A 72,089-nucleotide genomic window follows, 5' to 3' on the forward strand; every position below is an offset into this window, starting at 1 on the left:
CACTAAAATAATCACTTAATTATCTCATTAACTTAAACACTCTTGAGTGTGGACTCATACACTCCCAGGAGTGTTAATTTAACACTGGAGTGTTTGCTGTGTACAAAGAGCAGTAGTTAACTGACAAGCTGAGCCATATCGCATTAAAAATCGATGGCGATACGTCCGTGATATTGATGTGATATGGCTCAGCTTGTCAGTTAACTACGGCTCTTTGTAGTAAATGCCGCTCCATCTGAAAGCAGGTGATGGCGATTTACTACTAATCAAGGAACCGGCTTTACTGACGAGATGCGCATAACAATATCGCGATTTAAATCGCCCAGCCCTACTCCCACCTCTGATGATGATAGTCATAATATAACCAAAACCACAAGATCACTTTTTTTTCTTTGTTCATCTGGCAGTTATAACTCAGTTACAGCAGCCACACAAAATCTAAAGTAAACATATAAGGCTCAAGAGCCCAACTAAAGCAAACAATCATCGCCATAACGGTGGCTTAGAATTTGTGATTTTCTCCTTCAGTGATTCTGCTTGTTAACATCAGGTGTCTTCAATAATGTTCAATCATCACTCAATTAATCACTTAATTATCTCATTAACTTCAACACTCTTGAGTGTGGACTCATACACTCCCAGGAGTGTTAATTTAACACTGGAGTTTTTGCTGTGTACAAAGAGCCGTAGTTAACTGACAAGCTGAGCCATATCGCATTAATTATCGCTGGCGATACGTCCGCGATATTGATGTGATTTGGCTCAGCTTGTCAGTTAACTACGGCTCTTTGTAGTAAATGCTGCTCCATCTGAAAGCAGATGATGGTGATTTACTACTAATCAAGGAACCGGCTTTACTGACGAGATGCGCATAACAATATCGTGCGATATATCACCCAGCCCTAGTTCAGTTCTTCGTTTCACAAACAGTTCAAATCTTAGTTGTTGTTTTTTTACCACCAATGCGCATTGGATTTGTCTTTGTTTGTTTGTGTGCACACTGTTTTATATATGGCCATTCAACCTGAGCTCAATTGAAAGCGCTTTCATACCTCAGTTCCATATATGCTGAAGACTTTGGCGTTCGTGTGCGCTGTTTTCTCTTGCACGTGCGGGTTTGTTGTTCTTCGATATCCGCGATCAATCCAAGCAATAATCCACAATAAATCCATCAAACGAAACCATCATGAATGAGCATCATCCGACATCAGATCAGCTGACTTTTCCTGTAGTCGTCCAATTCGATCTGCTTCAGTCGCTGTAAGGCTCATCCAGGCTCATTCGGTCAAACTTTTTGACTTAAATGTAGGGACACAGATTGCTTAGTCTGTTTCTGACGTGTGTTTTGTCTTGAGGTATAAAATATTCATTGTCCATACCTTCAATATTTGGATATGCCAAATCCATTTATTGCCCATTTTGGCATTGCAAATAAAACAAACAAAAATTATACTCAACTTATTGCAAACAAACTGTATTGGTAAGCAGTCTTGTACAAAAACATGACTCTCAAGCACGGCACGGTCAAAAAGTTTGTTTGACCTTCAATCTCCGCACCTGTAACTCATCATCACCTTAAATATACTCAAATACCGATACGCCCTCTAGTGTCACAAACAAAAAATACAAATTAACATAATGGCTCCAACATATACTACATGCCCTCCTGAGAATAAAAGACTAATAAGTGGATTGTTCAGAGACCTGATGTGTTCAGAGACCTGAACAGTGTCTCTGACGCCCAAAGTTGAATACATCTATGATTTTATCATACTTTAGTATAATATATACTTTAATGGGGTTTTTTTTATTTTATATTTTAAGATTTATAAACTGTTTCCTATTTTGTCATTTAAAAAGACTAGTGCAAAATACCCGTGCAAAATCAGTTTTTGTGTGTGTTTTTAGTAATTGTTGGTTTGGTGTGATTGAATGCTCATTGTTACAATTGCACAGCAAAAGTTCAGTGACATTTTTATTTGTGCATGGTAGAAAGCACACAGTGAACTCAGAGAAAACGCTATGCTTGAGCAAACAGTTTGTGAATGGGCTACTACAAATGATGCCCGTGAAAGAGACTGTGAACGCATTGAATAGGATAGTTGGTGAATAGCATAGGCTAGTATTACACAGTAGCGATAACATTAAGCGCACCAGAATGAAACATAATATTCAGAAGTAAACAGCATAGCTGACATATAGATTCAGTTTACATCCACAAATGAATAAGCGTGTCGATTCAGGGAGCAGTGCAAAGTGCCCGTGCAAAATCAGTTTTCGTGTGTGTTTTTAGTAATTGTTGGTTTCTTTAATATTCAGAAGTAAACAGCATAGCTGACATATAGATTCAGTTTACATCCACAAATGAATAAGCGTGTCGATTTAGGGAGCAGTGCAAAGTGCCCGTGCAAAATCAGTTTTCGTGTGTGTTTTTAATAATTGTTGGTTTCTTGGTAAAGAAAACACATTTTTACTCAAATTAATCAAAATGGATTTATCACGTTTTGGAACCAAACTATAATATCCAGAAGTAAACAGTGTAGCTGACTGATTGTCAGAATGTTTATTTTTAAACCACAACCTTCTTGGGGCTTCTTTGAATGATACAACTCTCTAATGTCAGAATGTTTATTTTTAAACCACAACCTTTTAAAAATGATATATTTAACGATATCTTTAGCATTTATCATCCAAACAACGTCAAACTTGGCACTGCACTTACTCGTGACCGTAGCGAGACACCTGTCAAGTTTGAAATCCATCGGACTAACGGTTCGAGAGATATGTGGTAAATACCCGTGCAAAATCAGTTTTTGTGTGTGTTTTTAGTAATTGTTGGTTTGGTGTGATTGAATGCTCATTGTTACAATTGCACAGCAAAATGGGCTACTACAAATGATGCCCGTGAAAGAGACTGTGAACGCATTGAATAGGATATGTTTAGTTGGTGAATAGCATCGGCTAAGCGCACCAGAATGAAACATAATATTCAGAAGTAAACAGCATAGCTGACATATAGATTCAGTTTACATGCACAAATGAATAAGCGCGTCGATTCAGGGAGCAGTGCAAAGTGCACGTGCAAAATCAGTTTTCGTGTGTGTTTTTAGTAATTGTTGGTTTCTTGGTAAAGAAAACACATTTTTACTCAAATTAATCAAAATGGATTTATCACATTTTGGAACCAAACTATAATATCCAGAAGTAAACAGTGTAGCTGACTGATTGTCAGAATGTTTATTTTTAAACCACAACCTTCTTGGGGCTTCTTTGAATGATACAACTCTCTAATGTCAGAATGTTTATTTTTAAACCACAACCTTTTAAAAATGATATATTTAACGATATCTTTAGCATTTATCATCCAAACAACGTCAAACTTGGCACTGCACTTACTCGTGACCGTAGCGAGACACCTGTCAAGTTTGAAATCCATCGGACTAACGGTTCGAGAGAAATGTGGTAAATACCCGTGCAAAATCAGTTTTTGTGTGTGCTTTTAGTAATTGTTGGTTTGGTGTGATTGAATGCTCATTGTTACAATTGCACAGCAAAATGGGCTACTACAAATGATGCCCGTGAAAGAGACTGTGAACGCATTGAATAGGATATGTTTAGTTGGTGAATAGCATCGGCTAAGCGCACCAGAATGAAACATAATATTCAGAAGTAAACAGCATAGCTGACATATAGATTCAGTTTACATGCACAAATGAATAAGCGCATCGATTCAGGGAGCAGTGCAAAGTGCCCGTGCAAAATCAGTTTTCGTGTGTGTTTTTAGTAATTGTTGGTTTCTTGGTAAAGAAAACACATTTTTACTCAAATTAATCAAAATGGATTTATCACATTTTGGAACCAAACTATAATATCCAGAAGTAAACAGTGTAGCTGACTGATTGTCAGATTGTTTATTTTTAAACCACAACCTTCTTGGGGCTTCTTTGAATGATACAACTCTCTAATGTCAGAATGTTTACTTTTAAACCACAACCTTTTAAAAATGATATATTTAACGATATCTTTAGCATTTCTCATCCAAACAACGTCAAACTTGGCACTGCACTTACTCGTGACCGGAGCGAGACACCTGTCAAGTTTGAAATCCATCGGACTAACGGTTCGAGAGATATGTGGTTAACAGACACACAGACAGACCTTCTTGGGGCTTCTTTGAATGATACAACTCTCTAATGTCAGAATGTTTACTTTTAAACCACAACCTTTTAAAAATGATATATTTAACGATATCTTTAGCATTTCTCATCCAAACAACGTCAAACTTGGCACTGCACTTACTCGTGACCGGAGCGAGACACCTGTCAAGTTTGAAATCCATCGGACTAACGGTTCAAGAGATATGTGGTTAACAGACACACAGACAGACAGACAGACAGACAGACACACAGACAGACAGACGTTTCTGTAATTTATAGAGAGATTTGCAACTAGTAAATGAATTTTTAACAAAGCTACAGAGTCTTTTTTTTTTGTCTTGTTTTTTTGCGTCCTACTAACCAAATTACTTTTTAAATCTTCAATAAATTCCATAATTGAAAGCATTATGTCTGTATGCTGATGAGTTAGAATGAAAATTCATGACTGTTTTAATCTAAAAAAATGACATGTATATTCATTCACCCATAGTGACAGTGACTACAGTTGATATCAAAGATGGCAAAATATCTAGAATGAGTCTAGAAAACGAAAAAAAGTCAGACAGGTTTGAAATGACATGAGGGGGTGTAAATGATGACTGTTATTTTAGGTGAACTGTCCCTTTAACACGCGTGTTGCGTTACTCGAGAATGTGATGACGTGCGCCACTAGAGGGAGATGTTCAATAAACACTGACATCAACTCGCACTGGACTCTCAATTTGAATGGATTATTCATTACCGTTTATATTTGTTTGATAAACTGACTGAACAGGTGGAAAGGATCATACTATGGAGTGAAAACAGTCTCAAAACCTTCCACAAATGCACACGAGAGATCCACATGCGTGCGGACCAATCCACAAATGTAGTGATGGCAAAATGAGGCTTCCTGAACCACTGAGACCTCGCAGCCCATTGCTTCAGCCAAAGGTTCATTACTTGAAGCTTCATTCAGCATTGCTCACTAGTGACACCTAGCTACTGTGCAAAGAAATAGCAGACAAATTAATTCATTCTGAACCAGTGTGTGCCCCCCCCTCCCCCCCTCCCCCCCTCCCCCCCTGTCACACACACACACAGTTAATTCATTATTCATAAAATGTTTAGATAGTGACAGTATGAACAACAAAAGTGACACTGTGTTGAGTGCAGTGCTTATGGTGGAGGGAGTCTAATGATTGTGAAATAATGATAATGTTAAAACACAACCAACACCATCAGATCACCTTTTCTCTTTGTTCATCTGGCTGTTATAACTCATGTACAGCAGCCAAACGAAACTTAAAGTTAATAATTTAAGGGTCAAGAGCCCAACTAAAACACACACTGATCTCCACAATGGTGTCTTTAATTATGGTTTTCTCCTTCAGTGATTCTGCTTGTTAACACCAGGTGTCTTCAGTGTTGGCAATAAAAGATATTTTGTAAATTTTACTCATTTTAAATGGTTAACTTTTAAGGAATTAATTTGATTAATTATGACTCAATTATAATTTGTTCAATTTAATTACTTTTACAATTAATTACTAATTGAAATAGCCCGAGTAAAGATTACAAGCACTTTCTGTGTGGAAAAAGTTGCCTAGCTTTTTTTAAGTAAATGTCACTCCACATTTTTTTCAGTGTGTTCATGTATCTACATAAGTACATACGCATTCCATACATATTCATATACATCCCTCTACATACATACATACACGGATATACCCATATACATATTCCTATACATACACACCTAAATACATAGCCTGGTAATACCAGACTCTGCTACTTCACTTTGCTTCGTAGACAGAGTCTGGAATAGCATAATAGAGAAGTGTTTTCTCTCGCGCGGGGGGGCGCATGTCTGAAGTTTAAAATCATTGGTTACCCGTAAGCCAATCACATAACGTTTGGTTATGGCGTGTGTTATGTGCATGCTCAGCCGCATCTAACTTCCACTGTAAACACATATATGATGCAAAAACTAAACCATTGAGCGAAATACCGGAGTGAACATGGCTGTGAACGACTTTAGCAGATTATGTTAAGTAAAAATCTACGCATCCACGGTACAATCAGCATCTACGTCACGGCTCTCAGCCCGCCCTCTGTTTGTTGATTGGCCCGGCTGTTTTCAGGCCGGTGGAAAACTGAAAGATACGCTGCTGTCTCAGACTGACTACAGAAGCGAAATGAAATTGAGCGGAAGTAGGAAGTCTGACGTAGTCAGGCTACTAAATACACACATAAACACACCAATCCATATAAATGTGTATACAAATACATACACACCAAGAGCTGGTTAAATAGAACACATGTTGGGTTAAGGGATGGTCATTTCTGCCGAATTTAAACTTTGAATTTATTTACATATACATTTACATACAAGATTTGTTTTAGTTTCACACAGGAAAGCTTTTTCTGGGCTAAAACATTCATTGGTGATAGTTTACATGCTCAGCTACTCACAAAGTTGGATGGTTTCCAATGAACTACCTAAATAAGAGTTATTAATCAAATCTGGAGGCTCTTGTGAGTGTTTTGATTTCCCACTTCAAAGTTAAGAATTGTGACAGAGGATTTACACTGGATCACATTGAGGTTTAGAGTTCTGCAATTCGTTTTTGCAATTATTGGGAATTTTATTTTAACAGTAGTGCCATTCTTTTCTTCCGTCATCTTTCAGTGCATTTTCTGAAAATAAAACATTAAAAGCTACATGAGGATGAGGGCTTGTTCGACTTCATGCAGCTCTTCACAGACCGATCGGCAGCTGACTTGAAGCAGTGCATGCTGATTAGAAATTTTGTCCGACTTGATACAGCGCCGACACCACGTGACTGTGACGTATGCCATCAAAGTACCGCGAGAGCGACAAGCTCTGATGAAGATACAGCTGTTCCACGATTGGCTGGATTCATTGCATGACAACAATCACTTGTGTTTCGTGTTTATTCTCACGCCTATAGTTCCACTAATGCTCACAAATCAGTTTTTTTTTATAACAGTAAACACTCTTTTCATGTAGTCGCGATGTTATATTGTGTCATATTTATCGAAAATAAAACTGATTAAAAAATTAGTTTTATTTTGATAAACAAAATGCCGATGTCGAACACACCTTGAGTGTGGAGCTTCTGGAGGATAAGGGCGGAGCTTCAGGATGATGAGGGAGGAGCTTAATGATAATGAGGGCGGGGCTTCATGAAGATGAGTGTGGAGCTTCAGGAGGATGAGTGTGGAGCTTCAGGAGGATGAGGGCGGGGCTTCAGGAGGTCCTCGTCCGCAGGAAGCAGATGGAGGAGAAACTTGAACTTAAACAGGTGACAGTTGAGCAAAGATAATAATCTAAAATTATATTTAAACTGTAATGAACAGGATTTATTCTGCAGTCACTTCATTAGTGATGTGAAGGAGTCCGATTCATTTCCGTGAACCGGTTCAAAAAAACCATTCATTGGTTCCTTATGTCATCACACAGTGATGTCACAAGGCATTTTTCTAACATCTCGGTGTCATGTTATTTCAATGAAACATTCAAATAGAGTAATTTGTGTCAACGCATATTGAAACAGAGTCAACTGTGTGAATGCATATTGCTTATTGCTTTTCATTCACTTGAGTTAATAGTGTTTGTGGTCACAGTTTCATCTGCAGATCCTTCATATCGGATACGACTGACCAATATGGAGTATCCTACATCTTGGACAAGGTCCCTAGGTTGCACACCTACAGCACACATTACAGACATTGATGCACAAACACAGATGTTTTACATGTCTAAAATATATAGAAATAATAAACCAGTCTTATAAAGTCCTTAATTTAGCTTAACAACAACATGCATTTATTTGTATAGTGCTTTTCACAATGCATATTGTTTCAAAGCAGCTTTACAGAAAATGCATGAGTCTACATTACAATTTAAAGTGTACAGTACATCACTACATTACATCACTGCTGCATTATACAGTAGTGGGATGTCAGTCATTATAACATAACATAATAAAGACAATAAAGTATTTAAACTGTAACTGCATTGAACTGAGTAATGCTCACTAACATCTTTAGCAGTGCTTTAATTTTATGCAGACACATACACTTTTAATTTAATAAAATTAAACAGTCAGTGTGTCTTTCCTGCTTTTATTCATCATAAAGAGCATTATTTATTGATTTGTCATATTTTCAGTGTCATTGAGCAGTGTTGATCTTTTAGTTGGCTTTTTTTCTTTGTGTTTCCACCAAATCTTTGTTCAAAACTGAGAATTTTCTGTAAAGCTTTACAATAACATCTCATTTGTCAATATTAGCAACCACATTAGTTAGCATGAAAAAGTTTTGTCTTCGGCCTTGAATACCAGTAATATTATTGTTTATCAGTGTAACTGTACAATTAAGTTTGTACACATTTTGTGTTCCGTAGGAGAAAAATAGCGATAAAGCTCACCAGAAAACACTCGGTTCTGATGAGACCAAATTTCATTTCACATCAATTTTTATGGTGACAAGAGAGTAAATATTTTTAATGTTCATTATTTGCTTCTGTCTTTGTAGTCAAGAAAAAGAGAAATATGAAATTGTCCAGTGAGTTCAACCAAAATCACTGGAACGCACATCCTGTGGAAGATTTCCAGAGCATGAGTCCAGCAGTAGAAGATAGTTTGTTTTAAAGTATGGTGCACAATCTTTCCCAGAATCCCTGTGTTGTGTGTAGGTTCTCTGAGGAGTTTTGTGGAGATGGTATGAGTATCTGTGTTTCAGGAGGCTCACTGTCATCTGAATCACTGGATGGTATAGTGACCGCAGTGGAAATTGAACTGACTATGTTTGTAGTTTGAGGCCTGTAATTGACGACAGGTGTTGGTAAGACAGGCTGAATATATGTATAACCCATCTTCTCCAGAAACTCTTTTAAACGCATCCTCCTGATGATCATGAGAAGGCCTCTGGAGATCTGGTAAGTGGCGTTTGGATCGTAGTTTGAGCGATCGTGGTGTTGAGTCACATAAACTCTATCAAACTCCTCCTCATCGTAGAGACTGACAATGATGCGGTCTGTGTTGCTGTTGTGCTGGTCAGAAGATTTGTCTTTTAAGACGTCTTTAGGAAGATCTTCAGCTTTTGGGTATTTTTTAATGTTCAGATTGCCAACCACATAGTAAGGGTAATCTCTGTCTGGAAGAAGTTTATTACCATATTCGTCAATTCTGTTCTCAAAATCGTGAAAACCGAAATCTCCATCGGCTGGGTTACATTTAGAGAGCATGACGTTGTCATTGTCAAAAGAAACACAATCTTTGGCAAACCAGTAGAGGAGTTTGAGTCCGTGTCTGGGCCTGGGTTTGCCGAACCCAGAGTCTCTCAGGTGGGCTAATTCATTTAATGTTTTCATCATGATCCTTTACCTTAGGAAGAGAGATAAATATATATATATACATACATATATAGGTATAGGTATCTATTAAAATACAAGATCAAATTTCTGAGAAGTAGTCAATTGAAAACAGTAACAACACTGAGGACACGTTTCAACTAAATAAGCAATGAGTGACTAAATTTGGTGGGTATGTGTTCAATAGGCAAAATATTGAACATAGCCATGAAATATTGAGTTAGATTATTTTAACTTATTTTAGAATTATTTTAACTTATTTCAGAGGGTGTTATTTATTAGGGTATTACAGTATTTGAGTAAAAGTACTTTACTATTAAAGTATTATTTTACGGGATTTAAAAAAAAAAAATCTAATACTTGTACTATTACTCCTACATTTACAAGGATTTTTTTTCCTTTTTTCCTTTTAGACTTTTTACTCCATTACAATTTCATGTAGATTTAAAAGTACAAAGTCATATGGAATCATGACTTACATCTTTCCATAATTATTGAAAATGAGTTTTTTCTAATTCTCAATCATACGCGCATAAATTTAGCTTTACTTTTTTAAACCGCCAATGACATGTGTAAGTACAGATAAGGCAGCATTTTCTAGAAGAATTGTGTTATCATTGTCATTCCAAACCTGCATTACAGTCTTCAGTGGATTACGTCATTATTTCAAATGTCCGACCAGTAAAATCATCTGCTGATAAGATAAAAGGTTTCAGGTTTCTGGGCATTGGCTTTAGCTTAATGTCTGGTGTGTCAGAGTCTTACATAATCAGAACAATGATAACAGGTTTGACAGGTTTCTCTTTTTTTACAATACTAAAATGAGAAAAGTTTTAAAAGTTGACTTAAAAAGCTAAGATAAGTGTTTACTTTTTACTTTTAAATACTTCAGTACAATTAAATGTGGACACTTTTTTTACTTTCAAGTATGTTTTTGGCTGTAACTGAGTGAAATGTTTGACATCTGTACTTTTTTTACACCCCCAAATTTTTTTGTAGATTCTTAAAGAGACCATTAAAATATATAAAACAACTGGCCTAACAAAGCATACACTCCAACATTACAGTATTTATTTATAGATCAATATTGAGATGATTATTAATCTGCTTCTGTTTCTTTAAGAGCTTTTTCTCTTTGTATTTCACATAGTGTAATAAATAATCTTGTTTAAAATACCATTAGTATTTATTTCAAAAGTGAAACAGAGAAAATTAGATCATACCTCTTTAAAAACTGTCATGTATTAAACCTTCCTGTTGTAGAAGAACAGATAAGCTGGAAGACTCGCTCACTATCTGAGTGTTATGCCCTCTAGGCCTATGTGTTTTACTTTCTCTCTGTGTGTTTTCTGTTGCAAGAGCCTGCCCCCCATTGGTTCATCCATTTGCATTTGCTCCAGCCAATCGCTGCCTGTCTTGTGATCAGCCTCACACACTGAGACTTGAGACTTACACAAGGAGACTTCTCTTTGTTCTGCTTGTGGCTTTTGTTGTAAAGCTTTTCAGTTTGTTTTTTTCTTTTCTTTTCTTATTCTTTTTTTCATGTTTTAACTTTATAAGGTCTTTGGGAACAGGTTAGGGGTCCTTTACATGTTGCAACATGTACCCTTAACGCTGTCTAGTAACACCAGGGGCACGTTCAAGCTCAAACCGGTGCGCAACGTTTTGCTATGTTTTCTGGGTTGAACGACATGTTTCCTGGAAACGGTGTATAATACCGATATGTCATGATCCTGGTTCTTTCTTTCTCTTTTTCTTTCCTTTGCCTCCCTCTGCTGGTTGTATTACGCCCTACCTTCTCTTTTCTTACATTCTTACGCACACACCCATTATCTCTTCCTCTCATTACCATCAGCTGGCTCTCATTCACATCTCATCATCACACCTGTTCTCTATCTTTCTCTTTTGTCCACGCATATCTAGCTCTCTCTTTCGTGTCTGTGTTGTCGGATTTTTGTTTGACCTTGATGCACGTTGAAGACTGCTATCGTTACTTCTCAGAAGTTATTTCCTGTCTCGTCCTGTCCTGTGTAGTCCTGATTGTCTATTGAGCCACAGTTATCTACTGCTGTGTTTTACCACTTCTGTGCTGTATCCAGTTGCCTCCGTGGAGTGTAGCAGAGGGCTCCCCGTCTCACCAGTTGTCCAGACCACACTGCTCAAGAGCCGCCCGGATCTACGGCTGAAATCATCTATTACTGTATTTAGAAAAATCAGCGAAGTACCCCTTGGTTACTTTTTGTGAAGATATTTTCTGTTTATCAGCCTGAGCGGCGTTGCCTAATTTTCTCATGAAAAGACTGTACCTGCTTTCGTCTCTGGACCCCTCTGTTTCTTGACACCGATATACATTTTCTCTTTGTTGGGTGTGTCAAAAATGTCAGCCCAATCAGCAGCAACATGTGTATAAACCATGCGGTATTAAAGAGACAGCTTGCACAATGGGTCCAAGTAAAGTCGTTTACAAATGTGTCTTGCAGCTTGGTATACGTAACAATTGAAGATATTAGAAGACATGCCTATGTCAATAAGAGTTGTATAGTAAAAATATAGCATATCACCAGTGATCAGCAATAATGATAAGCCGGTAACACTTGTGAATGAATTTTAATTAATCAACTTTAATTAATCAACTAACATTTGTTTTTCTTGCAGGAACAACATTCATATGCTTTTAATGTTTCCAAACTCTTTGGGGAAAAACTTGTGACTTTGAGTGTATGTGTCTATGTGTATTAATAACAAAAAGGGGAAGTGAAACTAGACAGTCTGTAGAACAAATTAAGTCATCATTAAAACCTTGTGATAAGTAATCACAAGATCAAAGTTTGCTTTACCTAGTAACAGAGGGGTTTGAATATGAAGAACCAATCAAATAGTGGGGAAATGATGTAATACAGCATGAAATTTATGCCATACCTCTATACTATAAAAACTGTTGTATATGTATTTTTCGGTGGGATTCTCAATGGAATTTGTCTGAGATCCTCCGGCCTTGTTTCTTGGGAGAGATTCCCTGAGAACTGCTCGGGAAGATCTCCTGGCCATGATTAAAGTATTTAAAGGACATTTGCAGGTCTGTTTGTCAATTTATTCCTGCGCAGGAAGCTAGTTTAGGTAGGAAGCTAGTTTAGGTAGGAAGCTAGTTTAGAAAACTAGGTTTAGGGAAAACGAGTCAGAATAGCAGGTGATCTATAGAGTGGGGACGTCGGGGACGAGACCCAATAGATAGAGCCAGGTAGTTAGTTACAGGTGATCTATAGAGTGGGGACGTTGGGGACGAGACCCAATAGATAGAGCCAGGTAGTTAGTTACAGGTGATCTATAGAGTGGGGACGTCGGGGACGAGACCCAATAGAGCCAGGTACAGAGTTGGGTGTCCATTTGGAGACACCCCAGATAATTAGGTTTAGAAAAATATCCACAACACACTTTATAATAACTGCATGCTATTAATCACTAGTTAAGCATTAATAAACAGTTAATTCATCATTTATAAAGCATTAATAGACATTAATAAGCAGTTTATAAATACAGCTTTAAATGCTTTATTCTTGATTTATAAGCATATCTATAATAATTGTATTTTAATACTTTATTAATGATCAATTTATCATTTCTAAATGAAGTACAGCATTATTTACAAACCAGTTACATTATTTACAAACTAGGTGTTGTCACTGATTAATAAGATCCCTTAGAAAGTGTAAGTAAATGTAGTATATTCAGGTAGTTATAAAGCATTTAGTTGTGGTCAGTTAACTATTTGTGTGAGCTCATCTAAAGTGAGGACTAGTTATGCTTTGTAAAGCATTTATAAATGAGATTTATAGACTCAGTTATCTTCTAAACAAAAAAAGGAAACAAACACAACACAGCGATACAGAACTTAGAAATATTAAACTGAGCCTTTAAATCTCCTTTATAAACGCTTTATAAGGCATAACTAGTCCTCACTTTAGATGAACTCACAAAAATAGTTCACTGACCACTACTACATGTTTTACAACTACCTGAATTAACCATGAATTACAGTAGAAATACATGTTAATAAAGCATTAATTAACACACTAAGTAACTATTACTATATGTCTGATTAATAATATGTATATAAACAGTTTATTAATCATTTACTTACACTTTCTAAGTGATCTTATGAACCACTGACAACTTCTAAATAACCGGTTTGTAAATAATGCAATACTTCATTTAGAAATGATAAATTGATCATTAATAAAGTATGAAAATAAAAAAATACTTTATAAACCAAGAACAAAGCATTTATAACTGTATTTATAAACTGCTTATTAATGTCTACTAATACTTTATAAATTATGAATTAATTGTTTACTAATGCTTAACTAATGATTAATAGCGTGCAGTTATTATTAAGTGTTACCGATAAGGCTAATACTCACAATAAAAATAATAAGGTAATATAGATCATAACACAGTCTCAGAGGTAAGAAGTGGATTATCCTTCACCTGAAATGTTTGTCTTCTCATCCTGAAATTCGAGGAAATGTTGGATCACAATAATTAGGAACCACAGTTTCCACAAACCCCTTCACTCGATTGGGATGTTCTCTTGTATTCTGGACGGCGAGGGCAGTGACTGTAACATCGAGCACTTGTGATGTTTATTGAGCAGTGAGACTGATCATGAAAACAATAACCTGTCATGAAATTAAGTAATAACTCTACAAAAATGTGTCAAAAGAGGCATCTTTTAATTTTATGGTTATGACACAATTCTCGGCAGCGTTCAACACGGCATTTGTCTCACCAGTTACAGTGAAAATAGTGTGCGCTTATTTTGATAATTACGGTAATCTGAAGACAGAGCAAAAAGACAGGCTTTCTGAAATGTTTTTCACTGAGTTGGTGAGTGTCTTCAGCAAGACCCCAGATTGCTCAAACTAGTAAATAAGCTCACTAAAATGCACTTCATTAGTTGTCACTGTAGCAACATGTGGTTTAATGACTCTTATTTTTCCAGATTTAACAGACTATCAACTAGCATCATCCTTTACTCCACCATATTCAGAGTGTCTCTGGTTCTGTCTGTCTATATTTATCTGTATGTCTCATCTATGTCGGTCTCATTTTACCTGTAATTTCCAATACACTGAATTGTACTTCAGATAAGGTGTTTTTGGATGTTTTTAAGACTGACTGATTTTCCACATTCCACATACTTTCTCTCTCGACGTCTCTGGGAGAAAACACAGTTTGATTCGTTTTCTTTTTCTAAAATGTTTCTGCTACACTGTTAACCCTTGCTGTAAAATTCTGACAATATTATACCATTTTCCATTAAAACAGTAATATACCGTAGAAAATAAAACTAGCCTACAGGAATATACTGTGAATTAACAGCGCTCAAAATCGACACTCAGAGGCTGTTTTCCAAATCACACCCTATACCCTCATTCACTATTCCCTACATTAGTTCACTAATATAGTCCACTTGAATGAAAAGAAGTGAGTGAATTGAGAAACTGATGAACACCTGATAAGCAGAATCACTGAAGGACAGAGAAACAAGAACAGAAAAAAGAGAAACACAAGAACTACAACTGACTTCCAGCAACACTGAGTGTGAAACCAGTTTACAAACCAGTTTACGATTATTTCTTTCATACATGTACAAAAGTTCTTGTTGAGAATTAACAGAGATTTAGTTATTAATAAAATTTGTTGTCACCATGATGGAGATCAGTATTTGCTTTAGTTGGTCTCTTGTCCCTTGACTTCTTACCATTCATCTCTCTCTGGCTGCTGTAACAGTGAGTTTATAACACACATTTGTTATGGCAAGAAAGAGTCAAGAGGAAGATGATCAGGTGTTTTTATTTTTTTGTGATGATGTCACAATCATCCTGGACATGCCTGATTTTCAGATTTTTCCTGTATATAGTCATTGAAATTATAGTTATCTCATGTTTAGCATATATCTGTGAATCTACTAAATGAAATCAATATTTCTGTAATCAGGTCTTCTGAAGAATATTGTAATCATACAGTGCATTCAATTTTATTTTACTCCTGCTTGACTCAGACACACACAGACATCAACAATCAGCACATGAATCTCAACAATGGTGAAAAGTTTCATGTCGCAATGCATGCTGGGTTCCAGGATAATATAAAACTCCCAGCATGCACTGCTGCATGAATAATAATAATAATAAAAAATAAATATTGCCACCATTGTTGAGATTAATGTGCTAAATTGTGATATCTCGGTGATTCTAAAACACAGTGTAGGTCTGTTTCTCTGGTTATGCATCATGTGTTAAAAAAAAAAGAGTCATTGTATCTTATTGCTGCGTTTTCACAGTGGTGGTAATGTAACACTTTACTTGAGGATTAAACTCTGAATAAGTGAGAATGAATTCCTTAGTGAATGAACAGGCAATATGATGATTTTGTCATCATAATCATTATAACTGCAGTCATTCATAAACTGTGTGTGCGCAAGTGTGACTTGCAACAACACAGCTCAAGCAGCAAAAGAAAAATTAATGTTTTAGCATCAGCATCCTAACTAAAGCAAGCACTGATCTCTATAACGGTAACTTCAAGCCAAACATTTTCAATTAAACATCTCAATAACAACTTCTGTAGATGTATGACAGAAATAAAGTCATACTGGTTAATAATAAGTGTAATAATGTGTAATGGCTGGAAGTCAGTCGTAGTTATTGTGTTTCTCTATTTTCTGTTCTTGTGTTTCTCTTTTCTTCAGTGATTCTGCTTACAATCACTTACATATTCCCTTAATTATCTCACTGCATCGTTACTTTTTACTCGTAGTGTGGATTTCCCTGAGGGGTTGAAAGGGTTAACTGTGTAAGATAAAAAAGACACACCCACAAAATGTTTTTTAACAGTAATAAACTGTAAGTTATAAAACAGGTTTATACTGGCAACACTGTTGCCAGTAGTTTACTGTAAAATTAATTTTTTGGGTCACCGTTGTGCAGAAGAGTAGAGCCTGTGCTTCAGTCCAGGAGAAGATCTACAAACATTGATGATATGCTGCATGTTGCTTTATTTAACAGGCGGTGACTGTGTAGTTGCTGGTCCAGTGGAAATCTTTTTATGTACAATAGTTTTTTAGTGGTCTCAAATAAAAGAAGTTCACAGTAATACTTTACTCACATTATTAATGCACTATACATTTTAGTTAATACATTTAAATGACAGTTGGTCAATTTAAGGCAGTCGGTTTCTGCAAGTGTAATTAGTTAACTATAATTTAGTGCATTTTTACAGAAACAAACTAGATTACAGTAAAGAACTGTACAATTAACAGTATTTTACTGGCAACAGTGTTGCCAGTATTTTACTGTAAAAAAACCCGGTAAGGTCTAACAGTGTATAACTAAATGTTCTGCTTATTTTGGACAAAACACTCCCATTGTATAAAAAATGCAGAAGTGGGACGACTTTCAAAACTTCTGCTATAAGAGACGACCGTTTAATGGAGGAACAAGAAACATCTACATCCCCATTATTCATGGTAAGTTAATAAATACTACTTCATGAAATATATTCCTGTATAGATTCAAAAGTTGAATTTAGACCTTCAGTATCAGACAATATTGAGACTTTAATCTAAATGTTGTGGTTGAAAATTAAAAAACTATTTAATCACAGCTTAATTTAATAATTCAGATAACATTTGAGGACCTAAATCCAAATGTTAAGAGTGATCTTTTTCTCGTCCTGTAATAGTGATTCAGTGAAGGAATATGGCGTCTGTTAAGGAGCAGCTCGTGAACTCACTGAAGGAACTAGTAAAGGATGATCTGAAGCAGTTTCAGTGGCACTTGAAGAATCATGAGTGTGTTTCAACTTCTGAGATGGAGAACACGGATGTCTTAGACACAGTGGATAAAATGGTGGCAAGTTTTGGACCAACAGAAGCTGTGAAGATCACAGTGAACATCCTGAGGAAGATGAACCAGAACCTTCTGGCTGAACAGTTAGAGAATGAATATAAAAAAGGTAACATTAAAATGATATTAATACAATCAAAAAGTATTGTTTTATTTAATAGAGTGACTTTTTATAAGTGTGATGGTTTTTAATTTGAACAATAATGTAATTGTTGGCTTTCAGCTTTCCTCTCTGCTGCTGTTTGTGTGATTTATGTCAAATCATTTTCATTTTGTTTCATCTCTCTTTCTACAGTTCAGGCTGAGGGAAATGTGGAGGCTTCGGTCACTGCTGGAGCTGCTTCAGTACAGATCTGTGGTAAATAAGGGTCACTGTCTGTTAAGGGGAATACATATTGGCCCTTTAATTGGGTTCTTTCATACGTATTTACGTACATACTTCTTATGTAGGTACAAAAGAACATATAACTACAAGCAGAAATTACATGACATAAATTGGATCAATTGTATGTTGCTTTAAAGGCCATATTTAAAACTACTTATACTGTAAACCATAAATCCTTTTGTCTTATTTTGGGTCACAGGGATGCTGAAACTGATTCAGCATCTGAGGCTATAGGTAGGGAAGCATCATAGTCAGATGACTAATCCATCACAGTTATTCTGTTACACAGTTGCTTATAATTGTGACCAGTAGTTGGGACAGTCACCAAATTTGTGTTGTCAGGACATGATTACAATGACACATGCAAAATTAGGTAAATGCACAGGATGGAATTAGGAAGTAGTTTTTTCAACAACAAAAAAACAACAACACTGTTGCCAGTAATTTACTATTAATTGTAAAGTTCTTTACTGTAATCTGTAAAAATACCATGCACTAAATTAAAACTTGAGCTAAATCATTTCATTTGCAGAAATCGACTGCCTTAAATTGACCAACAGCCATTTAATTTTATTAACTAATATTTATAATGTGCTAATAATGTGAGCTTATTATTACTGTGAACGTATTAGCACCAAAGCACCGAAGGTGCATAGGCACCTATTGTATCTGTTTTCGTTCTTATTATTCTTCCGTTTCTTCTTCTTCTTCCGATTGGGAGTCTATGGCAGCCCATAGAACCGCTGGCGGGAAAGTTATGAAATTTGGCACACAGATAGAGGACAGTCTGAACAGTCGCCATAGCAAATTTGGAGTCTCTACCTCAATCCCTTGTAAGCCTTTTAATCCGATAGGATGGGTGAAGGTCTCTGCACCTTACTGTATTTCCTTTTACTCAACACAACCAGATTAAATAAATCACATTTTCTAATATGTATTACCTTGTTATTTTATCTGACTCCATAAATGAAAAAAAGTTTTTAATGATATCCGAGTATCATGAAATGTGGGTGAACATTTGATTATTCTATTTAACTCTTTACATTATATTTCACTCGCTCATTAGGAAGCTATGTCGCTCAGAGAGTCTTGCGCCGGCCGTTTAAGCAGATCTCACGGTCACAAACTCGCCAGTCTGATAGATAAACAGAGGTTATGGCTAAAGCAATTCAACAATGCCGCATACACGCTTGCTATTGCTATTGATAAGTACCCATGTAACTCCCTACAGTCACCCATATAACAACTTAGTTAAAGCCCAAAGAATAACCAGAGGTTATGACTAGTACATTAAGATAACACTGCTATTTACTTGCTATTACCTTATTTCCTTAAGGGATAGTTCACTTTGAAATTAAATTTTGGTATGTTTTAGCTTACCTCAAGGGCATCCAAGATGTAGGTGTCTTTTTTTCCGCAGTAGTTTCAATTTTGATATTTTTAGGTCAAACCGTTCTTGTCTGTCAGTCATATAATGCAGGTCTATGGTCACTGTCTCAAAGAGCATGCACAAAGTCCAAATTAAAACAATTCCCCATCGTCCAAATTAAACAATTTCCCATCGTAAGTACACATTGATGGCCTAAGACACGAAACGAGCGGTTTGTGTGAGAAAACGAACAGTATTTATATCGTTGTTACCTCTTGAACACAGCCGCGTCCAAATGATCTGAGGGCGCGGGCGGGTATAGATATATACACTAGATGTCGCCTTGGGTACGGTTTCGTTCCAATGAACTGCAGTAGCCAAGCGACATCTAGTGTATATATCTATACCCACCCGCGGGCGGGTATAGATATATACACTAGATGTCGCTTGGCTACGGTTACCATTATGGTGGTCAGTGTTTTCTTTAGTTGGGCTCTTGACTCTTTTCATTTTGTTAATATTAGTTTTTCTCTGACTGTTCCATCATTCCATCAAAGCACATTTGATACTGCAAGAGAAAACATGACCTGCTCACAATATGTTTTGATGATAATGACATTATCATCATGTAGTGTCCTGATTCACTGATGTCATTCAGAGTCTAAATCTTGGACTATATGCTTGATGTCTCATTTTAGTATTGGTGATTGTAGCTCTGAGATTCTACAGTTTGAGATCCAACAGCAATATGAAAAATTTTGAAAATACTTTGTGCAAAGAAGTTATTGTGTTTAAACGCACAGACATCAAGAATCAGCATATGAATCTCAACAATGGTGACAATAAACAAACTAGTGACGAACAGATCAACTCTGAACATCACAAAACAAGCTACTAAAGTCAGAACAAAACAATAGCAAAATAAAAGCAAACAGGAAAAACAATTAAAATTACAGGACAATTCAGCTGCATAATTTATTCATGCTGCAATGCATGATGGGAGCCATTGATGCGCTCTGATTGGTGGCTCCCATCATGCACTGCAACATTAAGCATTTGTTTGATTGTCACCATTGTTGAGATTCATATGTAGATTCTTAATGTCTGTGTGTGATTTTAAAACTTTCAGATCATTAAAATATTGCTGGAAGTAACTACTGTAGTGAAAAATTAATAAAACATGTGGATAATCAGTTTATAATGATGGGTGCCATTATTGAATCAGGTCACTAGTAATTTCATTATCAAATCATAACCCTGGCTGCATTTCCAAAAGCATCTTAAGCCTTACTTGATTGCAGACCAAGTGGAACAAATGGTCTATACGATCAAATTAGGCTTGCAATGCTTTCAGGAAACACAGCCAAAGTCACAGTTTCTCTTGCCACAACACATATGTTTTATAAGCACAGAGTGGGAGCAGCCAGAGAAATACTAATGTTAAAAATTAAAGGGTCAAGAGCCCAACAAAAGCAAACACTGACCACCATAATGGTGAATTGAAACGAAACATTCCATAAAACATTACCATCTAAACGTCTGTTAAATCTAAATAAGACCGTGTGGAGATGTATGACAGAAATAAAGTCAAACTGGTAAAATAATAAGTGCAATAATGGCTCAAAGTCAGTAGTTCTTGTGTTTCTCTTTTTTCTGTTCTTGTTTCTCTTTCCTTCAGTGAGTCTGCTTGTTATCATCAGGTGTCACCACTAATGGCCAATCATCACTCAATTAATAACTTAATTACCTCATTAACTTCAACACTGCTTCAGTGTTAACTTAATTATCTCATTAACTTCAACACTGCTTCCATATGTGCTCTGAGCAGTGTTGATTTAACACTGGGGTTTTTACTGTGCAATTGCTAACGTTTGGTTGTGACGTATGTCAACTCAAACTAGTGCACAATCTCAACGTCATCGTTCTCAGCCACTCCCTCTGTTCGCTGATTGGACTGGTTAAAAATTGATCAGAGAAAACCAAAGAATACACCACAATCCCAGATGGAGTTACTGAAGGAAAATGAAAATTGAGCGGAAGTACGTAGGAGGGCGGAGCCAGGCTAATTTTCGACTGCATAACAATTTAAAATCAAGCAGTTACTCAGGAATCTAGAATCCCACCAGATGTGCCTCACGTTCCATCTAAACTGGGATCTAGTATGTACTTAACCCTGGACGCAGATTTGTGGAAACATAAGACTTCACTTATTCGATACTTGAGAAAATAAATTCAGAGTAATTCAGAATGAATTCAAACATAATATTGACCAGGTAATAAAACAATAATTCAAAATCTAATTCATAGAATAAAATCATCAGTTAATCATACACAATAACAACAATTCAGAAATCGAGGAATTGTAGAGATATTTACCTGGCAATGAAAACTACACACAGCGATCGTGTGGGAAGTCTACCTACAGACTCCCTGAACCTTTTGCCTAAATATGCTTACCAAATGGTGGTGTTTGTCATTATAATTAGATTTTGGTCCCCTATTGAGGGGTTCACAACTGTGGGATCAGAATTTGTAATTGAATGGGTTCTTGATACCTGTAGAAGAGAATACTTATTTACATACAGGAGGTAGTTTGAATGGAGGAACTGGGGGAGGGCACACCTTTAAGGGGCACACCACATTTCTCATATTTTATAACTTTTTTTTAGCTTTTCATTATGGCTGTGAGAATTTTACCAGGGGCACTGAGACACTTTAAATGATACCAAACATGTATAGTTACTTTTTGTACACACTTAACATTGCATAGGTTTTCAGTGAGTTTTAGGTGAGGTGGAGAAGGGGGGAGCGGGGGGAGATGATGAGACTGTAAAAGTGAGGTGTGAGCTGCACTCTGTTGTGCGTCTTGGATGTTGCTGTTGCATGTGCAAGAGAGAGTTCAAATGTTAATTCTCAGGAGAGCCTTTTGTTTTCTCGAGGGGTAGCCCAAACTTACTGGCACCCACCTTACAGTTTCTAGCACCACCAGCTCTCCATATTTGCACTCATGTTTATGCTAATAACTTTTAAACCGTAAGGACTAAAGACCACTTGATTCCTTGGCCCAAGCCTATTCGGCTCATATGACGTAATTTTCCATCAGGAACATTTTTCCACATTTTGAATTTCAAACTCCTCCTAGACAGTTTTTCTCATTTTCAAGAAAATAGAATCTGATCTTCTTCAGACAATGCTGGCAAAAAGTTATTAAAATCTTTTTGATAAACCCAACTGTTATTGCATAACACATTAATGAACTTGATGCAGAGCACCCCAAATTGGACACAAGACTATATCTCCGCAACGCATTATCGTATTCAGACCAAAGTTGGTACATGTCACCACAAGCATGACCTGAGGCTACATACAGCATTTCAGCGCAGCGCCACCTACTGGTCTGGAGATACAAAAATGGCTTTTTTCGCTTATAACTTCTGAAAGGTTTGTCCAACAATCATAAAAGGTCTCGTTAGATTCGGGGCATCATGTTGAGTCATATGATTTCCAATTATTTCCATATTGGCCATTTTGATCGTCTGCCATTTTGAATTTTGTATTTTTTTAAATGTCATCAATGTTACAATGTGATGTTGGTTCATCATGTTTCCACTCTCAGAAAATAAAACACAACAACTATAACAGCATGAAATCAACTGGAAATAAAAGAAGACAATACATCTCTCATGATCTCAGCAGAAGTTGTTCTTAAGAATTAACAAATGTTTAGATGTCGATGTTTTTATTTCAAACTATCTGGTCACCATTGTGGTGATTTGTGTTTGGCAGTTTGACTCTTGGCTTTTAGGTGAGTTTGTGGTCTTTGTAACAGTGTTCACTAAAACACAATTTTGTTGCAAAGACAGCCAGAAATAAAGATAATCAGGTGAACTAACTTTCAGCACTGTAATTCCCTAATTGTACCACTGATCAAAAGTGGCAATTTGTTATTAATAAATTATATTCACAAACAATACTTTCTTACCACAGATCAGACATTCTGAATTTAGATTTGTAAAATACATTAAAGGAAAATATTTTTAGATACACACGCAGACATCAAGATTCAGCGTATGAATCTCAACAATGGTGACATGCATCCTGCTGCAATGTATATATTCGTATGCTGATTCTTGATGTCTGTGTGTCTAAAAAAATAAAATAAATCCTGCTGTATATTTAAAAATCAACATTCAGAACATCTTATCTGTTGCAAGAAAGTTTGTAACAGACAAGCCTGAACTGTCGGGTCTGCCCTGGCTCCCTGAACTGTCAGGTTCATATGTAACATATGTAACATCTTGTCTTGATTTGGCTATGTTTCATTTTCCTGTTACAAATCTGTCATGTCTTGTTTTGGTTTTGTTTCATGTCAGTCATGTTTCATCGCCTTGTCATGTGATTCCCTGTTAGTCATGTGATCCTGCCATGTGTTTCCTTGTCTGATGTGTCATTTTGTCATAACTTCATTATTTCTTTGTTCACAGGTCTCTTGTCTTGTCATTAGTCTTGTGTGTATTTAAGCCAAGCCATGCCAAGTCTTTGTTTTGTATTTTGTTTTATGTTTTGGATCTTTTGAATAAACTGCATTTGGGTTCTATAAGCTTGCCTCCAGTGGATGTCTACGTTACACTTTGTTTCTGTCTTTCTTTGCAATAAATGATACATGTTGGTAAACAATGTTACAAAGACCAGAAACTCACATAAAAGCTAAGAGTCAAACTGTCCAGCTACAAGAAACACTGATCGCCATAATGGTAACCAAACTTTTTCACTAAAACATCAACTACCAACCCTCTGTTAATTGAATATATATATATATATATATATATATATATATATATATATATATATATGTATATAAACTTCTGCTGAGATCTTGAGAGATGTATTGTCTTCTTTTATTTGCAGTTGATTTCAGGCTGTGTGGCTTTAAGTCGGTTGTAATTGTTGTGTTTCATTTTCTGAGAGTGCAAGCATGATGGTGAACCAACATCACATTGTGCCATTGATTTATGGATGAAAAAAATAAATAAATTCAACATTAATTGCGGGAGCAAAAGTGTGTTGATTAAATGCAGAAATCTACACTGTTAAAAATGTTCGTAATTTTAACAGTAAAAAACTGTAAAAAAGCAACGGAAAAAAAATGTTAATTCCTTAACGGTATGTACCCTTACTATATACAGTGAAAAACTGTAATAGCTCTCACGGGACATTTCATGTAATTTTACATTAATATACTGTTAAATGTACGGATTTTGGAAGTACACTGTAAAAAAAACACTTACCGTTGCATTTACCGTACCTTACCGTAAAAAATACGGTAGCAAATGTTTACTAATTTTACAAAGTTTTACATCATCGAACTAAAAATTACGGTGAAAAACTGCCAGCTGGTTGACAGTACTTTACCGTAAAAAATACGGTATAAATATTTATGTTTTACGGCATTGAACTAAAGTTTACGGTAAAAAACTGGCAGCTGGTTGAAAGCGATTTACCGTAAAAAATACGGTAGTAATATTTTAGGTTTTACGGCAGTGATCTAAATATTACGGAAAAAAACTGGCAGCTGTGGTTGCCAGTACTTTACCGCAAAAAATACGGTAGAATTTTTTTTGCTTTTACAGCACTGAACTAAAGTTTACGGTAAAAAACTAGCAGCTTGCAAGTGCTTTACCGTAAAAAATACGGTAGTAATATTTTAGGTTTTATGGCATTGAACATTGAACTGAACTTTTATATAAAAAATAAAAAATAAAAACCTGCCAGCTGTGGTTTCCTGTAATCTAATTATTGAGAATTACCAGAGGTTTAGACGTTGATGTTTTATTGAAAATAATAAAGTTTGAAGTTACCATTATGGAGATGAGTGTTTGCTTTAGTTGGGCTCTCTGACTTTTTAACTTTAGATTTACTCTGACTGCCTTAACTGTGTGGTTATATAACACAAAGTTATGGCATGAAAATCAGAGAGAAAATGTGATCAGGTGATGATGAGATACTTGTCATATTGTGGCCAGATTCACTGATCTCATAAAGAGTCTTATCTCTCACTTTGAGCAAGTGATAATATTAATTATAATATTAAAAATAAATATTTAATATTATTGAGTATAATATATCTGTAAGTGAGCAATAGATAATCTGAAGAACTTTAAAAATACATGGTGTAGAAAAAAGGTTTTGAACTACTGCTTGATTTAAACCAGCACAGACATCAAGATTCAGCGTATGAATCTCAACAACGGTGACAATCAACTAGGGCTGGGCGATTTAAATCGCGATATTGTCATGCGCATCTCGTCAGTAAAGCCGGTTCCTTGATTAGTAGTAAATCGCCATCACCTGCTTTCAGATGGAGCGGCATTTACTACAAAGAACCGTAGTTAACTGACAAGCTGAGCCATATCGCATTAATATCGCGGACGTATCGCCAGCGATAATTAATGCGATATGGCTCAGCTTGTCAGTTAACTACGGCTCTTTGTACACAGCAAAAACTTAAACACTCCTGGGAGTGTATATGAACACTCAAGAGTGTTGAAGTTAATGAGATAATTAAGTGATTAATTTAGTGATGATTGAACATTATTGAAGACACCTGATGTTAACAAGCAGAATCACTGAAGGAGAAAATCACAAATTGTAAGTTACCATTATGACGATCAATGGTTGCTTTAGTTGGACTCTTGACCCATATATTATTAACTTTAGATTTTGTTTGTCTGTTGTTTCTGAATTAAAATCACCAGTTGAACAAAGAAAAAAGTGATCTGATGGTGTTGGTTATGTTATGACAATCATCATTTGAACTTGATCACTGAACTCATTAAAATCCTCCTTTCTGACTTCGATTTATGTCGTTGGTTAATGAATCTGCATAAGTGCCCAGAATTTTTGATATAATATAAAGGATTTCTTAAAAGTTGTTTAAAAAAAAATCATTCTTTTAGGCACACACAGATGTCAAGATTCAGTCTATGCATCTCAACAATGGTGAGAAGCAGAATATTCAATTAGGAAAAGTAAATTACATAGACAATTCAGATCATAATTTATTCATACCGCAATGCATGATGGGAGCCATTAATGAGTTGTGATTGGTGGCAGCCACTGCAACATGCTTTATTATTGTCACCATTGTTGAGATTCACAGGCTGATTATTGATGTCTGTGTTTTAAATGAATTTATCTGAATGTCTTTTGATCAGAACAATGTTTATTAAATATTTTGAATTATAAGTACTGATAATCATAGGCTGAAAAATCACTAAACTGCTGCTAACAAGTTAAACCAAACTATCTCAATAAGTTTCCTTTTTCAGATCACAGCATGATTATGTCAAAACAGAACCAACACTATAAGATAACATTTTACTTTGTTCATTTAACTGTTATAAATCAATAACAGCAGACAAACAACAGTAAATATTAAAGTAAACAGATAATGGTCTAGAGCCCAACTAAAGCAAACACCCATCACCTTAATGGTAACTTACAATTTGTGATTTTCTTCTTCAGTGATTCTGCTTGTTAACATCAGGTGTCTTCAATAATGCTCAATCATCACTAAATTAATCACTTAATTATCTCCTCAGCCCTAAATGCCGCTTCATCTGAAAGCAGGTGATGGTGATTTACTGCTAATCAAGGAACCGGCTTTACTGACGAGATGCGCATAACAATATCGCAATTTAAATCGTCCAGCCCTACAATCAACACAATAATCAGATAAAACTCTGAACATCACAAAACAAGCTACTAAAAAGCTGCAACAAAACAACATCAAAAATAAAAGCAGATATAATAATAAAAGAAAATACTAAGGCAATTCAGCATAAAGTATTCCTGCTGCAATGCATGCTGGGAGATACTGATGAGTTTTGATTGGAGGCTCCATCAAGTGCACTGCATTTTTATCATCACCATTGTTGAGATTCATACGCTGACTCTTGATGTCTGTGTGTGTCTAAAAGATGCAGCTGTTCAAACCGTTATTGTACACCATGTTTTAAAAAATTCTTCTGATTATCACAGCAATGATAGATCACATGCTATAGAATCATAGGGCTACTGAAATCAATAATGTAAAAATTAATAACACATATAAATAAAGATAAGAGTTCAGTGAATCAAACATGGTGATTGCCATCACTGATACACAACCGCCATCACATGATTCTTTTTCTCTCTGATTTCCTAGCCATAATCAACATGTCTTATAAACACAGAGTTACAGCAGGCAGAGAAAAACTAATGTCAGAAAGTCAAGAGCCCAACTAAAGCAGTCACTGATCTCCATCATGGTGACTTCAAATGAAACAATAAATCATCAACATCTAAACCTCTGTTAATTCTCAAACAGAACTGTAGACGTCTGACAGAAATAAAGTCAGTCTGGTCAGTAATAAGTGAAGCTGGTAATGCTGTTTGTGGAGTTGTTTAATCCTCCTCTGCTGAGATCTTCACAGATTTAATGTTTTTTATCTTCAGTTGATTTCATCTAAGGCTGTGGCTGAAGTCAGTTGTAGTTCTTGTGTTTCTGCTCGTCTCTTTTTTCTGTTCCTGTTGTTTCTCTAAATGGACATTCCCAGAATTCCCTGTGTGACACTTCACATTTGATGCTATTTCATTTAAATAATTATGTTTCTTCTTGGTTTTTGTTATCAGTTTTATACATTTGGGGTTTATATTACATCATATATTGTTTAATGAATGTTTATGGCATTATTTGGAGTCATGTGTGTGTGTCACCATGATGGTGTTTTGTGTTTGTGTGTATGACACTGTGCACCTTCTCAATATTAACATGTGCCTCAGTTTGTGGAAAACTAATGGTATACTTAAATCATCGTGTGTTTTTCTTTTTTATCACTTGTGTTATTATGATGGTTATCAGTATATTACAAAGACATAAAGCAGACTTTAATACTTCAGTGAAATTTAATGATAACATTTATTGGTTTATGTAATATAATGGTTGTCCTGTGAAAACTAAAAGGTTCTTACTGTATTTTTTATGGTAAAGTACTGGGAACCACAGCTGATATTTTTTTTTTTACCACACATTTAAATCCTGCTGAAGGATTTATTTTTTTTATTTTTTCAAAGTAAGGTTGCTACCATATTTTTTACGGTAAAATACTGCCAACCAAGCTGACGTTTTTTACCGTAAATTTCACAGTTTTTTTTACATTGTGTTTTTTTGCCCGTAAATTTAAATCCCGTAAAAACATAAACGGTTGCCACCATATTTTTTACGGTAAAATACTGGCAACCACAGCTGCCGGTTTTTTACCGTAAATTTCATAGTGTTTTTTTAACAGTGTAGCTTACACATTTACCCAAATTATTATACGCCTGTTTAACCTAACGGTACTGATCCACTTGTCCGTGCGACACTTCTGTTGCACCGCACTCCACTTTATTCCTATGGGTGACGTCAAGCGACTTTGCCCGCAAAGCATTTCGGGAAGGCGACGCTTCATTTGGAAAAATGCTGCACGTCAAAAAGCTGGCCGATGCCCATCTTTATGCAAATGAATTCCGTTGAACGCGACGCGACGCGACTATCCAATAGAAGTAGAGCATATGGAGACAGGGGGAAGTCTCTCACAGGTTTTAAATACGCCACATTTCCCGCTCTGTAAAAAGCACGCCCATAGAGGTAAACTAGAACACCCATCAATGTACAAATGTGGGGAGGCGTCGCGACACCACGCGTCAGTCGTGTCGCAAAAGTGGATCTGTACCGTAAGCTTATTTGGGTGTGTTTCTCCCATCCCCATACAATGTCACTTCTCTGTCTTTTATGGCCTTGACGAGAACGTTGGTCTCCTCGGCTGTGAACCGCTCCTGGCGTGCGCCTGGCAAATCCGCCGTTATAATAGCAAGCCGCCATGGAACAACCGTGCAAGAACTTTTGTACATGTATGAAAATAAATAATTTCAAACTGGTTTGTAAACTGGTTTCACACTCAGTAGTAGTTCTTGTGTTTCTGCTTGTCTCTTCTCTTTTTCTGTTCTTGTTTCTCTGTCTTTCAGTGATTCTGCTTGCCAGGTGTTCATCAGTGTCTGAATTCAGTCACTTCTTTTTATTCACTCTGTCAAGTGGACTATATTAGTGAACTAATTTAGGAAATAGTGAATGAGGGTATAGGGTGTAATTTTCAACACAGCCTCTGAGTGTGTTGCTTTTGTGTATTCCTGTACACTGTAAAAAAGAATACATTGATTTTATTAATATCTAATTAATAAAAATGAGGCAACAGATTACAAGCAATATTATTAATTAAATTTAACAAATTAGAATTGAGTAATAATTAATCAAATGAATTCCTTAAAAGGTAACCATTTAAAATAAGTAAAATGTACAAAATATCTTTTATTGCCAACATTGAAGACACCTGGTGTTAACAAGCAGAATCACTGAAGGAGAAAACCATAATTAAAGTCACCATTGTGGAGATCAGTGTGTGTTTTAGTTGGGCGCTTGACCCTTAAATTATTAACTTTAAGTTTTGTTCGGCTGCTGTACATGAGTTATAACAGCCAGATGAACAAATAGAAAAGGTGATCTGATGGTGTTGGTTGTGATTTAACATAATCATTATTTCACAATCATTAGACCTGAATCACTGAACCTCATATAGAGTCCAATTTATGAGTTAAGTTAACTTTATTAATTACAGCAGTATAATATTTTTAGCCTTTTCAATGAAATCCAAATGATCAAATCAATAATAAAAAAAAATAAATATATATGTTTTTTTTTGTTTCTTTTTTTTTTAGGCACAAACACACATCAAGATTTTGCGTATGAATCTCAGCAATGGTGACGAACAGATCACCTCTGAACATAAGCTCATTATTTATTCATGCAGCAATGCATGATGGGAGCCATGAATGAGTTTTGATTGGTGGCACCCAGAATGCACTGCAACATGCTTTATAAATGTCACCATTGTTGAGATTCACAGGCTGATTATTGATGTCTGTGTGTCTCCTTTTTATGTAAGAGAAACTTTTTAGAAATGATTTGCCTTACATTGTAAAAGTTTAAAAATATTATGCCGTACAAGGCCAGTGCTGCTATAATTAATAAAGTAAACCTAACTCATAAATTGCACTCTATGAGTTCAGTGATTCAGGTCAAATGATTGTGAAATAATGATTATGTTAAAACACAACCAACACCATCAGATCACCTTTTCTCTTTGTTCATCTGGCTGTTATAACTCATGTACAGCAGCCAAACAAAACTTAAAGTTAATAATTTAAGGTCAAGAGCCCAACTAAAACACACACTGATCTCCACAATGGTGACTTTAATTATGGTTTTCTCCTTCAGTGATTCTGCTTGTTAACACCAGCTGTCTTCAATGTTGGCAATAAAAGATATTTTGTAAATTTTACTCATTTTAAATGGTTACCTTTTAAGGAATTCATTTGATTAATTATTACTCAATTATAATTTGTTAAATTTAATTAATAATATTGCTTGTAATCTGTTGCCTCATTTTTATTAATTAGATATCAATAAAATCAATGTATTCTTTTTTACAGTGTAGGCTACTTTTTCGAAAATGGCAAATATTTCTTAGAATGCATTGTTTTCTACTGTATATTATTGTTTAAGTGGAAAAGGGTGTGTTACTGTCAGAATTTGGCCATTTTTTTACAGCAAGGTTTTACAGTGCAGCACTATTCAAGGCTATTCATTGTTTTACATGTAAAATTTAAGACAAAAAGACAATGGATACTCATTGCCATCTTTTCCTCTTTCTTTAAAGGCTCAATTGCAGAGGACAATGTAGCTGATCTTCATCTTTATAGAAAGATCAGCCTCAGGCTGAAGAGCAAATTGCAAGAGGTCTACAAGCGGATATTGGTTGGTAATTCGCAGACAGGTCATCGGCAGTACCTGAATGATATTTACACTGATCTATATGTGGTGGAGAATGAAACTGGAGGAATAGTGAATGAACATGAGGTGAGACAGATTGAACAAAATATCAGCCGATTTACTGCGAAGGACTCAGCGATCCAGTGCAATGACATATTCAAAGTTCATATGGGTCGACAAAACAGAAAAGTGTTGACGATGGGCATTGCAGGGGTGGGGAAGACAGTCTCTGTCAATAAATACATTCTTGACTGGGCTGAAGGAAACGAAAATCAGGATATACTCTTTATATTCCCACTCCCATTCCGCAGACTAAATATGATTACAAAACAGCACAGTCTCATGGGACTACTAAACAAATGCTTCTTTAACGATCCTGAAGAACTGCCCTCTCTTCCTGAAAGTGATGGTAAGGTCATGTTCATCTTTGATGGGCTGGATGAATGTCGTTTCCCTTTGAGATTTAAAGAGTGTGATGGATTTACAGATGTGCATGAAAAAACAACAGTGAGTAAAATAGTTTCAAACTTGATCAAGACGCACCTGGTTTCTTCTGCTCTCATCTGGATCACATCCAGACCAGCAGCAGCCAGTCTGATCCCCCGAGACTACATTGATCAGGTGACAGAGGTGCGAGGATTCAACGACAAGCAAAAGGAGCAATACTTCAACAAAAACAGTCCTGGGGTTGCTGGAAACATCATCCGTCACATCAGGAAATCCAGGAGCCTGTACATCATGTGCCACATCCCTGTCTTCTGCTGGATCTCTCTCACTGTTCTTCAGCCTCTACTGGCTCAAGAGAGCAATGACAAAACACCAACAACTCTCACAGGGATGTACACAAACTTCTTACTTTCACAGATGCAACAAATGAAAACAAAATACTGTGCTGATCCTGTATGTCACTCCAAAGCCAAGTCTTTTGATCAGATTCTTCTGAAGCTTGGGAAACTGGCCTTTAAACAGCTGGAAAAGGGTAATCTGATTTTCTACAAAGAAGATCTTGAGGAGTGTGGACTAGATATCAGTGAAGGTTCAGTGTACTCTGGGTTATGCACTCAGATCTTTCAGATGGAAAAAGCTGTGTCGGAGAGAAAGGTTTACAGCTTCATTCATCTTAGTGTCCAGGAGTTCCTTGCTGCCCTCTATGTGCTTTTTAAACACAAATGTTCTGGAAGAAACCCATTTCTTCAATCATGGTCTAAAAACCTGAAGTGGAGTATCTCCAAAAAGTCATTATTTGACTTTCATAAGGCTGCGATCAATAAGGCTTTACAAAGCAAGAATGGTCACCTGGACCTTTTCCTCCGGTTTCTCTTGGGTCTCTCGCTGGAGTCCAATCAGAGTGACTTGAAGGAACTGCTGCCCAGACTGAAACTGAAAACAGAGAATGTCAAAGACACTATTTACTATATAAAAAAGACAGTAGAAAATGAGAAATCAGTAGAGAGGACCATTAACCTCTTCCACTGTCTGAATGAACTGAAAGATGACTTTTCGGAGGACATTCAGAAGAATATGAGATCAGGAAATCTTTCAGCACAGAATCTCTCCTCTGCTCAATGGTCGGCTCTGGTGTTTGTGCTGCTGATGTCAGAAGCGACTCAAGAGAAGTTTGAACTGCATTATTTCTGCAGTTCAAACTTCTCCTGAGTATCTTTTGACATCAGCAGCAATTCTGATGAAGCTCTGATGAGACTGCTGCCAGTGATCAAAAACACTAGACGAGCACTGTAAGAGTTGTCTTTACATTAATTTATTTGCATGCTTTGTTAGTTTAATTGGTCCATAATTGTAGAAGTTTGAGTTTGGGCCAAACTTGCCCAATCCTCTTCCTGGAGGTCTACCTTTGTGGATAGTTCCAAACCTGCTCTAAAACACCTTTCTAGTATTATCGAATGTTCTTGACGATCTTAGTTAGCTGGTTCAGGGGTGTTTGATTAGAGTTGAACCTAAACTTTGCAGGGGCCGTATTCACAAACTTGCCTAATTAGGAGAAACTAATACTAAGATAATGGGCTTGTCAATAAAAAATTTACTCTAATACTAAATGTTTGCTCTAAGACTATTTCACAAAGCAGTTTAGCGCTAAAACCATCTCCTAAATCTGTGAAAGGTTAGGGGTAGTCAAGAGGACTCTTAAGTCACTAAGACTAAATCACAAACAGTCCACCTCAACAATCCACCCAAAGACATTGTACAGCATTAAGTTAATAGGCGATAGAGCCTTAGGTGCTGAGCCTTCTCTTTATTAATGCAATAAATATTTTGATTTATAGATTTCAATCTGCGATGAAGTAACACAAAGGTTAATTTATGTACAGGCAAAAAACATTGAATGATGGAGAATAAAACATTGCGGTCAAGTTGAAAAAGAATATCCTATTATCGGCGCTGATAGCCTTTTGGGCAGCTTGGGTGACCCAAGTTCGAGTTCCGGCTCATAGACCTTTCCTGATCCCATCCCCTTTCTCTCTTCCACTTCACTTCCTGTCTAATCACTGTCCTATCATAATAAAAAGGCAAAAACGGCAAAAATAAATCTTTGAAAAAAAAGAACAAAATGTCTTATCTGTGGCAGTTGTTTTCCGATGGTTTCGAGGACTCTGAGTTTGGAATTTGGCCCAAACCCAAAGTACTCCCCTGTATCCCAGGCTTGGAATAGGAACCAGTCGAGTCGGGTAGAGATGGAAAAAAAACGTTGTGGTAACTATATATATATATAGGTGTATAGGAGTATATATAGGACTATATGAGTTGAAATTCAAAATGGCGGAAAGATTTCCATGACGGAAAATGACGTCATAGGGTGCAATCGAATCGTCTTGAGCTAGGGAATAAGTGGACAGAATTTTGTTGATAGGCCTTAGGGTTCAATAGTTATTAGCATAAACATGAGTGCAAATTTGGACAGTTGGTGGCGCTAGAGGGATTGGTTTTAAGACACCAAATTTGCTATGGTGACTTTTCAGACTGTCCTCTATCAGTGTGCCAAATTTCATAACTTTCCCGCAAGCGGTTCTATGGGCTGCCATAGACTCCCAGAGCGGAAGAAGAAGAAGAAGAACGGGAACAGATACAATAGGTGCCTCCGCACCTTCGGTGCTTGGCCCCTAATAATAATAATAATAATAATATTTGATTATTTGATTATTATTATTATTCTCTAGTCAACAACTCAGATTCAGAGAGCTGATAAAGGTTTTTGTTTTCCACAGACTACAGTCCTGTAATCTCACCGGTCAGTCCTGTAAAATTATGGCATCAGCTCTAAAATCTTCAAACTGTGTCAAAGAGCTGGACCTGAGTAACAATGACCTGCAGGATTCAGGAGTGAAGCTGCTCTCTGATGGACTGAAGAACTGTCAGCTGGAGATACTGAGGTTTGACTTTAACATTGATTCATTCAGTTTGTTGAGGCACATCATACGTTATGCATAAGATAATGTACAGTCATATGATTATTTGCGAACTAAATCCTGCTTATTACATGAGTAATAAAAAAAAAATACATGGAAATGAAATGGACATTTGAGTGTAAATGATTTTATTATGTGAGCAGAGACAGTGTGGAGTGATACAAGAGTTTTGAAACTAGCACAGCTACTGTATAAAGCAAATCACTAAAATTTGTATGTGATCATTGACTCAGTGAAAAGTCAATATACAAACATATTTTGTCACACCATTTACAAATTGCAATAATTTTTTTTTTCTGTGTGCATTCATATTGTGTATATCAGTAGTCATACAAATTTAGTAAGGAAATTGGAAAGTGAAATTCAAAGAATGAGGAGATTGTTGAAATATGAGACATTAGTGTGTGTTTTCAAAGCACTTTCAATTTGTAATGATTATTTCAGTATCATTTTTCTTTTTTTTATATTAGATTACCATGTTGTAATCTCACTGCTCAGTGCTGTGAGAGTTTGTCATCAGCTCTACAATCTTCAAACTGTGTCCTGAGAGAGCTGGACCTGAGTAACAATGAGCTGCAGGATTCAGGAGTGAAGCTGCTCTCTGATGGACTGAATAACTGTCAGCTGGAGATAATGAGGTAGTTATGGGGATATTTAACTGGTCTGTGTGTTTTGAAAAAAGTACAACTACACTCCCTTGTTAAAAAATGCAGTGAAATACAATAAAATAGAACATCAAGTTCTTTAGGATTATTAGAAAGTTACAGGCAGATCGTGGTTGAAGCTTTGTTTTTCTTCAAAGAAAGAGCAACACGTTTTTATATTTAGTTGCAGTGTTTTTAAATATCTTGACCCTATACCAACAGTATTTTTTAAAAGAGAATTTGCACTGTTTGATATACTACGTCCTTGATACAGTTAATTGTTCCCTGGAAACAGGCATCTTTCTTAATGCTTTCAAATATGAAGCCACTACTAAAGATAAGAAACCTAGATTGTTCTCTCCTTAATAACTACAGACCAATTTCTAACATTTTATTTTTAATGAAGATTTTAGAAAAAGTTGTGTCAATTTTTAGATTAATATAATATTCAGAAGAAATAACAGTCAGGTTTTGATTTTGACTGAAACCGCATTATTAAACGAAGCTCTCCTACAGGGCTACATTCGACCATCAACATCCCCTGCTGCATCCAGATTTTTCTTTGTGGCAAAGAAGGAAGGAGGCTTTCAGCCCTCTATTGATTATCGTTCCCTTAAAGGGATACTTCACTTTAAAATGAAAATTCTGTCATCATTTACTCACCCTCAAGTTGTTTCAAACCTGTATGAATTTCTTTCTTCTGCTGAACACATAGGAAGATATTTTGAAGAATGTCAGTAACCAAACAGTTAACTGGAACCATTGACTTCCATAGTACTTTTTTTTCCTACTATGGAAGTCAATGGTTCCAGTTAACTGTTTGGTTACTGACATTCTTCAGAATATCTATCTTTCTGTGCAGCAGAAGAAAGAATTTCATACAGGTTTGAAACAACTTGAGGGTGAGTAAATGATGACAGAATTTTCATTTTAAAGTGAAGTATCCCTTTAACAAGATCACCATAAAACTCATATGTCCACTTCCTCTCATCCCGGCAGCCCTAGAACAACTCTGTGGCGCCACCATCTTTACAAAGTCATACATTAATGTGTGACTTCCGTAGCGCATATCTAATCAGGATTTGCGATGGAGATGAGTGAAAAATAGCTTTTGTGACACCTACAGGCCACTTTCAGTACTACGTTAGGTCGTATGGCCTGGTCGACGCTCCTTCAGTCTTCCAAGATTTCATGCACGAAGTACTTCAAGAGTTTCTTCACAAGTTTGTATTGGTTTAAATTGACAACATCCTCATGTGCTCTCGAAATCTAGTTGAACACCGCTACCAAGTTACGGCGATTGTCTGGTCTCAACTAGGACTCACCCTACATTGGATGATAATCTTACCTGAGATACCTACCTACGTGTTGTTTTCCCTTAGAATCCTACCTGTTCTCCTCGTCTCCACTCCAGCCAGTCTCCTCATGTCTCCAGTTCTATGAGTGTGCTCTCCGATTCCCTGTAAGAAGAAACATCCTTAAAGGGGGGGTGAATTACTGTTTCATGCATACTGAGTTTTTTACACTGTTAAAGAGTTGGATTCCCATGCTAAACATGGTCAAAGTTTCAAAAGTTAAGTTGTACGTTTGAAGGAGTATTTTTGTTCCAAAAATTGTCCTTCCGGTTTGTCACAAGTTTCGGAAAGTTTTTTTCGAGTATGGCTCTGTCTGACGTAAGAGAGGGCGGAATTTCCTTATATGGGTCCTAAGGGCACTTCTCCGGTAAGATCGCGGGCGCGGGCGCGCGCGCACTCGTAAACCAGAGCGAGAGAGTGAAAGCAGTTTGCCATCAAAGCGCCCTGCCCGGCTTTTGGGAAGTCAATGTCACCAAAGAAGTGTGTTTTTGGTTGCCAGGGCAAGATAACCCTGCACAGATTCCCAAAGAACCCAGCGTTAAGGAACCCGTGGATGGAGTTTGTTTTCCTGAGCAAACGGAGTTGTGTAAGACTGTTGTTCCCTGCATTTCGACGATGATTGTTTTATAAACAAAGCCCAGATCGTCTAATGCTTAAGGATCGAGCAGTCACAATGATAAAGGTTCGCGGTCGTGCGTTGGAACGGTGAGTAAAACTGTTGAACAAATGTCTCTGTGTGTTGTTAGCTCGGCGCGTTAGCACAGCTTTAGCTTCGCCCACACGGCCCGCCCCCAGCCGCTCGTTTTTTTCCGGAAAGACTCGGTACAGCCAATCTTGCAATTAAAAATATAATAAAACAAAAGACTTTTTGGAGATATGAAGGATGCAATATTACTCTATAGGTACTCAAGATTAACAGGAGATTGAGTGAAAATGAGCATTTCACCCCCCCTTTAATTCAAGTTACTCAACGAATCATTGATGTGAAAGTCATGGTTGTTGTTTTGTTTTATTGTTTTATTCACAGAACAACAAATATTAATCCACCCACCCAATACCCATCTACACCAACAACAACACCATTCACCACAAAATATCCTCCCACCAGTCAGCATACATCACACATCTCATCCATCCCTCAAACAAAGCCAATAATAGGGGTATTCAAACATCACAAAAAAGAAAATCAGATAAGTCAATAAAATATGAAACCTTCAGCCTTGTGGCGTCTATCAAGCATAATGTTGTAACAATTTATGTTTAAAATGCTTTTTAAATATATCAAGAGAAGGTAGTTCCTTTATAGAATTGTCAATCTCATTCCAGATCCCAGGACCCTTACATGCTATACTAAAACTAGTACACTTCATCTTGCGCTTTTTCCCTCGTAATAGAGTTCTCCTTCTAGTGTTATGGTCATGCATACACAAGGTTACTGGAATGAGATGGCAAAGTGTTGGATGCAATTTATGAACTACATTATACATAATACAAGCATTTTGAAAACTATTGCACTCAGCGAGCTTCAAAAGCTTATACCTATAGAAAAGCGGACCAGAGGGAGCATCATAATTTGCCCATGATATAACACGTATAACTTTCTTCTGTAGAGTCTCCAATTTTTCAAGATGGCTTGGATATGTGTTACACCATATAATATTACAATAATTTAGATGTGATTCAAAAAGTGACCGGTACAATGTTAGAAGAGCATCAAAAGGAAGATCATATCTTAATTTATAGAACAAACCAACATATTTTGACAATTCCTTTGTTAAAAACTCTATATGTTGTTTAAAGTTTAAGGACTCATCCAAATAAATTCCTAAGATTTTGATGTTCTCTACTCTTTCAATTACTTTATTATGTATTTTGATTTGTATACTTTCAATGTTTGTCCGACTTCTATTTGAACGAAATATAATAAATTTGGTTTTAGATACATTTACAGATAATTTATTGTATTTAAACCAACTTTCTACTTTAACTAATTCCTCATTAACAAGCTTTTGTAAAATATCAAGATTTTTATGAGACAAAAAAAGATTAGTGTCATCTGCAAAAACAACCTGATGAAAAATATTTGATGCATGTTTAACTTATAATGTCATTTACATACAAAATAAAAAGAAGTGGACCTAATATGGAGCCCTGGGGGACTCCACAAACAATATCTGTGCATTCTGAATAACTACTGTTTATTTGGACAAATTGCTCCCTTTCAGTTAGGTAGCTTTTGAACCAGCTGAGTGCCTTCCCTCTGACACTATAGTTTTGCAGTTTCCCAATTAAAATTTCTAAATCAATGGTGTCGAAGGCTTTTGATAAATCTAAAAATACACCAATACCAGTCTCACCATTATCTATAGCGTCATTAATTTTCTCGATGAGATCCAGAATTGCCAAACAAGTAGAGCTCTTTTTCCTAAATCCATATTGAGATGGAATGAGTATATTCATTTTATCCAGGTAACCGCTAAGTCTATTGTACACAACCCTCTCAAGCACCTTGGAAAAAGTAGGCAAAATGGATATAGGTCGATAGTTTTGTAAGTTATTTTTATCACCAGATTTATAAATAGGTATAACTTTTGCAATTTTTGTCATTTTTGGTACTACACCATGAGATAAAGATAGGTTTATACAATAGACAAGTGGATCTAGAATTTCAATTGCAATAGATTTAACAATTTTGCTACATATATCATCCACGCCAGCAGTATAAGAGCTTTTCATATTCATAATAATTTTCAAAACTTCCATTTTGTCGGTAGGTAAATAATTCCCTTTTAAATATTGTTGGTATGAAGCTCCCCCTGGAGGATTTATGGATTTCGAAAGAGTTTCGCCTATAGAGATGAAATAGTTGTTAAAACCTTTGGCAAGATCGTCATCATTGAGATAGTGATTATCATTATGTTTGACATTAATTTCTGGAAGGACAGTTGCTTTTTGATCCCGGCTGAGCACAGTATTTAGTACTCTCCAGCATCGCTTTTGATCACCACGAGAAGCCTTAATTAAATCAGTGTAGTAATTCCGCTTCCTTATTCGTATTAACTTTGTGAGTCTATTTGTAAATGTAGAATATTTTACTTTATTGTCATTAGTTGGATTTTTAATGTAGCATTTGTAAAGCTTATTTTTCCTTTTAATTGATTTTAGGATTCCCTTTTTAAGCCAAGTATTTTGATTGCTTGTATCTCCTTTAACAATTTTTTCCGGTATAGTGATATTAATACTGTTGGTTAATTCATTGATAAAAGCACTATAGGCTTCTTCCGGAGTATTCCAGGTAAATACAGAATCCCATGTTTTATGCCTAAGATTATCAAGCAATTTATCTAAATATTTTCCTGTTAATACTTTTATGCTTTTTTTAAGAGGTAATATCTTCTTTTGTTGTTGCCTGGTCTTAGTATCCAGGTCTATGAAAAGTACAACTGGAAAATGATCTGTGATATCTGACATAATTACACCTGAGTCAAAATGTACATTTATATTTGTAATAATATTACAAAATGGTGGACTTAGTTGTTTCTGTTACTCTCGTATATGAGCTTATAGTTGGAAAAAATTTTGAAGAATACAAACAATTTAAGAAATCATTTTTCGCACCGTCATCTTTAGCTAAGTTGATGTTAAAATCGCCAAGAATAAAACAATGTTTATTCATGTAATTGATGCTACTTAATATTTCATCCAGTTTGGTCAAGAAACAATTTAAGTCAGAGTCAGGAGGTCGATAGACTATTCCAACAATTATACTTTTCATATTTTCATTATGTATTTCAATAAATAAGGAATCTGATAACCCATCATCCAAAAGCAGGTCATCCCGAACAGTTACACTCTGCTGTATGTTGGCATATAAGCACACGCCCCCACCCGGTCTGCTTGTTCTATTTTTATTATACAGCACATAGCCGTCCATGTTGAGTGTGTTCAGATATGACCGCTCATTTATCCAGGTTTCACTACATCCGATAATATTAAACTTATGATCTATAGCTTATGATCTAGCTAAGAGAGATAGTAAGTCATTATGATGCTTTATTAGGCTTCTCGTGTTAAGATGTAATAAAGAAAAAGGAAGTTTATCAAACTCTACTAAATTTTCAGGCAAGACACATTTACATATGAGTTTTTCAAAGCAATGTTGGTCAAGCACTTCATGATTCCTAAAGGTAATTAATTCATCAAACCCCATGTAATATCTATATTAAAAAATGGTTGAGATCCCATAGTGTAAATTGTAGAACATTTTAAACCCCATATAGAACCTATAAAATCCATCTCTCGATGGTAAATAACAAGTTTACCCTTTTATCACTGAATAAAATTGATTTATCAATCTACAATGTTTAGTCTATATTCAGTTAACCCAAACCCACTAACTTCCACAAACTTCCAACCCCGCCCAAAAAAAAAAAAAAAGAGACTCAACTATGACTTTTGCTGGATCAGAGCCAACAAGTCAGTACAAAGATATATATGTGACCCGTCACGGAAACCAGGGACACAAGTCGGCAGCACAACTTTCGAGCAAAATGAGAAAGAAGCGGGTTTTTTTCAAAATTGGTGATTTTCGTTTTTTTGCAGAATCTGTAAGTTGAGATCACGAAGAAGCCTCTCCATGTTTGAGATAGCAGTATTGGTATATTTAAAAGCGTACATTTTGATGTTGAAATCGTCTTGTTTTTCGGAGATTCTAGCACGCAGTAGGGGCGTGTCATTGTCGGTGTGTATTTCCATACTGAATTGCCGGCGTGGCTACTTATTATGCAGCGCTCGGGCCAGCTCTATCTGATTTCAAAATTCAATGAAGATGGACGCCAATAACATTACGATGTCCAGCAATCGATTTAAATAGTAGCTTACATGGGGTTTAATTTGTTGTTTAATGAATGGTACAGTGGTAGAGCGTTCGCCAGCCGTGTCAGAGGTTGAGAGTTCAAATCCGCCCTGGTATAAGTTTTTTTTTTCTCGTATAGTTTTTTTTCTCTCTTCAAAACGATTATGTTCATCAGTGGTTGTATATCAAGCAGGGACACGCAAACGTTTGAATTATTTTGTTATTTCAACAGAACAAATAGAGAGTATCCGCAACGGATTGAAGCGCGCGTCGAGTGAAGACAATGCAGTGTGTGCGCGAGCCACACGAGTAAACACTGTATCTGCGCCACTGATCGCAGCGGCAACGAGCACTTTGATCACTTGATTAAAAAAAAAAAACACATTTCAGCGCTAGTATCTTATTTAAAAAACGAACGAAATGAATGCTCTGCCAGTTAACTGGAGATGTTTTATTTAGAGAATTTGTAGAATTGGTACATTCAGGGGGGAGGGGGAGACGGGGGAGCTTTACAGGGGGTATGACTTATCTAAATGAGATGTAAATGAGCCCTATTGTCATTCCCAGAAGCGTGAGAACTTGCCAATCTTTAGAAGCAGATTTCTACCATTTCAGTTTTTTTGAGTTCCTACCTTCAAATGGCCACAACTTCTCCAAATATTATCAGATTTCCATGTGTTACACATCGTTGGAAAGCTTGAATACTACACTTTCAGAATATGTGAATAACTCAAAATGCCCCAGAACCGACTTGTGTCCCTACTTTCCGTGACTGGTCACATATTTACTCACATAGTTTATAGTCAACTAATCGTTACACAGTCTAGGATTATAGACACAGTTTTTTTGACATCAGACAGCTTATTTAAGACGTGCCTCTGATCTGATTTGGTCAGTAAATACAGGCGTCCGTCCTGAGTCCAGTTGGCTGCAAGTTTGTCCTTATACTTTTTCCGCAGATCGTCCAGTAGTTTGGCCCGCTTCGCAGTTAAGCTCTCCATGATGTACATCTTTGGTGTTGATCCCTTTAGTCGTTTTTTTGTCCTGTAGACCATGTCTCTAATATTGTAATTAGAAAACTTGACTATGATCCCTCTTGGTCTTTCCCTCCCAAATCTGGATCCCAAACGGTGACACCTGTCGATGTCTCCAGGCTTCACATCAATATTAAGATTGGATTTCATAATGTTCATAATCACATTACTTGTATTTTCACGGTCATTCTCCGGGACACCATAGAGGACAAGACAGTTTCGCCTGGAGTACTGTTCTTGCTCATCCAAGATGTCCTCAATTTCATTGTATTTGTTTTGTAGATCGATCACTTTGTCAACCGTGTCTTGCAATTCATATTTCAGTGAGTCTTTTACAGATTCGGCGATAGAGGTAGTAATAGCTTGTTTAATAGGTTCAATCAAGGAATCAACCAATAATTGACTAATTTTACGAATAAAGCCATAATCCTGGAAAAGTGCATCAATCTGTTTGCTTACTGTGTCCTCAATGGCAGCAAACACCTTTAGGCACACAGCAGAGGCAAACCGCTGATCAAATGCACCAAAGAATCATACTATTTGTTAGGTTTTGCTGGATGATCCAAGCAGTGTTTTACCAGCAAGCTTCTCGCGTTGATGACGTCATCTTAAGTATACCTGCGATATACTTAATTTGCCATTTACCTTTTTGAATAAGCATTTGTTATTGTTTCTCACTACTCCTGCAAGTTTGTGTTTCCTGACACAACCTTTGTGAACCTTTCATTGTTTTCAAATATTTTTACAATAATATTGTATTAAATTGTATTCCCATTATTTGTTTTTATGCTTGTGAAGCACTTTGAGTTGCATTCCATGTATGAAAAGTGCTATACAAATAAATGTTTATTATTATTATTATTATTATTATTATTATTGATTTATTGCTAACTTTTTCTGATTAAAACAAAACATGGCAGAAAGTGGAAGTGTCTTGTGTTGATGGTTTTACACTAGCATGAATGAGTGTGGTACCATAACCTTAATCAAAAAATAAAATAAATACATTTTTTTATTCTTTTTTTTAAATTTATTTTAATAAAAAAAAAAAAAAAAATGCCAATCACTCACAACTGCAGTTGAATAGTGTGAAACTAAGAACACGCATGTCATTCTCAACACATCTGCTATGGGTTACTTCACCAGAATGGATGCTTTTATGGGTCTCCTTATGGAACTGTATGAAAAGTGCTATACAAATAAATGTTTATTATTATTATTATTATTATTATTATTGATTTATTGCTAACTTTTTCTGATTAAAACAAAACATGGCAGAAAGTGGAAGTGTCTTGTGTTGATGGTTTTACACTAGCATGAATGAGTGTGGTACCATAACCTTAATCAAAAAATAAAATAAATACATTTTTTTATTCTTTTTTTTAAATTTATTTTAATAAAAAAAAAAAAAAAAATGCCAATCACTCACAACTGCAGTTGAATAGTGTGAAACTAAGAACACGCATGTCATTCTCAACACATCTGCTATGGGTTACTTCACCAGAATGGATGCTTTTATGGGTCTCCTTATGGAACTTGAGGGATTTGTGATAAAATATCTGATTATAAACATCTGCAATTACTCTCTTCTTATCCATGTTTGATGTTTAATATACACAAGGAGTGCTACCTCGGTCCAAGGAGGTTTCAGTGTGTACGGGGCTCCTTAGTGTGACATCACTGAAATATGTATGATGTATGCAGCTGGTTGGGACGATCTGACACTGTGTGTTTGTCTGTAGGTTGTCTGGCTGTATGGTGACAGACGAAGGCTGTGGTTATGTGTCTTCAGCTCTGAGTTTAAACCCCTCACATCTGAGAGAGCTGGATCTGAGCTACAATCACCCAGGAGAATCAGGAGTCCAGCTACTCAATGACAAACTGAAGGATCCAAACTGCTCACTGCAGATACTCAAGTATGACACACACTAATACCGAAATACTAAACGTGTGTGCATGATAGATATCTACATTAATGTGTGATTGTGTGTTTATAGTGTAAATCATGCAGGAGAGGTCATGATGACAGCAGGACTACGAAAGTGTACGTCTACACACACACACACACACACACACACACACACACGTCTACACTGTAAAATCCAATAGTTGTTCTAACACTTTTTACTTAACTTTACTAAATGTCTTAACTGTAAAAATCTAGTAATCTGTACTATTCACATACTATGCATTGGTTACTCAGAAAACTTTAAATTAATATTGATTTTCCTAAAATGTTTTTGTTTGAAATCCCCATTATGGTAATTATTGTTCCCTTTGGTTGGGCACTTCGAACTTAATTTAAATTATTGAAATTCTCTTCCTATTGATGCAGAATTGCAACAAGAAAGAGCAACATATTTATTACTTCCCTTCATGTTGAATAATGATCTTTTAAAATGTTATTGCTTAGACTTATGTCATAAACACCCTTTGAAACTTTTAATTGTGTTGATATAATCTCTACATTTATACCTCCATATTTATGACAATATCTTGCAATTGACCATGCTTGAGCCACAAACAGACTTCAACATTCAGTGAGCAAAACACAAAAATTGTAGCTATACTAAGTCAAGTTTGAACTTGGAGGAGGAGTCCAGTACATCCACGTCCATCTCCTCTGGAAACGTCGGCAAACAAGAGAAGATGCCGATGGCTAAATCAGAACAGGAAGAGGCAGAGGTCTAGTCAGCCGCCCTTCAAACCATCGACATCGACTAAGAAACCCCAACATGGAAGAACAACAAACATACACCTGGATTAAAATCCCAGCTATATCGACTCAACAAGCAGACGATCCTCTTAACGAGAGCCAAGAAGTGACTCCTTTAAACCCTCTTGGGATAGATTACATGCTAAAGGAAAAAAACAAGGAAAGCCTCAGGCATCGATAATATTACAGCAGAGTAAATAAAAGCAGGTACAGATGGAACAGGATTCCAAATTATTTCCAGCTCTGTAAACGAATTTGGGATGAGGAGGTGTTACCAACAGAGTGGAAAAAAGCTGTCATCATTCCCATATACAAAAAGAAAGATAAACTGGATTGCAATAACTACAGAGGCATCAGCCTGTTATGCCACAGTGGCAAGATCATCACAACAATAATTATGGAAAGAATAAAGAAGAAAACAGAAGAAATCCTCTCCGAAGAACAGGCGGGCTTCAGAACATCACAGAACACAATAGACCAAATATTCATGCTCTGACAATTAGCTGAGAAGTACACTGACTTCAGCAAGGACTTATTTGTATGCTATTTACACTATAAAAAGGCATTCGATAGCGTGTGGAGAGCTGGATTGTGGAATGGAATGAGGAGATTAGGATACCCAGAAAAAGTCGTCTGAATATTAGAGAGCCTATATAAAGGTACATTCAACTGCGTAAGAATAGGTGCTGATGTGACTGAATGGTTTGAAACAATAGTAGGAGTACTACAGGGCTGCATGGTGTCTCCACTTCTCTTTAATATCTTTTTAGAGGTGATCATGGCAAGTGCGCTGGAAGAGGTGAAGGAAGAGGAGCAGTCATGAATGGATGAATAATCAACAACCTCAGATTCACGGACGACATCGCAGCTTTGGCAGAAAACCAGGATGATCTACAAATAGTGATCAACAGAATCATAGAGGAGAGTACAAGGATGGGCATGAAGGTCAACACAGGAAAGACAGAAGTACAACATATTGGACGGGAAAAGACCAAAGTATTCGTCCAAATAGAAAACCAGGAACTTAAGCAGATAGAAGAATTTGTGTACTTGGGAGGAAATATTAGTGAGAACGCCTCTACAGAACAGGACCACAAAAGAAGAATTGGACTAGCGTGTGGTGTAATGCAAAACTTCTTATGAAGTTTATGAAGCCTTGGTACTCAACATACTATTGTAAAATTCAGAAACATGGACACTAAAGGGGGTCGCACACCGGACGCGCAGCGCCACGTCTTTAAAATTCGAACACATTACTCTCTATGAGTGTACACACACCGGCGGCGCCTTTCGGCGTCTGTCTGCGGTGCCCAGCTACGGCTCAGGACCTTGTTCAAAATCGTGTCGCGCCACAGAGCACCATTTACATAGTTTTACATTAAATGTACATTTATTTGTCTCAAATCGTCATTAATGTATATACTGACTTCACCCTGTGCTGCAGTATACATTTAGTTTTACATTCATTCACAGAAATGAGCTGCTTGAATGAAAATTGCTCATGCTATCGGATTTTCAGGTGATATTCTCAATTCATTCAGTTAACGGACGCTCTGAGGTAAAGTGAATTCAGACTGCAGACTTAGCAACTATTGTATTTAATTGTACAGTACAATCATAACAAAGTACAGGCATTATCTTAATTTCATAATGTCCTTAAACATAACAATATTGCTGGCCATAAACTGAGAAAGTGCGCGTCCGGTGTGCGATACCTCGAGTTGTCCTAGACGTGACGTGGTGCTTTCTCATTTTTTTAAGGTAATCGGTTGCATGCTTTTTAAAAGTAAAAGTAAGTAATGATTGTTGTGTTGTTATTCTGGATCTTTTTCTCTTCTTGTGTTCAGATGCCTTTGATCTCACACTGGATCCAAACACAGCATATACTCAACTCATTCTGTCTGATGAGAACAGGAAGGTGACACATGTATTAGAGGATCAGCCGTATCCTGATCATCCAGAGAGATTTAAGAACTGCGACCAGGTTCTGTGTCGAGAGAGTCTGACTGGACGCTGTTACTGGGAGGCTGAATGGAGCGGATATAATGCTGGAATGTCATTGATGTATAAAGGAATCAACAGGAAAGGAAGGCATGACAGTGAGTTTGGAAACAATGACAAATCCTGGAGTCTGATCTGCTCTGATTACAGATTCACTGTCCGTCACAATAAAAAGCAAACGGTCATACGTGTCCCTTTACCCATGTCTACTAGAGTAGGAGTGTATGTGGACGTGTCAGCCGGCACTCTGTCCTTCTACAGCGTCTCTGACACACACACATTTACACACTTACACACATTCAACACCACATTCAAGGAACCCCTCTATGCTGGATTTAGGGTTTATGTGAACTCTTCAGTGTCTCTGTGTCAGATTAAAACTTAAAGTTGCACACTCAAGATAAAATAAGTACATTAATTTCTCACATACATCTGTGCATGGCCTTGTGTTTTATCTGCGGGCGGGGGTTAAAACACCCTAATATTAAACAGCTGAAGCAATGCTAAACTTAGAGATGAACATGAATGAATGACAGTTAAATGAGAACAGCATCACAAAAACTTTCATCTTACCATGTGATACTCCAATGAAGTTGTGCGATCAGAAGTAATGCAGATAAAGGTTTTAATCATGTCATCTTTATTCAGCTTTTCTCAACAAATGTCTCCATATACAAGTGTCAGATGACTCGCATCAGCTTTGATGAATCTTTCTCAGCTTTGCGAAACTGCTTGAGCTCAGTCAGGTCACTTGGAGATTGAACTTATTTATTCATTTACATTAGGGGTGGTTGTTTACACTGTTTTACAAACTGGATAAAATGTTTGAGTTTAGTTCAGTCTGACTCGAGGTGCTTTGTGTAATTGTCACTGCTGCACTGCAATAAACTTAATCATTTTCACTTATGAGATTAACTTCTGTCCTGTGTTTTTCTTACACTGGGTGAGCGACACACTGAGGGATTCCTGAAGTGGGGAAAAAAATGGTAAACATATTTTTCTTAATATTTAAATGAGGGAACCTCATTTATATTAATCTAGAAAAGAAGCACATGGATAATTTCAGTTTCATGTTATGAGTTACAAAGTTAAAGCTTAATGAGTTACAGTTCTGTAAAGATTCAAAAGGAACTGTGTTTGATGTACTGTTAAAGTTATTTTTTATTTTTTATATTGGTTTAACCCCAAAGTACTGGGACTAGGTAGACTTGCGAGTTTGACCAAAAACTTGTACTGTAAGTTAGTACTTGAATTTACGTTGCTAAACTCTCATCTGCAGCATGACTGTGTTTTTGAGAATCCGCTGAGCGGAATAGATTATTTTGAAGGTACAGATGTAAAATTTAGACGAAATTGCAATGTTCAAATCAGAGGAGGAGACCTTTTATATCTTTAAAATATGACAGAAAAGTTAGTATTGTTCTATTGGCAGAGGGACATGAGTAAAAATGTTAAATAATCCTGATATTGACTCATATTCACATATTTCCAGGTCACACTTCACGCGTTTGGGCATCAGGTCAGATGTCCCACACACCCTCAAAAGTGAAACAGAAGATCAGGGTTGAAATCACGTCAAAACCTCATCCTCTTTCAAGTGCAAATATAAGTTGAATGCTACATTTTAGCAAGCGTTTATCTCCTTATTTATGAGTTAATTTAGATTCGAAATCAAAGATCCCATGAAATGATTCAACAAGTGCAGTTTTCTTTCCTATGTTGACGTGTTCCTTATTGGAGTTGGGTGGGAGGACACTGGGTGTCTACAGTTTTTTGATGTATTGTCATTTCACAAATTAATACATTTCTGTCACAGAATCATTTCTATCACAAAACAGATGGCAATATGGAGTCTCGAGCCTAAGACCTTTTCAACAAGATTTCTATAAGTTTTGATTATAAAATAGTGCAGTAATCTTTGTAATATGAAACCTGAAACCACCCATTAGGTGAAAATGATTAAAGTACAGTTTCCATGGCAATGCAATGTCCAATTTCAAAACGTTTCTATCAAAAATATGTGATAGGAAAAATGGCAGTAATAAAATGAGCACCAAACACAGGCAGGTAACAGGTTAAAGTCACATAATAACTTTCTCTAGACTGTTCTTAAGCTGCTGTTATACTCATGTCATTACTTTCATTTCAACTCGACTGGCTAACATCGGTTTGTGATCAAAACTGAGAGTTTTTGGTAATGTTTACAATACGGTCTTGCTTATTAAAGGGGTCATATAACGCTTTTTAATGATAAAACAAATCATATAACGCGTTTTTATGATAAAACAAATCACAAAGTGATTTATCATATCAAACAGAGAACACTGATCCAGACCTGCCTAAAACCCATTGATCCAAGTCCAGATGTTACTTCTGCTACATGCTATTATTTTGATGGTAGCAGGTGACAGAATTTTCATTCTGGTTGAACTTCCCTTTAAGTGTAACTGATAGCAAGTCAGAGAAAACAACACTTCAACAGACAGATAATAGACACGTCTTGCCAGTATTTGATCTACCAGTGCATAAATCAGAAAGATACAGATGACCAGCAAATGAAAGGTCAGTGACTGTTGTGAATCTTCACATACGTTTAGGTTTGGTACTGGTTATGTTGACACAGTGAGTTTATTAACTAGAGTGACAACTGTATTTTATAATTGATCTTACCCTCCCTACATTCAGCTCCTTATATAGACTCATTTACATTTGTATAGTCCTTCACTTTTTATGGACGCCACCATCTTTTATGTTTACAGATGGTGCCCAACCAGAATGCCTATTACCGCCGCGCCAGCCGCCGCGGCGAAATCACCGCGGCGAAAATAAACCAGCCGCATTTCAAAGTCGTTCCCGAAATGACCGCCAGGTGGCGCAAAGGGACATTGTGCAAATCAGCAGCAATTGCCGTATTTTAAAATGTAAGTGGGTTGAATATAAAACCCTAAGCCTAATAGGCATATTTTTCATATATATAAATAGGCCTATAAGGCTACAACAGAATAGAACCAAAGATAGAATCAATTTTAGAACTGAAAAAATAGAATCAAAAGTTAAAAATAGAGACGATATTAGGAGCAATGACGCTGAATATTTTTACTATTCTATTGAGGAATTAGATAAATGAAGAGCTCTCGTGAGCGATACAATCGGATAGTAATTTATAGTGATTTCAAAAGCAGTCCTTAAAAAAAAAAAAACATGGAGTAGGCTAGTGTGGCATAATACGCGGAACGCGTTTTAGTTAAGATCCTGGTTTCAATGCCCTTAATCTATATTGGCTAGGCTACTGCTTTAAAAAAATGTCACAACGCGTTTTGAGATTGTTTTGAATTAAACATTGAAGTTTAAAATTTAGTGTTTTGGCACACCAGGCCGAGTGGCGTTACACATTGTTCAAAAATCAGGTTTTATTCTGGCATGTTGAATTGGCGTTAGATTTTTTTTTTTAGATTTATTAGATTTAGATTTTAGATTTCGTTAGATTTATTTTTCTCATAACAGCTAAAATAACTTAATATATGCCTTGTCTTAATATGACCTACTTAATATAGGCAATAGCATATAATAGCCTATATAATAAATTAGCAAAACTTGGCCACTAAATATTTAATTTTCAATTATTTTAATTATCACAATTAAAGTTTTAATTTTATTAAATTGAACAAGCGCAACCATCAGCATTTAATCAAATATTCTAAAAGATGTATTATTAATAATAATGTTATTTCAACATAATATTTCGTTTTTTCGACATAATATGTGTGCGTGCAACAAGCAAGATGTGTATTTGTAAATCCGGTGATGCGTGCATTGATTTTTATCAATAAACTAGTGTTTTCTGACAGTGTCGACTGCAAAGATGAAGTTGACGATCGCCATATTTGTAGTGAACGCACCTAGAGAGAAATGCACATAAAGACATAATCAGAGAGTAGCCTTTTTATTTTCGTTTTGAATTATTTCGTTTGAAGACATTTCAAGCTTTGTGTATTTGATGTATTTCTCATGTCTGTGTGAGGCATACGCTGAGTTTCGTTAAGTTAGGAGGATGAGATGCGCTCCAGCTGACGTGCAATGCAAGTGACCGCGCGGGCGCCTCCATGATTAGTGTCTGTTATATTTGCTTCTCTTACTTATTAAATACAGGCAATTGGTTGATGAAAAATTGATTAAAATTAAGATACAATTTATAGAAAACGAAATTCACTTTAAAGAAAGGTTTTCTACTAAACAAAACTTAATGAAGTGGTCAAAATAATGTCTGACCCACTCCATATCCATCTCTCGATATAATGCATCCTATCTTACTCGTGCTGTTCACTTTTCATATTCAACATGGATGGAAAAAAATAACATTATAATATTTTAACAAATATGATACTTAATGAGATTATTTAATGGCTACAACAGTATAGTAGGCCTATAGACTCTATTTGTACAAATTGCTGCACATTAATTTAATTAAATGAAACCTTGTAACGAATTCACACTGTATAGGGTAGACTGTGTACAGTTGAGACACCTTATGTCTCACGCTATGCATTGTTCTAAAGCCAGGTTTTATTCTGGCATGTTGATAGTGTTCGACAAACGCGGCGGCGCGTTCATTTGAATGAAGAGCGCTTCTCGCTCGTGTGAGCGAACACACACTGGAACGTTAGGCCATGTCGCAACGAGTGAATCGTGGCCGAGTGGTTGAACTTACGTTACGATCATTTAGATGACACGGGTTCGAATCCCGATCTATCTTGGACTACTGATATTTTTATATTAGCCTATTAATGCATTTTATAGTCTATTGTTGATGCAGAGAGATTTGTCTAGTTCTAAAACATAGTTTTTTGCTTATAGCCTATTTACAAAATAAAATCACCATGCATTTCCATTTTACACTAAGGAACACATATTATACAATGACTTTACTTCTGTAGCCTATAAAAATTCCAATCGTAATTTCAAAAGCAGTTCTGTTAAAATATATGTATGACGTTTAAACGACAAACAATAAAATCAGAACCAGTATTTGCGTTCATGGTTCCAGTGGCAGTAATGCATCTGCGGCTTTTCAAAATGTCACAAAGCGTTTTGAGATTGTTTTGAATGAAATATTGAAGTTTATAATGAAGTGTTTTGGCACACCACGACGAGTGGCAAACTCTTTGTTTTGTTTTGCAAACTCAGCTAGCCTGTGGGGGGTTTGGAGAAGGCAATAGTTGCTTTATCGTGGGGGTGCAGGACAGAGGTGTTAATGTTCCGTCTTTCATATGGAGAGTGTCGGAGCCAGCCTGATGAGCAGGCAAAGGCAAAGTTCTTTTAAGGATTAATCTCAAAATCTCCAAAAGTCCATAGTCTATGTACAGTAGGCCCTATATCTTATTAAATTATATATTGTAGTTTTATTGATTGTATTTAAAGGTTTTCCACACACAATTTCAATTTAGCAGATACAGAGCTCTTTAATTCGCGACCCACCTTGTTTTATTGTAAGGTGAATTCAGCAAGGCATGTTGTATCTTTGAAGGAACAAAAGCTATTTGTTACAGTTTTTTCTTTCGTGATTTGTGTGGATGACACACAGCGACATATACAGTATTATCAGCTGTATGGTGTTTTTTTACGCTGAAATGCTTAATTTCGAGAAAGACCCGCCGCGCGCAGTGAGGGAGACCAAACTTACTAAAAAAATATCCAGCGCGAGAGAGGCAAAGAAAAACGCCTGTTCTTAATTTATGTTGCTTTGAACTATTTTCGTTTTGTACCGTTTTAATTTTTTAATTTAGCTGCAATTTCTTTGACAATAGAAATTTAAAATGTTGCAAGAATAAGATTGTGTTTCTTATTTTGCATCACAAAGGGAATAAACTCTATCGATGCAACCCTGTTTAAATAAATAAACTGTTCCGACACTTTATTCATACCTTGAAATGTGCGATGGGTTTTCAAACTTAATTAATTTTCTTTTTCTTTTACATTTTCATTGTTTATTTTTTAATTGAAAGCAATACTGTATTGAAAGTATTTTTCTGATTTGTTCGATCTGTTTTGAAAAATGTCTTCTCAATCTCGTGAATGATTCACACACACACACAAAAAATAATTTAGCAGATTAAAGAGTGCTTCATCATCTTAATTTTCTGGTGCAATCGGCTGACAGTCTTCCTTCATCAGATGTGTCGTCTTTGCAGCGGCTCAACTGGAATGTAGCAAATTTATGTTGTAAATTGATAATTAAACAAGATGATTGACTTTAATAAACAGATGCATATTTAAGCATCAAGAATGGAAAGACATAAACACTGTCGGCTACACTGAGATTCGATCTCAGATCGTTTGAAGCTCTGAGAGGCTATTGTTAATGCATTGACCACAGAGCTATCGTCTGAATAGCCTAGGTCTACTATTTTCTCTGTTTTAAAAGTTTGTTATATTCTTTTTTTATTTGCTTATGTTTTTTAACATTGGCAATTTACTGTCTCGAAATTATGTGTCGAAAAAATTATAAAAAAAAAGTGTTTTTACAAGACCTTGTGCTGTTTATTTATTTATTATTATTATTATTATGCAGATGTTAATTCAGCCATTCTGTTGGATAAAAATTGTCCCTAATGTAAAATGGAAATGAATGGTAATTTTATTTTATAAATATAAAATATTTAATATAGGCTATAGGAGAAAAAAACAATATGGTGTAGCAATATTTTAGAACTATCAAATCTCTCTGCATTAATAATAAAAAAGTAGCCCATGTTTGTTCGGGATTAGAACCCGTTTTTTTTACAAGATCTTGCGTCATGTTTTTTTTATTATTTTTTTAAAAAAATAAACATATAGGAAACTTACCTTTTAAAATGCCGCAGTTGCTGCTGTTTTGTTTAGCCTAATGACTAAGTCATTTCGCGAACGACTTTGAAATTCGACTGGTTTATTTTTGCTGCGGCAGTAATAGGCATTGTGGTTGATTATTTATTAAAGAATTCAATTGATAATCATAACAACATGTAAGCCTATTTAATTCTGAATATAACAAAGAATGCTTAAACCGACTAACATCGGTTAGTAACTGCAAGTCCTGAAAATGTTTTAATTTTACGGTAAATTATTTTAATTTATTTCACTGTTATGTTTCAGTTAATAAATCTACAAACACATTAAAATAACACGAAGTAAATGACAAGTAACCTATTGACATAGCCTTTCTAAATTATAGAAAAACTGGGCACACAATGTTAACGTGTGTCTACTTTGTTTAAATTTAATGAATTTGAATTCGTTTAACCACAATATTTATCTTGAATTTATCTGTGACCTCAGCTCAGATTACTGCCGCGGCAGATTACGTCATAAAGAGAATAAACTGACACTTTTCAAAGTCTGTGATTACAGCGCCACTCAGCGGTAAAAGGCAGCAAATACACATCCCAATTTTACCGCCGCGGGAACGGCGGCGGTAAAAGTCTCATTCTGGTTGGGCACCATCTGTACATTTATGCTTTACAGTTTTAGAAATGGATGCCAATGATGAAATATTTTATCCTATAGAAAACAATTGTAGAACAATTGTAGAAATAATTTGAAAGCCAGATATGTTTTGAAGGCCTTATTGCCCATGTGACTGTGATAAATAATTATTACAAAAGTCAGATGCATCTGAGAAAAGTCCTGTGGCCACTGAACAGTTTTTGCTTAGTCAAGTATTTTCCAGTAAACAACAGGTGCACTGAAAAAAAAAATGCTATAAAATTTACAGCAACTCACTGGCAATTTTGGTTTGCCAGTAAGCCTGTAAATTTTACAAGAGTACTGTAAATCATAAACTACAATTATACTGTAAAATTATACAGCACACAGCATGTAAAAGTAGAAAAACAAGAGCAGCTTGTTTAATTTACAGTTCTTTACTGTAATCTTTACAGTAGGTTACTGTTATTAATTATGCACTGAATTAAAAGATATAACTCATTTCATGGGGAAATCAATTGGTCAATTGCCATTAAATATTTATACTGTGAGCTTATTTCATTTGAGTCCACTAAGAAAAATACTTAAATGAGTTAACTAGAAACATCAATTTAACTAGATCCTGCTAATTAACAACAGAAAAACATGCATGAGATGAAGAACTTAACAAAAAGATCATCAATGCATCAGAAACTACAGTCACTGCCTTTAAATAAAGCAAAATGCAGAATATCATCAGTGTTTCTGTGCTCTGGAGTACTCTGCTGTGGAAACAGCCAAAGGAAAGGTGTAAGAGTACTCATATGTAAGAGGTGTGTGTTGCCCAAGAGGGGCTTGTTGAAGTGCGTAAAATCCTGTGGATACTGCTCTCTTGTGGTGACACTAACAAAAAAGGGGGAACCCAAAGGGGCTGTGTGCTGGCTGGGGACAGCGGCTCACAAATCAGCTGTTCTCATAATAGCACCACGGGAGAGAGCTGAACGGACAGGTCATGCAAGAGAGGTGTAAAAAACCTGCAGATAACGCTTCCAGTGTGGGCAAGGCCAAAGGAAGTGAAAAGCCCCTTTGGTAGGCGATAAGGGTGGCCTCACAGTATGTTCCACTCAAGGAAGGTCTGCACGGGCTAGTGATCATACGCTGAGAAATGAACTGCCTGTCTAGTGTTTGTTTAAACGTGGAAAAAACGTATGATATTTTAATGTTGGGTGCTGTGTGTGTCGTATTAGTTGTCTCAGTATTGGGTGTTAAGTGTGTTGTATTAACCATTTGCACTTATTGTACTAACCAAGTACAAATTGCGCTGGCTGTGATATTGAGTGTTGAAACAGGTTTTTTGAAAATACCTTATTTTAAATCAGGAAAAACACTGAATACATTCACAAAGTCTTCTGCGTAACAGAATAAAAAATAAATGCAAATAAAAACTAACATTACTAACAAAGTTCGCCTGCATCACATCTGTCAAATGACAGAACAAAAGTTATTAAATTGCATAATAAGGATGAGACTTGTGACAGTCAACCATTTGTCATTTGTTTAGTGAAATGTGGATGTATGGATGTTTGCAAGCGTTGCTGAATAACAGGCAACAGGATGAATGTTCCCAGGTATTTATTGATGAAATTCAGAGAAACAGCACAGATAAGTGTCACAGTGTGGTGAAAGGCACTAGAACGACTTAACTTGAATTAAAATTCCATCACTGAAAGCATTATCCCAGCTAGCAGGGAACGTTCTCAGAACTTTCGCTAACATTCCCTACAAGTTTGGTTAATGTTCTAAAGAAAACATTTGAATGTAATGTTTACCGAACATTTTAAGGATGTTTTCTCATTTTAAAAAATGTTCCTATAACGTTATATGAAAACTAAGATATAACATTTTAACTGCAACATTCAAAAGATGTTTTGGGAATGTTTCTGAAGTAACAAGTTGTACTATGATCTCAAAATATCATTGTCCCTATGTTTCATTATAACAAAAGAAAAACGTTCTCTCTGTCACGTTAGGAAAATGTTTTGAGGATATCATTGAGAGATGAGATGTTTAATGTTCTTTATAAAACGTTCTTCTAATGTTACGAGTTAACAAAATTATAACATTTTATTTGCAACATTTTGAGAATATTTTGGGAATGTTGTTAAAGTTAAAGTTTGTACAATGATCTCAAAATAACGTTGTCTTAATGTTTCATCATAACAAAAGAAGAACGTTCTTTCTGTCACATTAGGAAAATGTTTTGAGGATATCATTGAGAAATGAGATGTTTATTGTTCTTTATAAAACGTTCTTTTAATGTGACAAGTTAACTAAATTAAAACATTTTACTTGCAACATTTTGAGCATATTTTGGGAATGTTGTTAAAGTTAAAGTTTATACAATGATCTCAAAATAACATTGTCCCAATGTTTCATTATAACAAATGAAGAATGTTCTCTCTGTCACGTTAGGAAAATGTTTTGAGGATATCATTGAGAGATGAGATGTTTATTGTTCTTTATAAAACGTTCTTTTAATGTGACGAGTTAACAAAATTATAACTTTTTATTTGCAACATTTTGAGCATATTTTGGGAATGTTGTTAAAGTTAATGTTTGTACAATGATCTCAAAATAACATTGTCCCAATGTTTCATGATAACAAAAGAAGAACATTCTACTTGCAACATTTTGAGCATATTTTGGGAATGTTGTTAAAGTTAAAGTTTGTACAATGATCTCAATATAACATTGTCCCAATGTTTCATGATAACAAAAGAAGAACATTCTACTTGCAACATTTTGAGCATATTTTGGGAATGTTGCTAAAGTTAAAGTTTGTACAATGATCTCAATATAACATTGTCCCAATGTCTCATGATAACAAAAGAAGAACATTCTTCTTGCAACATTTTGAGCATATTTTGGGAATGTTGCTAAAGTTAAAGTTTGTACAATGATCTCAATATAACATTGTCCCAATGTTTCATAAAAACAAAAGAAGAACATTCTTCTTGCAACATTTTGAGCATATTTTGGGAATGTTGCTAAAGTTAAAGTTTGTACAATGATCTCAAAATAACATTGTCCCAATGTTTCGTGAAAACAAAAGAAGAACATTCTACTTGCAACATTTTGAGCATATTTTGGGAATGTTGCTAAAGTTAAAGTTTGTACAATGATCTCAATATAACATTGTCCCAATGTTTCGTGAAAACAAAAGAAGAACATTCTACTTGCAACATTTTGAGCATATTTTGGGAATGTTGCTAAAGTTAAAGTTTGTACAATGATCTCAAAATAACATTGTCCCAATGTTTCGTGAAAACAAAAGAAGAACATTCTACTTGCAACATTTTGAGCATATTTTGGGAATGTTGCTAAAGTTAGAGTTTGTACAATGATCTCAAAATAACATTGTCCCAATGTTTCATAAAAACAAAAGAAGAACATTCTACTTGCAACATTTTGAGCATATTTTGGGAATGTTGCTAAAGTTAAAGTTTGTACAATGATCTCAAAATAACATTGTCCCAATGTTTCATAAAAACAAAAGAAGAACATTCTTCTTGCAACATTTTGAGCATATTTTGGGAATGTTGCTAAAGTTAAAGTTTGTACAATGATCTCAAAATAACATTGTCCCAATGTTTCGTGAAAACAAAAGAAGAACATTCTACTTGCAACATTTTGAGCATATTTTGGGAATGTTGCTAAAGTTAAAGTTTGTACAATGATCTCAATATAACATTGTCCCAATGTTTCATGATAACAAAAGAAGAACATTCTTCTTGCAACATTTTGAGCATATTTTGGGAATGTTGCTAAAGTTAAAGTTTGTACAATGATCTCAATATAACATTGTCCCAATGTTTCATAAAAACAAAAGAAGAACATTCTTCTTGCAACATTTTGAGCATATTTTGGGAATGTTGCTAAAGTTAAAGTTTGTACAATGATCTCAAAATAACATTGTCCCAATGTTTCGTGAAAACAAAAGAAGAACATTCTACTTGCAACATTTTGAGCATATTTTGGGAATGTTGCTAAAGTTAAAGTATGTACAATGATCTCAATATAACATTGTCCCAATGTTTCATGATAACAAAAGAAGAACATTCTTCTTGCAACATTTTGAGCATATTTTGGGAATGTTGCTAAAGTTAAAGTTTGTACAATGATCTCAATATAACATTGTCCCAATGTTTCGTAAAAACAAAAGAAGAACATTCTACTTGCAACATTTTGAGCATATTTTGGGAATGTTGCTAAAGTTAAAGTTTGTACAATGATCTCAATATAACATTGTCCCAATGTTTCGTGAAAACAAAAGAAGAACATTCTACTTGCAACATTTTGAGCATATTTTGGGAATGTTGCTAAAGTTAAAGTTGTACAATGATCTCAATATAACATTGTCCCAATGTTTCATGATAACAAAAGAAGAACATTCTCTCTGTCACATTAGGAAAATGTTTTGAGGATATCATTGAGAGATGAGATGTTGAATGTTCTTTATAAAACGTTCTTGTAATGTTATGTGTTAACACAATTAGAACATTTTACTTGCAACATTTTGAGGATGTTTTGAGGATGTTGTTGAGATAACAGATTATATGGTGCGTTTAAGTCCTCCTGGGAAGTTTGTATTCATGAGGTTTTACAATTTTTTTAATGTTTTAAATTAATGAAGCCACTGTAAACTTTATCATCACATATTATACTGTTATATATTAATGCTATCATATTTTGTGCAGGCATTAGCTTATTTCATTGTCACTGCTGAATACCTAAGTATAGTGGTATCCCACAATGTTTCCCACTGACACGCCCCTAACTCTTCAAGATCGGGGTTAAAGAAAATCCTGAGCTTCCTACTCATATTCTCATCATTGTGTTGGCGTTCAACTTGTAAATACGATCTTTATGACATGACTTGAATGCACCAATAGCTCTAGCTTAATTAGGGACAATCCATACAAACACTCTTTGCTAAAATACATTACAGACTGTCACAGTGAGAAGTTATTCATCCTGTATCAACGCTAAAGGCCTAACCACTGCAGTCAACACCTTGGAGTCTATCCATGCTGTTAAATAAAAGTCTGTAGACAAGGGTTAGGGTTAGAGTTATGGTTAACCTTAACCCTTAATTTCTAACCCAGACCCGGTTTCACAGAGTTTAGATTAAGCCAGGATTAGGCCTTAGTGCATTTAATTAGCTTTTAAAAATGTGCCTTAGAAAAAAGAAAAAAGAAACATTACTGGTGTGCATCTTGAGACAAAACAATGGCACTGACATATTTTAAGATTTGTCAGTGCAAGTTGCTTTCAGGTAAAACAGCTCAAACGTGCATTTTAGTCTGGGACTACAGGCTTAAACCTTGCCTGTGAAACCCGGGGTATATGTTGCAACTTGTATAGAATTATGCCAATGTTAGCAAAGTGTTGTGTTGGACAGAGGATTAACCCTAAACCAACAGGTTGTGTAACAGTGCCACACAGGGTGAAAAGCAAGTTGACATTATTAGGCATAAGAGTGTTTCTAAAGGAAAGGTCAATATTTTGTTAAAGTGCAAAAGGATCATTATGGGTCACATGAATGTAACTCTAATGTCACCATGACACCAATCCATTATTTTTTCATGTAGGTAAGGTATACAGAATTGTATATGAATAGCCTACATATGCAATGTTTGCTCTGTTTAATATATAATATGTTTGCTCTTTTAAACTGCTGTTGGCAGAGCAGTGGTAAATATAATTTTGTTATATATGGTATATATTATTTATGTTATTTATTATTATTATTTATATGTTATTGTAAGTTTTTTTTTTTTTTTATCATGCACTGCAATGAAGACACCATTTAACCAATTGATTAAATATAACAGCCAGCTTACAAATACAACTAAATAAATAGCACGTGCACATTTTTTTCATATTCTTTCTTTTAAAACATGTCATCTTTTCCTGTAATTGCAATGTTACCACATTATTGGCTGTCTCTTCGAGTTGTTTTGAGCATGATTGGTTATTCAGACTGTCATCCAGGAATCTGGCCAATGACAGCTATGCGCGCCTTTTACTGGTCAAGTTTGAATATTCGTCTGTTAGAGTGTGTGTGTGTGTGTGTGTGTGTGTGCGCGCGCGCGCTGCTGCTGCTCGGGATCTTCAGTACTAGCCTCCTTCGGTTCTGTGGCTTTTACATTGTTTAAAACATGGATTATTTTGCATCGTACTGTTACATTTTTATTTTGAGCGAGTTGCGGGATGTAAATGGACAACGAATTTTAACAACGTACGTGTAACGGACATATTGCAATCTGCGGAAGGTAAATAACTTTATTTTATATAAAAATACATTCTGCTACATCAAAATATAGTGTGTTAAATTGAGAAGCCAATTTTAAATGCGATTAGAGCAATATCGACATTATGTCAATGTTTCAGGCTAAGCATGTGTAAATATTGTCAGCTAACTTAGTTTTTGATAAAAAAAAATAAAAAAAGGAGCTTTACAATGAGTGAACTGAGAACATTGTGTCTTTATACAGAGAGGAACTCGAACCACACTATGAAAACTAGGCTTTTGAATATTGTTGATCGCGGGATATCGGCCTACCGTCAAAATGATGAGTCATCATCATAATATGTTTTTGAGCTGGTGAGTAAAATTTTGCAAGCTTTTGCAAATGTCTCTTTTAGTAAGTAAATACAAATAGCTAATAATATTGCTGTATGTGTGTGTTTCCCATTATCTAGGAATTTTGGGAATAAATATTATCCAGCCACACGATCTTGCGGTGAGTAGGCTATTGTCATAGTAAAATACACGTGAAATAGAGGCAGAACATGTAAACTCTGCTCAAAGGCACACTGGTCCAAACCCTCCAGACAATATTTTACCTGTCTTCTTGATATGAGTTTACGGGCCTAGCTGACCCAAACATAAATGTCCTTTCAAAATGAAATTATTTTCAAACCTGTATGACTTACTTCTGTGAAACACAAGAATGTTGGGAATAAAACAACATTGGAACCCATTTTATGGAAAAAAACAAAACAGTGAAGTCATTTCTCAAGATATCTTAATTAAGGTTATACAAAATAAATTCATACAGTTTTGGAACAACATGGAGTACCGGTAAATAACGAGAGAACTTTTTAGGACATGTTCCCAGGGTCCTTTGCTAAATTAACCATGGTTTTTATTATAGTAAAGTGTAGAAACAATGTTTTTATGGTGGATTGATTACAATAATTTATTACCATTTAGTTAGTGTAGCAAAACCATGGTTAATGTTAGTAAGGGTTCTCCAGATTTATATAGCCTAACACTTAAGGAAAACATAAAAAATGGTCCTATGTCACCCAGATCAATAGTCTGTTAACACACATTAACATTGTCCCAATGTTTCATGATAACAAAAGAAGAACATTCTACTTGCAACATTTTGAGCATATTTTGGGAATGTTGCTAAAGTTAAAGTTGTACAATGATCTCAATATAACATTGTCCCAATGTTTCATAAAAACAAAAGAAGAACATTCTCTCTGTCACATTAGGAAAATGTTTTGAGGATATCATTGAGAGATGAGATGTTGAATGTTCTTTATAAAACGTTTTTCTAATGTGACGAGTTAACACAATTAGAACATTTTACTTGCAACATTTTGAAAAAAATTAAATAAACCTCAGCATAGGAGCTTTACAATGAGTGAACTGAGAACATTGTGTCTTTATACATAACATAAATGTCCTTTCAAAATGAAATTATTTTCAAACCTGTATGACTTACTTCTGTGAAACACAAGAATGTTGGGAATAAAACAACATTGGAACCCATTTTATGGAAAAAAACAAAACAGTGAAGTCATTTCTCAAGATATCTTAATTAAGGTTATACAAAATAAATTCATACAGTTTTGGAACAACATGGAGTACCGGTAAATAACGAGAGAACTTTTTAGGACATGTTCCCAGGGTCCTTTGCTAAATTAACCATGGTTTTTATTATAGTAAAGTGTAGAAACAATGTTTTTATGGTGGATTGATTACAATAATTTATTACCATTTAGTTAGTGTAGCAAAACCATGGTTAATGTTAGTAAGGGTTCTCCAGATTTATATAGCCTAACACTTAAGGAAAACATAAAAAATGGTCCTATGTCACCCAGATCAATAGTCTGTTAACACACATTAACACACTTTTAAAATTTTCTTAAGATCAAGCATTGGAACAATGTTCACGGAGCAGAACAGGCACCAACAGAGAAACAAGTCCATCACTAGTAAGTATCCACTGCATTTTATAAAACCGTAGTCAATTTTAAAGGCACAATGCACTCCAAAATAAAAATGGTCTCTTTTTTTCTCCCTCGTGCCTGATTTATATCTGTCCCAGATTTATATCTGACTTTCTTTCCACAGAGATTTTTAGAAAAATTATCATTAAAGAGAATCATATAAAGAGAAATGTGGGAGGAGCTTGAATTTATTACCTAGCCCTGTTTGTTTGAACCGCGAGAGCCGTCAAAGCTTATGTTACTCCTACGTCATACATCGACAAGAGGCTTTTATAGTCTACACGTCGGACGCAAGCAACTTGCAGTTTTGCCCCCACCAACAACGCATAGTATTGCATACAATGGTGCGTCGCGTATCAAAAACTGGGACGACACATTTTGCTACGCATAGATGCATAATGGCGGCCGAAGTGTAGCGATGCGTAGCCTTGCAGGCGCGTATGCGTATCGATGCGTTGACTCTATAACTCTTTGGGCGTAATTTGACTTGCATATGGCTGTCTGCTGGAAGCTAGTTATTTAAGTCGATAAAGTTATAAATATGGTAGGGCTGGGGGAATTAACACGTTAATCTTTGCGATTAATTTGAGATGCATAACGAGTTAAAAAAAAATAACGCAATTAACGCAGCACTTTTTTTGCCTCGTTTTAATGACTTCCTGTTGCGGAAAAGGCTGCAAAATATGCCGTCCCGCCCCTCCGTGTTCGGCGATCAGGTTTTATTCTCACGCAGCTTTCATGAGCGGGTCTTTTCCGCGCCGCGCTCTCCATTCCGTGTGTGTGTGTCGGCGCACTGACACACACACACAACATTGAGCAAACATTGAGCTCTTTGCTCAATGTTCTGCTCCGTGTTTGCGCTGCGTGTTCTGCTCTGTCGTTAACGGCCCAAACGCTCCAATCATGTACCGATCATGCACTGGAAAGCAAAGTCAAATAACGTGAATTTTCTCAGTAGTAGACTTCTGTGAAATAGCCCTACTGAGCTGGTATAGTCATGCTGGCAACAATGGTAAAATTACCTGCTCTGATCACATGCTCTTGTAATAATAGCTTTGTAGGACTATGTTTTATTTTGATAATTAGTAAAAAAAAAAATATATAATAATAAATTGTTAAATTGATTATGTTGATTGATTATTGAAAAATAATAATATATTGATATATTGATGTTTAATATTATTTTAATACAGGGCTATTTTCTGTTCCTTTTTTCCTGTGTTGTTTAATTAGGTTATTCTAAGTTTAAATATTGATGATTACAAGCTTGGGGGAAATGCAATTAATTGCATTTAATTACAGCAAATTGTGTAAATAATCAGTTACTTTTTTTTAATCGATTCCCAGCCCTAAAATATGGATATGTTTCTTACACGAATGCATCACTTCGCTTCACCTTTCGCCTTTATTAACCTGCCAGAGCCGTGTGGAGTACTTTTATCATGGATGGATGCATTTTTATGGACTTGTCAAAAAAATCCCACAGGGAGCTACAGAATAAGAAATCTTTGAAGTCCACTTTTTTACTGTCTGTTTCCATCAGTAAAATTACCGTTTTTTTTGTTGTTTTTTCTCTCAGAATTGTGAGGCAGGAACACACAATTGCAAGAAAATATCAGAATTGTGAGCTGTCTTTTTTACTCCCCTCAGAATTCACCCTTCGAGGGAGTTTGATTGACAGGTATTTATTTTTTACATTTCTATTTTACAAAAAAAAATTTTTTTCTACAGAAATTACACAAATTAAACGTTGAGACTTTGTTTCATATCAAAAGTAACCTGCTCTGTCTTGTCTCAGCGTTTAGACGTTTCAACGTTTTTTCTTTGATCCGCAATGTATTTTTCATTGCGTGACAACATGATGTGTGGCGTGAGAGCGCCATGGCTTGTTGGACATAGCAACAGTAACTAAAGGGGGCGGGTCTTTGCAAATTGCATTAACCATGGCTGCCTGTTAATTATCACTGGACTACTTCGCTCTCGCATCTCCCAAAAGTTTTTTTTTGTTTTGTTTTCTTGATTCCATTTTAATGGTTTAATTAAATTGCTATAACCAATTATTTAAAATGTAATGATTTAAGCAAAACTTTCTTCAAAGGTTAAACCAAACTTTTATTTGACGGATTGCCGTGTAGACCTTTGAGTCTCTCTGTGTTTTATGATGATAGTTTTTCTCAAATGAAGCTAAAATGCTGCTGAAGAGCGGCTGTATTGATGAAGTGCATTAATGTCCTCATATAGAAAAGACAGCAAAAACAAAATAAGCCAGAATTGCTTTTTTTTCTCAGGTTTTACTAATTTATCCTGTGATTCTGACTTTCAAACAGCCAATTGCGAGTTTATATATCGCACTTCTGAGAAAAAAAAGTTTGAATTGTGAGTCGCAATTACCTTTTTTAAAAATTGTATTCCATGGCGGAAACAAGCTTTCATATGCACAGACAGTAGCTCACATTTAACATGCAGATTGTGCGCACACAGAAACCTACTGGAGCACAGAAAGTTAGTGTCAACACTGTCCTGTGATTTCTCAATAAGAAACTGCGTAGAAACAGAAGTTATAGCATATTTCTTTCTGCTTTTTAAGTAACTAAAACTTACAGCTTAGCTAATAGCAAAGAGACGATACACAGGTATGATTAAATCACACTAGAAATTGTTCCATCGCCAATGCATTCAAATGCAGTTCTACTTTATCTGTATCTGATTTAAAACAAGCAGAAATCTGTAAGAAATGTAACAATCCATAGACAATATAACTGATGAAATTGAGCTGTTCGTGAGCAGAGCAGTGCAAAAGCATCGTGGGCAGTGCTGTGACATGCTGCAGCTGTGCTCAAGGTGACCTGAGTTCAAGGTTAACACTTCTCAAGCCAAGTTTGTAGTTTGTTAAAATAATTTAGCCTCTAGTTGTGTTATTAACATGTATATAATGGATTAAGTATATGTTTTAAATTACAGAAACAAAATAGATACTCATAAGGTATCATATTTATACTTTTAAATAAACTAATCTAATTAATTTCTGATTAATAATTAGGCTGGCTAATTTTGAAAGTTTTCAAAGTCAATATTGCTTGTGATCTTAATATGTAATATGTATTTGTATTATTTTTGTTTACACTGTTGCATGATCTTCTTTTATAGGCTATGAGGAAAAACTCTATCATGCACACAGAGAATGGAGCTCAATTCTGCTAACTGGGATAGCAGCTGAAAAACAAGAAGAGAAGAACAGTAGAACACCTATTAATGCAGATGACTTTATTCTTTTTCTGCAAGAACCAAGACAACCAAAGACTGATGATGAGCGCTCTGAGCAAACAGCAGTCAAGACGTGTGATTGCACATTGGACTTTACTGAGTTCTTCATGTAATGTTGGGCATCTACTGTACGCAGAACTTCTAATAATTTATGTGGATGCCATTCATAATCCTGTTAGATTTTTGTTTTATTTTAGAGATTAATAAAATTGTATGTTTTAACAATGTTAAGCATTTTTTATGTTTAAGAGAACATTTTGGGAACAAAAATAAAAACACCCCCTGAAAACTTTCTAAGAACGTTAGAGAATAATGTTGTAAGAATGTTACACCTAAACATTTGAATAATGTTTTTAAATAATGTTATCCGAACATTTAAAAGAACATTCTGGGAACAAAAATAAAACTATCCGCTTACAACATTATAAGAACGTTAGAGAATAATGTTATAAGAATGTTATTACTAAACATTTTAATAATGTTTTTAAAAAAATGTTCTCTAAACATTTAAAAAAACATTCTGGGAACAAAAATAAAACTACCCGCTGAAAACATTATAAGAACGTTAGAGAATAATGTTATAAAAATGTTACTACTAAACATTTTAATAATGTTTTTAGAAAATGTTCTCCAAACATTTAAAGAAAAAATTCTGGGAACAAAAATAAAACTACCCGCTGAAAACGTTCTAAGAACGTTAGAGAATAATGTTAAAAGAATGTTACTACTAAACATTTTAATAATGTTTTTAAAGAATGTTCTCCAAACTTTTAAAAGAACATTCTGGGAACAAAAATAAAACTACCCGCTGAAAACTTTCTAAGAACGTTAGAGAATAATGTTATAAGAATGTTATCGCTAAACATTTTAAAAATGTTTTTAAAGAATGTTCTCCAAACTTTTAAAAGAACATTCTAAGAACAAAAATAAAACTAGCCGCTGAAAACTTTCTAAGAACGTTAGAGAATAATGTTAAAAGAATGTTACTACTAAACATTTTAATAATGTTTTTAAAGAATGTTCTCCAAACTTTTAAAAGAACATTCTAAGAACAAAAATAAAACTAGCCGCTGAAAACTTTCTAATAACGTTAGAGAATAATGTTAAAAGAATGTTACTACTAAACATTTTAATGTTTTTAAAGAATGTTCTCCAAACTTTTAAAAGAACATTCTGGGAACAAAAATAAAACTAGCCGCTGAAAACATTTATAGAACAATACATGCTAATGTTCTTAGAACATTTTTAGAACAAAAAATTTCTAGCTGGGATGTCTGTATGCAGACGTGTTAGAATGAAAATTCATGACTGTTTTACCAGGGAGAACAACAGTCTGGAACAACATCATGATGACAGAATGTTAATTTTGGGTGAACTGTCCCTTTAACACGTGCGTTGCGTTACTTGAGAATGTGATGATGATGTGCACCACTAGAGGGAGGTGTTCAATAAACACTGACATCAACTCGCACTGGACACTCATTTAAATGGATTATTCTTAATTACAGTTTATATTTGTGTTTGATAAACTGAGTGAACTGCAGAAAAGATCATACAGTCATGCTCATGTATGTCAGGTAAAGCACATACAAGGTTTATGTGTAATGTGTAGGTTCTCTGATTCTAATTCATCACATTATCAGTATCACTAAAATATATTAATAGTATAGTGTTATATTAGAGATTTGGTGAATTTTAAGGGCTATATATATCCAGTTGCTTCCTACAGCCAATCAGAGGCATCGAAGCTGCTCTTTAATTCTCTCATGTGTTGCATCTGTGAGGTAGCATTCACCTTTGAAGTTTTGTTTGAATTTTGATTTCAGTAAATAGCATCAGGTTCTCTAGAGACTATAAGAGGGTAAGTACTGTATTGTTAATAATCAAGCATAGCATCAGTTCTGGCAGGTCACGTTAGTCAAGCTCACATCAGTGACTCTCAGCTGATCCATGTCTACCTATAGGAATATGACGCCTATCACCGTATACATAAGCTCCTTCAGTATTATCAGCAGCTATTGCGTTTCTCAGGAGCTAATTAAATGGCGAAATTCGGCAGGCAAACAACATCATCTCACAAGGAATCGTGCAATCGGGAATTTAGCAAGAGGAATTCAATCCCCACAAGGATTTCACCTCTTAAACTTGAACACAAGATTTGCCGCATTGATCATAAGTTGTATGATTTGGAAGTGACCTCAGTCTGCATTGCTGCTCGCATCGCTGCATTATTGACACAGGACACAGGATTCATTCTCCATTCATCTCTGAAAGTCTCAAAGCTAAGCTAATACTCATTGCTAAAAGCTATCAGGGTACTGGCAACATGCTTGTTGCTAATGCTATCCATGTGGCTTGGGCTTATCTAACTTAGTCATTTTCATCAAAATGCTCTTGCTAGGCTCATGCGATCAATGCTTTACTATCTGTTGTCATTGGCAACTGATCGCATTGCACCGCAGCACAGATTCAAGCAGCTTGCTTGATAGGAATTAACAATTCATGATGCAAAAGGAATAATTCTGCTGTGGCGCAGCTTTAAAAAAAGACATCGTAAACAGTCACTATTCAGTTGAGTCACTTCAGCGTTATCGGACACGCTTGGTCTATCTTAGTGTATTGTATACAGTGCTTTCATTTTGATGCATTGTTTTTTAAGGGCTTGCATTTTTATAGGCTGAAATTCAACATGGTGGTAGGCTATATTTAAGCTGTGTATAAAATAAATATATATATATATATATATATATAATATATATATATATATATATATATATTATTGAAACCCTGCTTGTTCTAAAGGCTATCTAGTGGCTATTGACGTAAAGCTGTTAGTTGCTATTGGTAACATGGTTGTTTTACTTTTAAGGTTATTTAACCCAGTCGTTATTTGGAACATGGCTGTGTTTTAGGCTTATACCAGGTGTCATTGTCACATGCTGTGCTAAGCTTTTTAGGTATCAGCAATATTCTGTCATTTCAGCAACATTGCTATCAGTACCGTATGGTGATTTCTAGTGCAATGTTATCGAATATAAGCTTGTTACTTTGGCTTTTAGTATTTTGCGCATACTGTCCTCAGGAACATGCTGTAGTAATCAAGCGCTGTTTATGCTTATCTGGTTGCATTGGAAAAATGCCTGTTCTTTATTCTATCTGATTATTGCAACATGCTGTGTTAAGGTAACCACATGCTTGTGGCTAAAGCTATCTAGATATCAGTAACATACTAGTGCAAAATACACAGTACATTCTCCGCAGAGGTCTGGTATTCAGTGACACTAAGAACATCGTAGCTTGATGGTCCTGTGAAGGAGTGTGGAATCATGGGAGTCGTCATCTTCACCTCCACAGCCGATGGAATCCGTAGGACGGGAGCAGAAATCATGTTCATGAATGCACACTGTATTTCATTGCTTAGCTGCGCACTGCATCTGACTCAGAGCTAGAGGGTGTATGCTTCCCCGACCAGGCTACACTAGTTTAATACTAGTCCTATGGTTATACAAACATGCTAGTTGTATCCATTTTGTTGCTGCTAGTCTGAGCTATTGCTGTAGGGTGTATGCTTCCCCCATAAGATTGGATCTATAGTGCTCAACATATTACGCTAACATCAGGATGTAACCATTCTATCAGCCTCAGTCGTGGGGGTAGTGTGTAAAAAATAAATTATATATATATATATATATATATATATATATATATATATATATATTTATATATATTTATATATATATATATTATTTTTAATATATATATATATTTTTTCTTGGTTTCTACAGAAGTAAACTACAACCAAGTATAACAAGGTTATGACGTCACTGACAGGTGATAGTATATGCAGTGCACGTCAATAAATATCTTGTCTAGTGATTGGAATTTTTTCAAACCTACATATTTGTGACTAAATATATCAAAGCATCAGCATCACGCTTGTTACATTAAACCATCCATCTGTACTTCAGTACTTATTTCCAATGAAAAAGATAATTGAAAATTAAATCTCCATCTCTCATCTCTAGTCCACAGGCGTCACTCAAAGAAACTGGATCTGGACTGCGGATAACAAGCAAGCAGCTGATTCATTTTGATATCTCAATTTTCACTTCTTCATTTCAGGTGGTAGCCTATGTCATTCATTGCAATATACATGTTTACTGCTAAGCATTTCAGTTATTGACAACATGCTTGTTGCTATGGCTTATGTGGGTATTGGCAACATACTCGTTTAGGCCATATAGGTAAGGGCAACATACTTGTTGCTTAAGGCTTTCTGGTATTTTTGGTAACATGCTGTTGCTCAAGCTTTTCAGGTATTGGCAACATGCTTGTTGCCTTGGCTCACTCAGGTAACTATAAAAGTATCCAGATTGCGCTGTTGGGATTTTGGCATATGGTTTTGTTTTGGGGGGTTATTGCTGCTCTCCCTGCTCTTATCCATGCTAGGCTGCATGGCTGCGCAGGGAGTTCTCGCCCAGAATGGAACCATACCGCCAATCCAAACTGTATGCTAATTGTCAATCATATTTGATGGTAGTGGTCCTGACAGAAAATCCCATCACATTTGCTGGATTTGCGGTTTGCAACAGGAGCGTGAACGTGAGAGGTTGTTGATGATTAAATTTGTGATTGAGTATTTTTAATAAACTGTATAAACATAATTTATTTTTGCTCCAGTTTAAGTCCAGTGCTACAACATTGTCAGAATGCTGACAGAAAAAAATAACGAAAGAGCTGAACGGTTTGAAAAAACAACAACATTAAAATGAACTCTGATGGGATTGAGGCTCTCCAGAAATCCACAGAATTCTTGTCTCGTGAGATTAATGGCATTGAAGCAGATCTGACTGGACTGAAAACATCGAGTGGTACCCATGACAAGAAAATACTGGATCTGGAAGTTAAAATGAATGAAATGGAGAGATATAGAAGGTGGTGGAACTTGAGGTTTTATGGTCTTGACGAACATGAAGGAGAAGACATTAAACAAAAGGTCATGGACATCTGCGCTGCAGTGCTTCTAGATGAAAAGGGAAAGTACACTACTGAAATTGATCGCTGATTCGCTACTGAAGTTCATCACGTGGGAAGGAGGTTTGACGTGAACAAGAAACCAAGAGCTGTGATTCTCCTGTTCAGATCCAGGCATATCAGAGACTTACTGTGGAAAAGTGCAAAGAAAAGCAGCTTTTTGAAAGAAAAGAAGTTGAGGTTTGCTGAAGATCTGACAGTAGTTGATAAAGAAATCAGGAGTCAGCTGTGGCCAAGTGTTGAAGCTGCACGAAAAGAAGACAGGAGGGCTTATTTTGTCGGGACCAGAGCATTTGTGGACAGGAAGGAGTTCTTGAGAAGTAGGCAATGACATTTATGTCTGACTCATGTTTACATTAATGCTTACAGTATGCTACCAGGTAAACATTAATGCTATGCAGAGAGGTTTGGAGATGTAAACTTTTGTTCTGAAGTTCTTCTGTGAGTGGGTTCACTCGCTGTTTTCTCGCTTAGTGGTAGAGGTATGAGAAATTTAGTTAAAAGAAGAGCAATCTTTTTACTTTGTAGAAAATATTTTTGTGATTTATTTATTTTCATCCAAGAGACACATGCATCTGAATCAGACTTTTAGTTTTGGAAGAGCCAGTGGGGAAACGATATGTGTATGACGTATGGTAACAGGCATTGCAATTTTGAAGGGTAAGTTTAGAGAAAAAAATTGTTAAAAGATGGGGAAAGATGTTAAAATGATGATGGGTCATTAATATATACTCAACATTTGCACTCTGTCCTTCTACAGCGTCTCTGACGCACACACACTCACACACTCACACACATTCAACACCAGATTCACTGAACCCCTCTATGCTGGATTTGGGGTTTATGATTTCTCAGTATCTTTGTATAAGATTAGACAATATAAGCATATGATCAACTCAATTTTAATG

At 35.7% G+C, this 72,089-nt stretch overlaps 1 protein-coding gene and 1 long non-coding RNA gene across 3 annotated transcripts; both read left to right on the forward strand.

The window, feature by feature from the left end:
- Positions 1 to 17,012: 17,012 nt before the first annotated feature.
- LOC311077446 (NACHT, LRR and PYD domains-containing protein 3-like) lies at positions 17,013 to 48,039 on the forward strand. Its single transcript, XM_084105945.1, has 10 exons — positions 17,013 to 17,065; positions 17,281 to 17,553; positions 17,740 to 17,802; positions 30,994 to 32,742; positions 32,779 to 32,842; positions 34,328 to 34,492; positions 34,999 to 35,166; positions 44,159 to 44,332; positions 44,414 to 44,460; positions 46,980 to 48,039. Exons 2-10 carry the CDS (start codon positions 17,298 to 17,300, stop codon positions 47,516 to 47,518), a joined length of 3,225 nt encoding a protein of 1,074 aa, XP_083962071.1. The 5' UTR covers positions 17,013 to 17,065; positions 17,281 to 17,297; the 3' UTR covers positions 47,519 to 48,039.
- A 12,689-nt stretch (positions 48,040 to 60,728) lies between these two features.
- Positions 60,729 to 66,372, forward strand: LOC311077521. Of its 2 annotated transcripts, none has more exons than XR_014604907.1 (6): positions 60,729 to 60,908; positions 61,131 to 61,240; positions 61,339 to 61,379; positions 62,804 to 62,868; positions 64,463 to 64,564; positions 65,676 to 66,372. It is a non-coding gene; the product is annotated as an uncharacterized lncRNA (long non-coding RNA). The 2 variants fall into 2 exon arrangements; XR_014604908.1 differs by having other exon boundaries at positions 66,031 to 66,047.
- Positions 66,373 to 72,089: the final 5,717 nt, after the last annotated feature.

This window comes from Abramis brama (genome assembly GCF_963993115.1).
Source record: "Abramis brama genome assembly, chromosome: 2".
NCBI lineage: Eukaryota > Metazoa > Chordata > Actinopteri > Cypriniformes > Leuciscidae > Abramis > Abramis brama.

Excerpts from the sequence above, each read along its gene's own strand:
- LOC311077446 (XM_084105945.1), top strand. The coding sequence starts at position 17,298 with ATGGCGTCTGTTAAGGAGCAGCTCGTGAACTCACTGAAGGAACTAGTA. Across the intron at positions 17,803-30,993 it reads TGCTTCAGTACAGATCTGTG|GCTCAATTGCAGAGGACAAT; the intron begins GTAAATAAGGGT and ends CTTTCTTTAAAG. Across the intron at positions 44,461-46,979 it reads GACAGCAGGACTACGAAAGT|ATGCCTTTGATCTCACACTG; the intron begins GTACGTCTACAC and ends TCTTGTGTTCAG.